This window comes from Phodopus roborovskii, unplaced genomic scaffold (genome assembly GCF_943737965.1).
Source record: "Phodopus roborovskii unplaced genomic scaffold, PHOROB, whole genome shotgun sequence".
NCBI classification, from domain to species: domain Eukaryota; kingdom Metazoa; phylum Chordata; class Mammalia; order Rodentia; family Cricetidae; genus Phodopus; species Phodopus roborovskii.
The window spans coordinates 4,035,987-4,108,075 of record NW_026125281.1 but is presented as its reverse complement, the minus strand read 5'-3'; the positions used below and the strand labels follow the sequence as shown (position 1 = coordinate 4,108,075).

Genomic DNA, 72,089 nt, shown 5'->3' with positions numbered 1-72,089 from the left:
GTGTGTGTGTGTCCCTGTCTTAGTGTTCTATTGCTGTGAAGAGGCCCCATGGCCAAGGCAACTCATATAAAGGAAAACATTTAAGTGGGGGCTTGCTTACAGTTTCAGAGGGCTGGTCCATTATCATCATGGCGGGGAGTATGGTTGGTGCTGGAGAAGTAGCTGGGAGATACATCCCGGCACTCTGGAAAGCATGCAGAGAGAGCGCGAGACTGAGACCGGTCTGGGCTTTTGAAACCTCAAAATAAATACATAAATAAATAAAAGAAAGAAAGACAGAAAAGCAACAACAACAAACATGTAAAACACAAACTACGCATATGGTATACAACGTACCATATGATGTTTGTACACGGTACACGGTGGGTAAGCAGCTAATTAACATATGTGTTATGTCACATACATTTCCATTCCTTGCATTTTCATCCTGTCTCTTAAAATGCCTGTCTTCCCGTGGAGGGACATAATTTGAGGGAAGATAACTTGCTTTGTGTGCCTAAGTGCTGGGTTTGCTCCTCAGTAACACCAAAATAAAATACGACTCAGAAAGTCTCCGTCACGTCCTAGAGAGAGCGGGTGGGTGTCTCTTGGTTTGGGCCATTGTTGGCGGTATATCAAGACCCACTTCTTCTTCGGGTAGAAACAACTTTCCAAATGTTGCAAGAGCAATTGAAGTCGCACGTACTCTTCTAGAACGGCCCACTGAACCACAGAGACGTTCCATTTGTATTTCCTGTCTGGGAAGGAAGCTGGGTGGGCATTGAGGCTGCCTCAAAATGAAACACGAAGGGAGGGAAACCGAGTTAGGCAGGGTGCATAGCACCTGGCACTTGAATTTGGGGACAAACCCTGGTCTGCTCCGTTAGAAGTGCAGCAGCCCGGAAGCCATCCTGCTGGATGGACCATGGATGAACCATTCACAGGAGCAGCCTGAGGGGCACAGGGGCCCGCGCAGCCCTCTCCAGCTGATTCCAGGGTTGGCAGGGCCCTGGCCAGATTGCAGGCTTGGAAGCTGCACAAGTTTGCTGTTAGTTATAGGCCACTGAGGTTTTTTTTTTTTTTTTTTTTTTTTTTTTTTTGTAGTTTGTAATGTTAATAAGTAAATAGTTATTTATTTATTTTTCTTCCTTTCCAAAACAATAGAGAGAGAGAGAGAGAGGAGGATGGAGGAGGGCAGGGCCCTTTAAAAGGGAACACAGTGAATGTGCACAGGTGATGCTCTCAGTGGCTGCAGCTGAGGGCGTATCCTGCCAGGACCCCAAGGGCAGGCCAGCACAGATGCCTGAGTACTAACAGGGATGCTGTCTGTTTCCATTGTTTATTTCAGTATTCAACTTAGAGTCAGATATAAACGGGGACGTTCCTTGTAGACGTCATTCATTCATTCATTCATTCATTCATTCATTCATTCATTCATTCATTCATTGGCTCTAGGGAGAGAGCCAGAACCTGACACATGTTAGGCCAGTGCTCTGCTACCAAGCCACGCCCCTGCCTCTGTTGTAGGTTTCATTTTGAGACGGACTCCCAGTAAGTTTCCCAGACTAGTCTTGAACTCGTGCACAGGCAGGTCTTGAACTTGAGAACCTCCTGGGTGGCTGGCATTATAGCCCTGTTTCCTGGGCCCCCCGTTGTTCAGGACCACTTAGTAAACTCGCGCTTTCTCTTCTGGGAAAACAACTGGAAGCCACGTTCCCTACATCTTCATGCACACCTAATACAATTACCACCTTTTAAACAACCCCCCCTCCACACACACACACAAAGAGAAACCTATCCAATATACTGTATTTTGTTGGTGCTGCTTAAATTAAGCAGTAGCCAATGCCAGGGGAAGATTTCACCCAATGGGAAGCCAGTGTGGAGAAGGGCCTCGTTGTTTCTAAGGAAAATAACTCAAGTATACACTATCATCTAGGAGAAACGACAAAGCAGGAATGTCTGAATAGTCATGGTGATAAAGAGAAGCTAATGAGAGCCATGTGTGCCGAGGGGTCCCCCAGTGGGAAAGGACATGGCTATTGTCGGCGGAATGCCTCGTGCAGAAGGGAAGGGCTGGCCCCCGCTAAGAATCTTGTAGATGCCACCGTACCTAAGGAGGCCGGGTCCCCTAGAGAGAGTGTGGCAGGGAGCAAACATGATCAAAGCACGTTGAATCTGTGTATGAACATGTCATAATGAGACTCATTGTTGCTGACAGCTCACATGCTAATGAAACATTTGAAAAAGGGAATTCAGAACGAGCCAATGCCAAATTACTCTCTTTTTGTGAATCTTGTTCCACTTTTCTGAATTCCTTAGGTCACCAGGATCCCAGCTCTATCTGTCAAGGCTGCAAACTCCAGATGGCTGCCTTTTACTTCGTTTTGCGGAAGTGAGTGGAAAATGGAGTAAGAACATCCGTTTGTGTCCACCTCTCCTGCTGTGGTGAAAATCTAAAGCAAGCCCCCGAACCCACTCTCTCTGCCTTCCCTCATTCACCATCCTTTGGGGATTTTGTTCATTTGTATTTATTTTTTTAAGGCAGGCTCTTACTATAGCCCAGGCTGACCGGAACATCAAACCCTCCTAACTGGGCCTCCCAAGTTCTGGGATTGTTGACATGTATCATACTTATCTCTTCGTTAATTTTATTCCTTAAATACTAAATCCGTGTGTGCACAAATACACATATGATGTGGGTATGTAATTGTGAGTGTGGGCATGCACATGCCACAGTGTGTGTGTGTTGTGTATGTGTGCTTGTGAGTGTGAGTATACTTCTGTATATGTTTCTCTTATTGGTTGATGAATAAAACACTGTTGGGCCAATGGCCAATGAGGCAGGAAGATGGGCAGGGGTAGGAGACGAGAAGTCTGGGAAAGGTAAGCAGGAGAGCCTGCCAGAACAGTTTCCATGTAGAAGGTAAAGGAGTTGCAGGTCCGGCATTCTCCGGTAAGCCAAGACTATGAGGAAATTCATAGATTAGTAGTTATGGGTTAATAATTAAGACAGAGCTAGCCAATAGAAGCCCTAGTCACCAGTCAACAGTTTCATAACTAAAACAGTGTCTGAGTGTTCATTTGGGGGCAAGGCAGCTGTGGAACCAGGCGGGAAAATTCGGTAACACAAGCGTGCACATGCCACAGTGTATGCGTTTGTGAGTGTGAGCATGTGCATGCCACAGGGTGTGTGATAAGACTAGAAGTCTTGACTACTGTTTGAGACAGGGTCTCCTTGCTGCTTTGCACACTAGGCTGGTAGCAGCAGCTTCTGGGATTCTTCTGTCTGTACTTCCTGTCTCATCACAGAAGCACGAGGGGGGATGGGTAGGGGGGGCGGCACAGGTACAGCTCTAGGGATTTGAACTCAGAGCTTCCCCCTGTTGTAGCAAATCTGCTGGGCTGTCTCCCGGCCCCCTCTGCTCCATTTGTAAAGGAGAACACGATATAAGTTGCCTTCCCTTCTTCTCCTAATAGGGCCCTAGGGGTTGTAGGGATACTAGAAAGATGGCCATAACTTGAATTCATAAATAAACAGCTCCATTATGAACAGTAAAATGAAATGTAATGTTTGATCTGTCCATTCCCATTCCTTTTCTTTCCTGTCATAGCTACCATTAGGGGTGTGTGTGTGTGTGTGTGTGTGTGTGTGTGTGTGTGTGTGTGTTATAAGCATGGTATACATGTGGAGGTCAGAGGGAAACTTGTCAGCAGTGGACTCTGAGCTCAAATTCAGATTGTCGGATGGTGGAAGCACTTTTAGTCATGGAGCTGTCCGGCTGGCCTATAACTTCGCCTTTGATTTTAAAAGATGCTACCTTTCCCTCCCTCTGCTCTGTGATTCCTTCCCTGGAGGACTTAGAGTGCAATGCTCTGAGCAGGGGTAGGGGCGGGAATATATCACACAGGTACACTTCTGTCGTCATTTCTACTTTTATGGTTTTGTGGTTTATTTGCTGCTGAGATGGAATGCCACGGGAGAGTGGACGGCCCTCAATCTCAGTGGTCTTGATAGAGGGCAGAGTGGGCATCAGGAAGGCCTTTTCATCGACTGGCCCATTACTCGAGTCTTCATCACCAGCCTCCCTGTGACTGACCACCTTTCTGCCTACAAATTCCCCAGGAAACTCAGACTAGACTATGAGCAAATACACTTGGCCTGACTCTCCAGAGTACCCTTTCTGGATAGCCTGGAAAATGTCCTCGATGACTCAGATGAAGGCAAGACATAAAGGTTTCGTGCTCTTGAGTTTGAAGGTGATTAAATGTGGAATCCAGATCGCACTGAGGGCCCAGTTGTTTTTCCCACAGACGCTCTGGGCTACTTTGCAATCATGCCCGTGAATCCTTTGATGACATCTTATTTAGTGCTGCCCGTGGGTCTGTGGAATACACACTTAATACCATTTATTTTCCCCCTCTGTCTCTCAATACAGTCTCTTGGAGCCAAGTCTAGCTTTGGAGTTGCTATGGTAGGTAGCCTCAAGGTTTATGGCTCCAAGAAATAGAAAATTGCCTTTTGACTTTATTCATGTCTTTTGCACCACTCACATCTGATAGGCAAGAAACATAATTTCAAAAGATGACTAAATGGATACAGTGAGGGTGGTAGTATACCTGTAATCTCAGCACCCTTTGAGGCTGAGGCAGGAGGATTTTGAGTTCAAGGACAGCCTCAGCTACATTGTTAAGGCTTTGTCAAGAAATCCAAAAGACAAAACAAAGCAAAATGTTAAAAAAAAAAAATGAACTTACCCCTCGAGGTGACTGGGAGTTCTGCTCAGGAAAGCAAGTGGCTTGCTTACTAAATTCTGATGCCTCTAAATGCCTGGCCCTGTGTCCCACATACCTAAGGCACAAACGGCCACAGATAATGAAAGTTATTAATACAAAGTAACCATAATTTTGTTATGACCTAACAAAAGAAAAAATTATCTTTACAAGGTTACTGGAAACTTCTGGGGCGTCCCATCTGGAATCTCACAAGCTACTGGGGACATTTGCACCTCCTCTGGGGGTTCTTGAAAAATAACTTTTGAGATTACAATAAAATTAAATCATTTCCTTTTCCCTTAGTCCTCCTTGCTGTCTTTCAATTTCAGCCCGGTTTTTTAATTGTTGTTAGACTCTCTCTCTCATCGATGATTATATGAATACATCCTGCTTAGTCTGTGTAATGTTACTTGTATATATGTTTTCAAGGCATTTCTTCTGGCATTTCTAGGAGACACAATCCTACAGCAAAGTCCCTTCTCCTCCAGCTCTAACATTATTTCTGCCCTGCTTTTACTATGATCCCTGAGCCCTTGGTGAACGAGTCGTATTATAGATATATCAGTCGGGGTTAGGCACCACGACTCTGTGTTTTGGTCAGTTGTAGTTTTCTGCCTCTGCTGCAAAGAGAAATTTCCTTGATGAGGTGTGGGAACTACACTTGCCTGTGCGAACAAGGGCAAATATTTGGACTGATATTATGCTGGTTTAGTAGAGGGGTGGTAGAATGGGTATGTGGGTTCTCCTCCAGGATCTATGGTGTCACTTAGCTCTGTTGTGGTTTGCAAGCTTCCCAGTACCAGGCGCGATTTCCCTTTTGTTGAGTGAGTCTTAGGTCAAATTAGAGAGCTCTTGGTTGCCACCACCCTGTAGTGAGATAGTCCTTCTGTGGCACTGACCACGCCCATTGGGGGTGGAGCCATGGGCGGAAGTGACCTGTGGAAGGAGGTCGGAGGGGGCCAGGAAAGGCTCTCTCTTGCTGGCGTGACTCGGACAAGAGAGGATCGGGTTGAATTTCCTGGTGTTCATCTGTCTAGGTTGTAAGTTATTTCTCCCTGAATAAACATCTATTCGGCCTATTTGTTTATCCTGATCCTTATTTACCGCGATTACACCCCTAGGGTGATCGTGCTGTCCTGGTCATGGCTGTGATTCATAGGCATCATAAGTGCATTGTGGTTCATAGGCATCATAGCTGTGCAGGACTGTTGATTGTTTCCTTCCCTCGGAAGCTTGCATGGCACCGTCTAGTATCACAGATGCTAGCACTTAGGCAGGAGGCTTTCAGGTCAGTTCTAGCTTGGGGGCCTCTGAGCCTTAAGCCTAAAATGTGTGGTGTCTTCAGCAATAGGGACTTACCTTCTACCTTTAGGAGGCAGCCAGGGGCAATAGCAATAGCCTGTAATGTTTTGGGAGTCGCTTGGACAACCCTGGCCAACAACTCAAAAGAGGGCTTCTCGTTCCTGGTGTTAGGAATTTTGTTAGATGGTCTGAGGCTCTTGGGGATCAGGGAGCATTGTTGGCTCACATGGGAAAATTTCATTAAAATATATTAAATTATATATTTTTGTGTGTATTTAATATACAAACTATAATGCATAAACACACACACACACACACATATATATATCTCAGAAAGGTGGGCAGACCTTAGTAGAATCTTATGGCCTTGGCTTCATAAGCAGCTAAACCAGAGCTGGGTTTTGTGGGAAGGGAAAGTACATTATCCCATTAAAGGAACAATTACTCCACCCATCTTCCTAAGGGGTTGTCTCCTAAGAAGAGGTCAGCCTTCCTGAGGGGTGGTCTCTCCCTGGTGACAGACAGGTCTACCTGGATTAAGATTTACATTTTGCATAGCTTGGAATGTTGCCTCTCTGCCCAAGACCAGAGGTAGATTCCATTCTTTGATCAGAAGGAAACAGCTTTATCTTAATGGACCCCAACAGACCCTGGATCAAGGTTCCTTTAAGGCCATGTTCACTGCTATTACCACGAGTATCATTACTCAAAGGAACCCAAACAAAAATATTGATCACACCCCATCCTACCTAAAGAAAAATCTTAACTCTCACACTAACAACTATGTAACAGAATAACTAAACTGTACACATGGTTTATGCTCTGTAAGTAACGAGAGGGTTGGGTTTTAGGTGAATAGGTCACTCTTGGATTAATTTTGAGAGTTTACCTAAGCAGGGGATCAGAGTTAGGCATTATATGCACCCTGCTAAACTTTAAAACTAGGAAACAAAAAGAATCCTCATAGTACACAGGCTCCAGCCGTCTAGCCACCAGTTCGGGCAATATTTTTAGTTGCATTATCAAGTTTTAGAGTCCTCTGCCCATCATTAGTTTTTCTCCTTAGAATGCTCTGGAAATCTTTCCTGTGGGGACTCCTAATGTCTAGCAGCAGCACTCAGGGGTGTGGACCTGTATCAGAAACACAGGGATGGACGGCAGGAAGAAGCTGGGACTTGAAGGAGACCAAGGTCTTCAGGAACTCACCTTCCCACTGGGGGAAGAAGCTGGCAGACACCTGTCTCTCAGCACCTCTGTTATCTATGGGTATCCCTGTTTAGCTCTTCAGTAGCCCCAGAGAAGCTATTTGTCACTCCCGAAGTTGGAGCTGGTATCGGCAGCTCCGTTCACACATTGGATTTTGCACACATGCTCACTGCCCCTGGGTCAGGCTGGGTCACCTTTGGCCTTGGCCTTCATGTGTTACATTCTTTCACACAAAGAGTGGCTACTACAGATACCAGGATTTTCCAATGGCTTCTGGGGGTCCAGCAGCTTTCAGCAGGTGCATTCTGTATTTATATTTAGTCTCTTAGACACAGTAGTGGGCTTTTCATGCCAAGAGGTGAACCAGGGTAGGATGGCTGCTAGAAATCATTTTCTTGGCCATATTCCCAGGGAGTCACTTCCCAAGCAGAGGGACAGGGCAGCTGGGGTACCATTCCCTACCAAGAAATGAATGTAGAAGAAAGCCAACTTAGCTCATTCTTGGGAAGACTGGTGTCCCAGCCAGGCAGAGAGAGGAAGCTAGTTTCCTGAGGGCTTGGGGCTCTGGTGGCAGATGGGAACAAAAGCCCCCGCTGGCCACCTCCCTGGAGACAGCCTTCCGCTTCAGTGTGGTACGGTAAGGCTAATTTTGACTCAGGTTGAGTCCCACTTTTCACAATGAGAGGAAGTGCTCCCTACTTTAGCCTGCTTCCTGGTAGTCCCCCGAGAACCTTTGCACCGTGAGCCTCCTCGGAGCACAGGGTAGGTGAGCTGTGTGCCAGGCCAGTGCGGTTGCGGAACGGTTGCCGCCTTCTCTGTGAGAGTTCAGCGCTGAGGACAGGACAGTGGTCGGATGGGAGATGTCACTCTGTAAATATGTTTCTCTTATTGGTTAATAATAAAGCACTGTTGGCCAATAGGAAAGCAAGATAGGCGGGACTAGGAGACAAGGAGGAGAGAGGAAGGAGTAGGGAGGAGATTCAAGATGGGGGTGGAGGGGAGAGAAGAACGCCGGCCCCTCTCTCCTGTAAGAGGAGACCACATGGAAATACTTCCATTAATAGAAATGGGCTAATATTTAAGACAGAGCTAGCCGATAAGAAACTAGTAACTGGCCAAAAGAATTATATCTAATACAGATCTCTGTGTGTTATAGGACAGTACTGGCAGAAGGTGTTTAACTGAGGAAATTAATAAATAGCAGCCCCCTCTCTTCCTTTTTGAGAGCAGACAGGGTCTTACCATGTGGCCTCGGGTGGTCTGGGGGTCAATATTCTGCCTCAGTTTCCTAGTCTGGGATTGCAGATGTATGCCACCAAGCTCAGCGCCTCAGTGCCTTTCACGTACGGTACTTGGTGAGCAGGGGATTACTCAGTGAACTCTGCCTCGGCAACAGTCCGTTTTACAATGCTATTCATAGTTTTAAAACGATCCAATCTCAGCTCCTCAGGAACAGGAGTCTATGCTCCCCATCGCTTTCCCTGCGTCTCATGCCTGCTGTTTAGTGGAGGGCCGACGGTTGAACAACCAGGAACCAAAACGTGGATCATTTCCTTCCAACTTTTATGCCATTTTGCTTCCTGGAACAGTGTCTGGTCCCTCCCCCCCCCCACAAGATTTTTGTGGTAAGGGTGCCACTGAGGCTGTGGGCTGACCAGGGCCTTCAGCACTGTCTCCATGTCCTAGTGGTCTGACAGCAACCAGACCCTTAGGCGTCTTGAACGACACTCTGGAAAGCACTGGGCCATTGAGTTTTGTCGGGCAGTGGCTCTGTGCCAGGGTCTGCTCCCTCTGGCTAGCAGTGAGCGAGGACTTCTACTCTGCCAGCCAGCAGTGAGCAACTCTGCTCTTCCTAACTGCCAAGAAGAAGAAGAAAAAAAAAGTAATTGCCTCTCGTTTGCTTGAATAACTTAAGATGAAGCTAAACAAGGCTATTCAGCAGGAAGGAAGCAGCGGTTGGAAGTGCTCAGTGCTCGAACGGCATAAATGCCGAAGAGAGAGGAACCGGAAAACTCCTTTGCACCCATTACGAGTACCTGCTGGGACCGGTAGGCCAGTGATGGAAATGACTAATGGCCAGGGAGAAGGGATTTGTTTGTCAGCTAAGTCTCATTGCAGAGCTCTGGGTATGGGCACATTCCGCTTTACTAGCTTTTAGTCCCCGCTATGAGACGTGTCATCTGCGAGGAGTGTGTGTTTATTAGCGACCTGGAAGGAGAGAATAACACTTTTATGAGCCCTCCATTTCCTAACAGCACAGCGACCTGCAAAGATTCCCCTGCAAAGCTGGCCTAGGTCAGAGATCTCCCGTCACCCGTGGTCAGACACCGCCCCCTGGTGGCTCAAAGGGATCTCTCTCTCTCTCTCGTTCTGAAAGGGAAGCGATGGAGAAAAGAGATGGGCCAAATCACTCCCCATCTCCACTGTAACTGCCCCCCCCACCGCCCTCCTCTCCCGAGTGCACTGTTCGACAGCATGCTGTGTGCCCCGTGTCTACCGGTCATCCTTCTGTGGCTCTGCTTGCTCTAGCGAAGGGCTAAGGGAACCCCGTGTGTTCCTACTACATTGTGCAGGGCGCTCTGCCACCACCTTAGAGAGAACGTTCACAACACTTGTCAGAATTGCTCTCTCCATTTTTCTAACAGGCTCTCTCTGACTCTCATCATTTGAGTGGCTATTTATTTATTTATTATTTATTTATTGTTATTGCCCTAAGCCCAGAAAGTGAAGCCTGTGAAGACAACGATGATTTGCATGAGGTGACGGTTGTCTGTTTGGCTCCTATCAACCCTCACTAGGGTTCAGGGAGTAAGTTAGCGACCTCAGTTTCAGTGTGGTAGCCACAGATAGTGCCGCACTGAGGGTCATGTGGCTGAGAAGTTCAGGGGATGGAGTTGTGTTCTACCCAGGTTCCCATAGGAGGTCATTGGAATCTGAAGAGCAGGAGGAAGTGTGAACATCTCAGACAGAGGCACAGCTCTGGTTCGCAGAGCTCTGACCACTGCCTGGCCTGCAGTGCCGGAGGGAGAAGATGTCTGTAGCGCCAAGTGCAGCTGGGAGGGAGAAGGCCGATCTTTGGAAGGTCTGGATGGCACAGCTTTACTGCCTGTGGGTCAGTGGCAGCCACTGTTAGAGAAGGAAGTAGTAACATTTGCTTCTTAGAGTTCTGTTTCCAGAGGGCCACCTGCTAGTCTTCAACGTAAAGGTCTGTTCCTCTACAGCACGCAGTCATCTCTACACACACAAAAGCATGAGTCACGAAGGACGAGAACGAAATGAAGAGAGCCAAGGGCGCAGCTGAGGGCATCAGAAGGGAAGGGAGAGACTAGCTATGGTTTTGTGTTGGGAAGGGCAGAGAGCAGAGGTAAATGTGGCAAATTTCTCAGGCTGTATGCGCACTGTGGCGAACCTCGCTTGTTGCATGCTTCAATGAACCATGGGGCTGGCTACCGAGCTCAAACTGCTACAGTAAAATCCCACCGATTCCAAGAAGTCATCCTCAGGGTTTACCCATTCCGGGCTCTGTGCAAGTTGCTTTAATTAAGTTCTGGCGGCACAGTTTATCCCATACTGCCTTTCTAATCAAAAGACCCCTGTTGATTCGCTTAGATTTAGCCTGCAATTGAGACTCTCTCAAGTATGAAGCTTGAGAAGAAAATCCTCTGAATTACCCACCATATCTTAATATCTTATTTATTATTATTTTTGAGCCGTTATTGAGATGAAGTCTCATGTAGCCTAGGCTGACTTGGAACTCCTGATCCTCCTGCCTGTCCTGATAGTGAGATTGTACCACCATAGCTGGCAGCGTTATAAATTTTTTTTTAAAAAGTTTGTCTTTTAAATAATTTCTGGCATCACATAAATAAGACATTAAAAGTGATGAATTTTCAACCGGCTCCTGGCGGTGTAGGACGTCAACTTGGGAAGCTGAGAGGGGCGAAACACAAGTTCAAAGCCTGCCTGCAATACAGCCAGCTGGGGCTGCATAATGAGACCCTACTTAAACAGACAGACAGACAGACAAAACACACACACACACACACACACACACACACACACACACACACACACGAATGCCCTTCCCTGGTAATGAGATTGATGGCTACCTCATATGCCACCCTGGAGCCTTCATCCAGTAGCTGATGGAAACAGAAGCAGACACCAACAGCTAAACACTGAGCCGAACTCCTGGAATCCAGTTGCAGAGAGGGAGGAGTGATGAGTGTGGCAATGGGCGAACCATTGGGCAAAAGTCTACCTTGCTCCTGGTACTATTTCCCTCCCTCTCCTGCATTTGGTGTTAGCTTCATTCGAGAAGAGAGGAAACCCAGGCAAGCAGACACAAGCTGGTTAAATTTAGAAAATTCCACTTGATGCTGTAACAGACCTTCCAAACGTGTAGATGCTGCTCACATTTCACAGACTTCCCACCTCCCCCTTCTGCGTTTCTTGCCATACCTTTTATGACTGCTTGCTTCTTGCTTTGCATTAGAAATGATGCTCCTTTCTTCAAACCAAATATGTGAACAGTTACAGTTTCCCGGGTAGGTACCCAAGACCTTAAATGCTGGGGAAATTGTTGAGGTGCTCTGTTTTTCCTCATCATTCCCTTTATAGTGTGCCGTTCATATTCCGGGGGGCAATGAAAAAGCCCATAGCAAAATACTGTTTCTGAGTGAATGCTTGTTAATGAGCAGATGGGCAAAGCGCACGTGGGAAACTGCCCACAGCTGTTTGAATTTACAGCTGATTGCTATGCTGCGCTTTGCTCCCTTACAAGAGTAAATGTAGTATATGTAGGCTTCGCAATGATCAGTGGAAATGTATTTACTTTTATTCTGTTCCAAAATGGATGATAGATGGGTCCTCATTGTAAGGTAGTAGTAGTTGTTGCTGTGTGTGTCTAAGTGTGTAAGTTTAGCTTCTCACTGAAGACACAGACAAACTTAAAAATGAAATTTCTAATAAAGCTTCCAAGAGAACCTTAGCAATGGAGTTACGACACACAACAACCTTTTGGAAAGCTACTGGAGGCGACTTCAGCATAAAGTTCATGAGAGAGGATCACTCACCTCTGCTCCTTCTGGGTAAAAGTGATTCGAGCAACTAATGCTTTATATTAAAGGAGAGTGGGTCACCAGAGGTCAGTCACTAGTTCCTCCCTCCCTCCGTCCCTCTTCCTTCCCTCCATCCCTCCCTCCCTTTCCTTTTTTACACAAGGTCTCCGTTTTCTCAAACAGTCTTTGAACTTGCTGTGTAGCTAAGGATAGTCTTGAATTTCTCACCCTCCTTCCTCCTGAGTGCTAGGACCACAGGACTACAGGTACACGCCGCCTGCCTGGCTAATACAGCTCTGGGGATTGAACCTAGGACTTTGTGAGTGCTGAGTAAGCACGCTACCAACTAAGCAACATTGCTAGCACCCCATTTGATTTTCGTTACAGCTAAATTAAATGAGTATGGTTCCTACCCTGTAGTGCATAATTGAAGACATAGGCAAGTGAGGGTTAAATAACCTGCTTATGGCTACACGGCTGATAAGTGGCAGCAATGGGGTTTGAACCAAGCCCTTTGGATGAAACATCTATGCTCTTGCCCAGCGCACCCTGCTGCTTTTGTGTAGGTCAGCAGCTCGCTCCAGATCTTTGATAGTGGAGGATTAGGAACAGGTGTCAGGGAATATGCACACATCTGTGCCTAGATAGGGTTTGCTGGGTATTTGTCCAAAGAGTTTAAGACAAACCTAAGAATTCTGACGGAGCAGTTTAAAAGATTGAAATGAGAGAGGATGGGAATCCAGGCATGCTGGGAGTTTTGTATATGATGTCTTTCTTTGAGATTATCATTACCTACAGACATGCCGGGCCACCAGTGGGCACAGGAGGCTACAGTTCCGGGGACATAGCGGGAGACCGATTTAGAACTGCTAGCCTATGGGCACTGTTTGAGCTGTAGGCTCGGCACAGTGCTCCGAGGGAGTGACCGTGGACAGAGCTCCGGGACTGAATCCTGCGGGGCTCTAACTTGTACTCATTGGCTTGAAGAAGAGGAGCCAACAAAGGAGCCGGTGGACCAGCAACACAGGGAGAGAGAAAGCTGGGGAGTGGGTGGGGATTAAAGGGAAGAAAGGCAGGGAGGGAGGACTGAGGCCCTGGCCGAGACAGACCACAGGGTCAGTAGAACGAGCGTTGGGAGCCTCCACCAGCGGGGTCACTGGTGACTTGACCAGAACCACACAGTTGTGGTAAGATGGGGGCCAAAGCCTTATTGTGGGGACCTATGAGAAAGGAAGAGATGTCCGAGGGTGAGTGGGTACCGTGCTGCAAACTGGAGCTGCTGGGGATTTTTTTTAAGAGGAAAGAAGAAAGAATAACATGGCCAACTTTTGGAAAGGAAAGAGTTGCTGGAGCGGTCCATCTGAGATGCTAACGGGAGCTGGCTCCTGCAGAACAGCCCACCTGTAGCAGTAGGCCTAAGGTAGAGCGCATGAGTGGTAGGTAGATGCTCGATGGGTGTTGTTATGGTTTAGACATGTAAAATTTCGAAGATATCCCCTGAAAGTCCAAAATGTGGAAACATGGTTCCTTACGAAGTCATATAAGAAGGGGAGAGGTGGAGGCCTAAGGGAAGGTGGTTAGGTCAGGGGAATACCACCCTCAGAAGGGGTTAACAGCAAGCTCTTGGGAGCAGGATAGGACTCTGCAATTGGATTCGATCCCAGGGAGTGTGTTATTACAAGCTGGGGCCAACCCATGAGCATGACCCCTTCTGCACAAGGCCGGTTCCCTTTGTGATTCTCTGTCATGCTGTGATGCAGCCAGCAGGTCAAGGCCAAGAGGTGTAGAGATCCCCAAGCCTCACGGTTTGTGGGCCAAATAAACGTCTCTGTAAGTTACCCCAGCCATACGCATTTTGTTACAGCAACACAAAACGGACTAAGGTAGGAGTCCTTGGAAACCACTGCTTCGTTTTTTCAGTGAATCAAAAAGAAGAGTCATCAGATACTTCAACGACGCTGCTGGCTGGTGTGAGTGCCAGCAGGTTCCGGCAGCCCTAGGCAGCCCTACCCGGACAGCTCCCGTACAGCCTAACTGGACGCAGCCCTCATGGTCACTCTGGTCTCTCCGTGGGACGGATCATCCTCACTGCCTGCAGCTTCTCTTGTCTGTCAATCACTCTGTGCTGTGTTCCTGGCTTCTCTTAGTTTCTTAGGTCTCCAATGCGCCCTTCAGGGCTTCGTGCGTCGCTGCCTTAAGGAGATGCCCAAGCTATCCGACCCTGCTCCACGCTGTTTGCCCTCCACGCTGTTTCCCTAAGAAGCCGAGTGGGAGCCTCCATCATCCCGCAGCTCCAGCATTCCGTAGGTGGATGATGTCATGGGCTACAGATGGGTTGGCCGGCAGGTGGTCCCTCTAAGACATCATCTGCCACAGCCTCTGAGTGCCTGGGTGACTGAACCTGGGAAAACACTTTGCTAGGTGACTGCTTGAGCAGAGCTTCCTCCCTCCCGGAGGTGCTGATTCCCAAAAAAGAGCCTTTCTGATGGGTTTACACTACTTCCTTCAGTACTTCCCAATATAGTATGGCCAGATGGACCAAGGCCTCGACATGTGAGCCTGCAGGAGACTTTTCAGATGCATAAAAGCAAGGAATATGCAGGGCACATCTCTCCGAGATTGGTGCAGACTCTGTGTAGAGGAAGCAGAGTCTACATGGGAGAGAGGGGATTGTATGCTTAAAGGAAGACAGGGTTAATGCAGAATACCAGGGTTATGTTCCATATGGAGTAGCTGAACGAATGAAGAAAATGAATCAATGCATTCAAACGAGAAAAATACTCGGTGTAATGCTTGACCACACATCGTTAGTCATGAGTTCCAATCCCTCATTTCTCCATATTCTCATAGTGTATCTTGCTTTTACACTGCTTGCCCTTGAAGGTAAGCTTTGTATCACAGGCAGGACTGTTATTTCAGACTTACTTATTTTATTTTATATGTACATGAGTGTTCTGCCTGCACGTGTGTCTATGCACCAAGTCCAGGTTTGGTGCCTGTGGAGGTCACAGGACGTCATCGGGTACCTTGGAGTTATGGATAGTTGTAAGCCACCATGTGTGTGTTTGGAATAAAACCTGGGTCCTCTGCAAGAATGAGTTCTCTTAACCACTGAGCCATCTCTCCATCCCACAAAGGGATATTCTAAAAGATAAGAAAAGCAAGACTCTGTGAAAAATAGAAATCTCTAACACCCAGCTGTATGCAGCTCCTTAGCTAAAACTTTAAGGCCAAACTTGCAGCTACACCACCAAGCCAATAGTGGTCCCCAGTGAGTCCATCTCCAGGGCTTCAATTGTGTTGCACAAGGCAGCAAGCAGCTAGACAGCTCTTTGAAATATCAAGTTCACAATTGTTCCTGACAAACTGGCATCTAGCTGAGCTAAGTAAGCTGTCTTCAGATGGGTAAGCATACATCCAAGCTGGCCTTGGTGGATGGGGGTGGGGTGGGGGTGGTGGGCAGTTGTCCTGTTGCAGAATACCGGTGCTCAGTTCGCTTTTATTTTATTCCCCATTTCTGTTCAGTCTGGATGTAGGAGATTCCAGATGCAGCCAAACTGAAAATGAACACTGCATGTCCCTCGAACTCACGTATAGGTAAGGTAGGGGGCCGTGAGGTTTTCTATGTGGAGGACAGACAGTGTTGACAGGGGTTAAAAAAATGATTTGAACATTTATTTGGTAACCAGCAGGGGGTGGCTGCCATGGGTGTGACTCTCTAAACATTCTAGGTTTTCTTCCTGAGATTATGATGGGGGTGAACCTTCTTGCTAACTTGCTGTAGAATGGGCCCATACCACTTGCTTGCGTGTGGTGGATGCTGCTTTGGGTGAAAGCTTGGAACGCCTGGCGCCTGCCCAATAAGTCATGCTTGCGATTTCCCTTCTCTACAGTCACCGGCAACGTTCCTTCCACTGGTCTTTGGCCCCAGAGTGAGAAATGACACAGACATAAGTCTGCAGTGACCCATGTCAGCTATGTAGCAGGAAATAAAATATTGCCATTTTAATTCATTGGGATTATAATTCGTATCTTAATATCAACAGCCTGACCAGGACTTTCACCATCACTTGGGCTGTAGCGAACTAATTCAATGCAAAGCATGGCACGGGGCTGTGGAGGACTAAAATCCCACACCCTGTGCGTCAGAGTGCGTGGTACTGTGCAAGGGGAGTGGCCTTCTGGAGGAAAGAGGGGCTCACGGATGTGGGGGCGGGCGGTTAGTAAGGTGGCAAGAAGTCCAGACCAGTGTGCAGAGGAGGCTGCAGCCTGGAGTGAAGGTGTGCAGGAGGCGGCAGACGGTGTCGAGCAGGGGCCCGGTGGAGGCAGCAGTTACGGAATGAAGAGCCCAGGGCGGGGATGTTGTGAAGGTCACTACCTGCAGGTCACTTGGAGGTGATAACGGGCACAGGGAGGAAGCTGGGAGGGCTCTGAGGTTTGCCTCAGCAGTTTCCAGCAAATGCCCTGACAAGAGGCAAGGGCAGTTGTGCTGGTTGTCAAAGCAAGGGCTCCATGTGTCTCTCTTCGGGTTCTCTCCCTCAGGGGAGATGGATGGGACAGTCATGCCTGTTGGCATGTTTTCAACTTTGTCTTCTATGCTGACACGCGGAGAAGCCTGGTGTAGATACGTAAGTTTGAGCCTGGAGTGTTCCCCTAAGTTTTTTTTGTGTTAAAATCTTGGCCCAGACACACAGGTGGATCTCTCTCTCTCCCTCTCTCTCTCTCCTTCCCTCTCTTTCCTTTCCTCTCTCTCTCCTAGGTGAGCAATTCTTCTCTGTCTCACACAGCCATCATTTGCTGTTTTTCCGCAAGCCCTAGCATAAGGGAATCAACCAGTCATGGGCTGAAACCTCCAATGAGCTAAAACAGAACTTCTTTCTTGATTAATTGTCCCTGGCATTTGTGCAGGTCTGGTAGACATTATAACACAGCAGCCCTTGAGGAGAGAACAATGATTTTTGATATGTGATATGGGAGACGAAGGAGAGATGAGTGACTCATCAGATCCATGGGACCTTGTGAATTTTCACACACCACTTCAGAGGCATTTATACAATCTAAACACGACACTCGGCAGACAGACCACGAGTGTGTTAGAAATGTCTGTAAGTGATTCAGGCCATGTACTTCCCTAAATGGTTTCTCTCCCCCAAGCAGCTCTCAGCTCCAATGTAAGCTTTCCTGAAACAGTGTGTGTGTGTGTGTGTGTGTGTGTGTGTGTGTGTGTGTGTGTGTGTGTGTGTGTGATGCCAAGCCATTGCCCTTTGATCTCTCCTGTTCCTTCCGTAGCCCTTCCTGAACTTCAGTTCTTCCCTCTTGGACGACTTTCCACCCCACCTCTACCTTTGGAACGGGATTACATGCGTTTCCTTCATCCCCTGGTCTCCCAGGGACACCCCACAACTGGACCAGATAGATTCCACGTAGCACCATCAGACTTGGAGGAGACAAGATGTAATCCCAGCATCCTCTGGGGGAGGTGGCAACAGTGAACTCTTTTTGGCTTCCAGGTTCAGAGGTCAGGGATTAGAAGTCCCCCAGGTGGGGATCAGCAATCCGGTTTTTGTTTCCCTTTATTGTTCAGTGCTGCAGTTCATACCCAGGGCCTCAGGCAAGGGAACGACTGGCTATTATCAAACCCCCAAGACAGCCAACTTTGAGGACGGCTGGTCTAGAGTCATCTGAAGACATAAATAATCTGCCTTCACCAGAGAAACGAGATTTGGGAAGTGCTTGACTCAAAAGAGACTGGGGAGGCAGGCATTGCACTCACTTTCCTTTGGCCTGTGTTTGCTTATTTTGTTTTCAACATGAGCTAACTCTCTTTTAGGGAGGGACACACTGTCGTGTGAATGTGAGGGGGCCCCACTACTCAGATATTCAGAAAGCCTCATGGGGATGCCCTCTCTCCCTTCAACATGCTGTGTGGACTAACAATATCACTTACTGTTTGGGGGCCATATTAAAATTTGGGCTTGTGGCCATTGTGGTCACATTCTTAGGGGTCAGTGACTAAGCTCTGAAGTATTGTATTTAAGTAGTGTGGAAACAGAGCTTGCCCTCTGCCAAGCAGGAGTTCAATGTTTAAAAGCATGCACATCCGGCTGAGATGTGCTCAAGTACTTAACAGCCCTGGCTGTGTCTGACTCCAAGCCTACACACTGGCTCACAAACGCCTGTACCTCCAGTCCCAGTCTGGCACCCTCTTCTGGCTTCCTGGGGAACTGCATAATGTGTTACATATACATACAGGCAGGCAAAACATCCATACACAAAAAACAAAAATAAATACAATCTAAAAAAGTTCTAAAAAGTGTGTGTGTATTTTTTCTTTTTAGAGATAAGTTCTCAGTGTGTAGGCTTGCAACTCTAGTTCTTGGGAGGCAGAGGCAGAAAGTGGTTCGAGGCCAGGCTGATCTACATAGAGAGTTCCAGTCCAGCCAAACAAAAAAGGAGCATGTACCATTGATTACAGTTTTATACAGTGTTATTATCCCCCCACACACTAAAGGGTATTCAAGATAGACATCAGGTGGCCTCAACCTTAAACTCAGTGTTCTTATGGGTGATGATTTACTTATTCATTAACCTGCATTCTTTCAATTATTTATGGCTTTCTGCTCAAACTTTATGCTGCTAGTTTGGCCCTGCAATATCCATCTGGGTCCCTGGCAGGACCCTACTGTGTCCATGTGTGCACTGTGCTCATTGGCAGGACACAGTTTGGCGGTGGGGCAGGGAAGTCACATTTTAACAGACGGCCCAGGCCGGGGGTGTCCTGTGGGCAGCATGAGAGAACCTGAGGTGATGCCAGGAGCGCCACAAGGCCTGGAATGAGGCTCGATTCCTCAGCACGGCAGCCTGGACCTGCGGGTTCTCCTTCACTCTGCCTGTTGCTAAGGAAAACAAGCTGAAGACCCCTCACTGTGTCGGCCTGCCCAAAGAAGAGGCCTGCTGTTCCACAAAGGAAGTCAACCGGCAGGCCATGGGTTTCCTCCAAGCTAATTACTGCCTGTTTGCTTGCGAGATGGCCCAGGTCCAACAGCCACCCTATTGCAATCTGAACACCCAGGGTTGGAACATACAGGGCCAAGAGACCAGACCAGAGCGTCATTAGTTCACAGAACTCCAATTCTTTATTCATCACAGCTTGCTCACAATGACATACAGGAAAATAGCACTAATGAAGAGTAAATATGCAGGCAGCAACCTTCGGGAGTTGGGGGGGAAAAACAACTTCAAAACTGCAATAGGTATTTTATGCTGGGTATCTGCTGATTCTTTTCGTTGGCACAGACGCCCTGCCTAGCCCCCACGACTGAGTCAGCTTCACTGGTGGAGTGATTTGGTTTTGTTTATAGGCAGGGTTGCCCTACACTGGGGAGGAAAGACCAGCTGGAGTGAAAGTCCACAGTGTTTGAGATTTTCGTGTTTCTAACGCAACAGCCAGCTTCACAGTCTCCAAGTGGAAAAAATATCCAGCAGCATCATGTGCTTGTACTACAGGCAAAAGCTTAAAATGCACGGTCATCACCCATGGCATCCACAAACAAGCCACCCAAACACGTTAATTAACTCATTCCACCAAAAGAACCGAACAAGAGAAGTAAGCCCGCTTCACGGAGAACGACCTCAGGGCTCCTTGCATTTGTGTTCAGCACTGTAAAAGGTTCAGCCTTTTGCTTCTACCCTGATTGAGCACACATCTGCCTTCCCCACCCACCCATCCCTTTCTAAACCTAAACACATGTGCGGCACGTAGCCCACGGGAAGCAGAAGTAGGTGCTATGATTGGTGACTTTTCCTAGCCTGGCTTCGTGGTTTCTAGGCAGGAAGCAGTTTACGAGCCCACAGGTATGGAGGTTCCCATGGAGACACGGTACCTGCCATCTAGGTGTGGTCTTGGTCAAGCTCAGAGATTGTGAAGTGATGTAGGTCATTAGGCAATGGTGGGTTTCTAGCACCATAGACTGTCTACTGACCTCATTACTGTTTCTGTTGGAATGAAAGGGGCAGGGTCTAGAGCCCTACACGGGGAACTTCAAAAAGAACCAACCTCGCGAATCCAGTGGAAAGACACAACATCGAAAGCCTGTTACAGGACATGTAAGATTATGAAATAACTTGCATAATGCAATACTTGTATTTTTTAACAAAAATGTAAATATTTACAAAATAAGATCCAAGGTACTTTTTTTTTTTTTTTAAACACCAAGCAAAACATTCTGCAAAGGGACCGCATTGATTTTATTTTATTTTTGATTCTGTTTTTTTTTTTGTTTTGTTTTTAATAATGAGTTCTTTTTAAACCATGTCATACACTTCCCATACTGATATCTCATGATCCATTATAATATAGGCAGGGGGATTTACTATGGGAGGGGCGTGCCATGCCGCCGCCGTTGCTTCAGCCAGATAGCTCAACCTGGAGCTCCTTGTTCCTGCGCACCTCCGCAGCGTGCCTCTCCTAGGAAACACCAAAGGCAGAACAGCTCAGTCCACGTGGGCCAGAGAACTAGGAGAGGCCACCCCCCCCCCCAGCCTTTGCTGGACGTGTTTGGTCAGAAGTATCTACCAACGTGTGGTATCTACCAAAGAGGAATTCCTAAAGGAATCTTCTTTACTTCCCAAGGAAAATGTGGGCCCAAGAGACATCACAGGAGAGAAGATTCCAAGTGTCTTTATTACCCTATTATTACCCTATGCAATCCCTCCCCATGTGCCACTCCACGATGGTGATCAGACCCTGGAGCTGGGTGCCTGGTAAATGATAGGCAAGCCTTTTACTGAGGGACTGCACCCTAATCCTGAACTAATATTAACAACAACAACAAAACACTGTTCTTTGTTTATGATCAAAAGGTCAAACGATTAATAAGAAAAATTTGAATATATTGACTTCTGTACGAATTCTGAGACTGTTGGTTTTCACACCATCCTAATTCTCTAGTCCCCTTTGCAGACTATCTTAAGGAATCTGCTCTTGCCTACAGGCACTCTGGGAAACGGAGATCCAGAGAGAAGACATCCTAAAACCTTGTTTGTGAAGCCCCTTCAGAACCTGAGCCGAGGAGTGAGTGTTTCCCTACATTTCCAGCTTGATTGCTCTGCTTGGGCCTTTCTCCCTTCCCTTCATGGTTTCCAACGTATACGAAAGGCCAGTTCAAACCAATTAAACCCTCTCTGCCTCGTGCTCATGGATCCAGGTGTAAGCTCTCAAGATACTGCTTCAGGGCCACACCTGACTGCGTACTGCCAGGCTCCCCCAAAAATGATGCTTATGGACTCTAAGCCTTTGAAATATGAATCCAAAATTAAACACTTTTATACGTTGTCTTGGTCAGGGGCTTTCCTTATGATGATAGAAAAATAGCTAAGATGGTTAGGTATCTCCTGGGATGCTGAAGCTTAATCCCATTAATTAAAAACCCTTCATAGGCTGGATATTTTCAGGGGAATTTCAGGCATGCATGTACGTATGTAAGGTTAGGTCCAACTAGGAGAAAAAGGGGGAGAGGATGGGTAAAGAAAAAGATACAGCCAGGTGGAGGTGGCTCACTCCTTTTATCCCAGCACTCTGGAGGCAGAGGCAGGTGAATCTCTGTGAGTTTGAGGCCAGCCTGGTCTACAGATCAAATTCCAGGACAGCCAGGGTACTTACACTAAGAACCCTGTCTCAAAAAAACAAAAACCCAAACCCACCCCCTCAAACAAACAAAATATTCCCCCCCCAAACCCAAAACCAAAAACCAACAAAAACAATGCATAAAATATTAATTGCTTGTTAAAAGCAACACTTCAAGAAATGCTAATTAAAGTATGCAGATTTCACGAAACAGTTTACAGAGGGATATGCTGTAGGCATGCACGCACGTCATTTTAAAATCGGTGGTGCGCCTAGATCGCTAGTGATGCAGACTTTGCTTTGAATATTCTCATAGTGATACAGACTTCACCATGGATACTGAAGGTGAGGCTGAGTTAGAGAGTGGGATCAGCATATTGCATCTCTGGCAAGTGCACTGAATTTATTTATTTAGGCCTTTGCTGTGAAGTGAAGGCTTTTCCATCGTTCTAGACTCCAACTACGGCTCTCTGCTGTCCATGGTACTGCCGCTGCTGGTGGTAAGCAAGGAGCTCCTCTGAAGAGATGGGCTAACTGAGGAAAATGTACCTAGTTTCGAGATCAGGAAAGCAGATAACATCAAGGGGGCTTTGCTGTCCTGGATCCCGGGTAAGCACATGTTTGGGTGCTATCACATGTGACCTGCATCGAGGTTGAGCCCTAAGTCTGGCTTGAGACATTGGGAGAGACAGGGTGCTGCTCTGAAGGACATGGGCAGCTGCTTATAAATTTTAAATTTGAAAGTTGGCTCTCCTGGCTTCTGCCAAAATCCCTAGAACTTGTTCACGAATCTTCCACAGCCCCAGAGTCTTACTTCTGTTCTGGAGCCTTCGCCCTTCCCCGGCCAGTGTTCTAAAAAACTCATGAAGAACACATTTAACTAACAAGAGTTTTGGGGAAATAATATTTTTAAAAACACTTTAGCTGGGTACAGTGGTACAGGTCTGGGACTGAGGCAGGAGGATTATGAAGAGTCTGAATGTAAATTGTCAGTGCTCAGAGGATGACAGTATCTCTCTGCCTCTGCAGGACCTCACACAATGTAGTTGTGAGGGTGAGAAGTATAGAAGTATCTTTCTCAGGGTTCCTATTTTTCAAGCTTAATCCAGTTTCTGGAAATGGACAAAGCAAAACTCTTCATAGCTTACATTGTGTATTGTTTCAAAGGGAAGCTTTTGGGAGATGTGTGTGTGTGTGTGTGTGTGTGTGTGCGTGTGTGTGTGTTTGCAAGTGTACAGGGGGATATGGAAAAGAACTAAGGACACCAAACGTGATGGAATCCCCCTGCCATGCTCTCATGCTCCAGATTTCTTTACAAAATATTTACTTTAAATTTAAAAGTTTTGTATTAAATATATGTATTGTTTTGATGAAATGTTATTCAGTTTTCTATTAATGTTAAGTATTACAGCATTAATACAATCAGTTAAACATCTACACCTTGGTGTTTTTTTTTTTTTTTTACAACATATTGGTTTGTACAGAAGTCATACACATCTGTGACCAGCCTTCCTGAGTCCCCTGTCCGGTGGAACATTCCAGTGCTTGTAGAACACAGGGTCAGGTCACAGAGCCAAACCACACGATGAGAACATTCCGAGGCTGACTGTCCTCACCTCATTTCCCAGCACGTGGCACGCCCAGCTGTGCTGTGCAGGGACACCCCACCCCAGCTGTGCTGTGCAGGGACACCCCACCCCAGCTGTGCTGTGCAGGGACACCCCACCCCAGCTGTGCAGGGACACCCCACCCCAGCTGTGCTGCGCAGGGACACCCCACCCCAGCTGTGCTGCGCAGGGTTTGCCCCCACTGCCCATCAGTCTGGCGCCCTCACCTTTTCCTGCAGACGCTCGATGATAGCAGCTAGATTAGCCTCACGGTTCTCCTTGATTTGTTCCATTTTCAGGATGAGCTTCTCCTCCGCCATCTTGCTGAAGTTGTTATTCTCCTCCAAAGCCTTCTGGAGGACTTCCCGCTCGTGCTCCCTCTTCTCTGCCAATTGTTTCAGCACCTGAGCCTCCTGGGACTGGGAGGAAGCACACCCGTCTCCAGTTATCTGGATGCCCACTTAGCGGAGTGGCAGCTGGCGCTGAGCCACAGGCATTGTTGCGCTTTCTTTAGAACGTGTTGGTGGGGAATGTGGCTCCCTGAGTTTTCAGCCCTCAGGGGTTTGAGGGTGTCTTAGAAATGGCATTAACTCTCATTGAGGAGTTCCCTCCCTCCCTCCCTCTCCCTCCCTCTCCCTCCCTCCCTTCCTTTTTTTTAAAAATACGATACTGCTAAGCATTTGTGTGGCAGGAAGGACTGCAGTGAGCCACTGGACCACAACCGTCTGTGGGACCTGAAGAAAATGGGAGGACCTGGGGCCTGGGCTTCCTTTTCCTCTGCCCTTGGCTCTAGCCCACTGTTCTCTGAACAACCCTAGGGTGAGCCCTCTAGGAGCTCTTCAACTCCTGTCAATCAGATTCACTTTCTCTTTGTATTCATGCCTGTCCCTCCCCTTTCCCACTCGCTATTAATAAATTCTCTCTGGTGTTGGAGACATGACTCAGTGGTAAAGGCCCTTGCTGTTCTCCAAGAAGACCAGGGTTCAATACCCACAGTATCAGCCAACTGTCCTCAACTCCTGTTCTAGGGAATCCAATGCTTCCCCCTGGCTCCTTGGACACCAGGCATGCACACAGCGCACAGGCATACATGCCGACAAACCATGCATACACATATAACACTCCATAGAGACTTGAAAACATTTACACAAATTTAGTGTTTAGGATCCTTTTAGCCAAGCCAGCAGGAAACCCTGATTCTGGCTGTCACTCTTCACTTGGACACCCATGGGAATTGCTGGAACCTTGTGGTCCGCCAGGAGTGGGGCAGAGCCATTGATGTTAGTGTGTGTATTCTCTCTCTTCGGCAGGTTGTGAGGCTCTCTGCAAACCTGGTCACTGGGGGCTGGATAATGGCAGAGAACCCAGCATCTGCCTGCTGTGACCTATTCCAAGGCTCTCTAGTGGGGCCCCAGGAACCTCTGCTTTTGATTGAAAATTCCAGTGATTCTGTTGCTGGTAGGGTCACAGTTGTCTTCCTACTTGGCACTTCAGCCTCTGAGTGCCAAGACTGAAGGACTGAGCCACCATACCTTACAGTATCAAACTCCCCGTTTGTAGGCCTATGTGGAGGTCAGAGGTAGGATTGGGATGTAACCTTCAACTATTTCTGTTTTATTTATTCACTTTTTTCTTTTCTTTTCTTTCTTTCTTTCTTTTTTTTTTTTTTTTTTTTTTTTTTTTTTGAGACGTGGTCTCTTGCTGAACCAGGAGCCTGCCATTTTGTAGACTAGTTGGCCAGGGAGCCCCAGGATCCACCCACCTGTCTCTGACCCCATTGTACTAGGGCTATAGACAGGTGCCTGTAATTTTACATGGATGCTGGGAATCTGAACTCAAGTCCTCAGCTTGTGCAGCAAGCGTTTTACCCATGGAGGAATCTTCCCAGCCTGGGCACTTGATGTCCTAACCATCCCTTGAGTAGATGGTAGCTTAGGGGCTCTTGAGCTCTCCATACGTCTACTGAAAGTCAGACTTAGGACTCCATTATCGCAGTGAGCTGACAGCTCCGTCTGCCTAACACATCCCTGCCTTTATTCCTTGGAGAAACCAACTTTCCCGTGAATATGACTCAGTCTTGCAGTTGGACCATCTAGGGAGAAGACTGGCTTTGGTTCCAGTATTTGTATCAGTGAGCAAATAAGCAGTAACTTCAGAACATTATACAAAATGGGACATAGAATGAGCGGGAACCGTGATCTGGAAAAATGGAAGCATATTCCTACCTATGTGGGGGGGGGGGGTAAAGTTCTCCCTGTGAGGCGTTCCTACTCTGTGTTGTGATTGGGCAGATTAGCAGGGAGGTCAGTGGGCTGTGTGGGTTTGAATAGAGGTGGAGATTTGCACCCTGGCAAACATGGTTGCGTGTGAAGTATTCAAAGATAAGTCATGGCCTTGGAGGGCCACGGCAGAGGGGATGTTCCTGACGAAGAAGCTCTCTGAGAACTGAAATGGAGAATTGGGCGCAATAGCGGGCAGCTGGTACAAGGCAGACGTAAACCAAGGCAAACACAGAGCTGAGTCATTCAAATGTACTATCGGGGGATGGGAGATCCCTGTCTACCTCACAGTTTGAGAAACGGAGGCAGATTGCCCGTGAGCACCTTTTGTGCTCAACCTCACATAGAACTCGGGATCCCTGGAATGACGATGCTGGAGGTAGACGAAGGCAACGGAAACGAGACAGGGAGAAGAGTTACTGTCCATTTAGGAACACTTGAACATTTTGCAAAGAGGTTAATTAGCATCTCTTATATCACGGAGTCTAAGAGTTTAATTACTGCACAAATGAATTGGATGATAAATCTGAGTTAACTGGTCTATAAAACTCTACTTTACATACACATGAGAGATTTAAGACTACTCTGTAGAGGCCCCCATTTACATCTGAAGTATGCACACTCCCGACACTCTGTCTTCCTGTCACCTTTCATCGTTTGTGGGATATATTGCTTGACACCCAGAGCCCTTCGTCAAACACTAAGTCCCTTAGTTCCAAAGTATCCTTCCCATTAGTAGCAGGGTGGATGCTGCCCTGTACATACCAGACTTTCTGCTAATACTGAAAGAACATTGTTGGCATGGCTAAGGGCAAAAAGAGTCTGACGGTTGAGTGTAGTTGCGTGAAACAAAGACCCCAGCGTTCAGCTCATGCTCAAAAGCTGCAAGTACAGAAGGAGACTTAAAAGACCTGGAGGTTCATGATGAGCTCTGAAGCCTGGGATGGAGTTGCTAGGGCTCCCTCACAGGAAAAAGGGTCTGTGTGCCCTTCCTGCTTGCCAGGGAAACCCCAATACGAAGATTTTATGACCATGAAAGCGTGCTGTCTTCCTGAGTACAGAACTGTGCGTATAGAAGAACTCCCCTTTCCCCCCTATATTCCCTCTCGTGCCATTTACCGACTTAAGACGCCAGCTGCGGCTGACAATCCCCGGAAGAGTATGCACTTGCCTGATGGTTCCGGATAGACTGATTAGGAGGAACTTCAGCGTGAAGTGTCAGAGTATTGCAGAGCTAGGGCCTAACTACAAGTTGTACCGTGTTGTGGCTTCATATTTGGGGACACCAGAAACTGTGCTTCATAACTGACTTGAAGATAATCTTATTATCCCCCATTTAAACTGAGAGTTGTGTTTGTGTGTCGCTACAACTCGTCACTGGAGGGAAAGGTCACGTGTCCCGGAGTTATTGCAAGAATTAGAGGCTCCTCCCCATAAGGAAGAAGCCAGCACTGTGACAGGGTTGGCAACCGTGCAAACTGCGTCTGGCCCTGACCTCACAGAAGTTGTGGTCTGGTAAATGCATGATTTTGTAAGGGAACAAGAGGGACCCATCCTAAAACTTTAGAGCTACAAGGGAAGCTGTTCAGGACAGGATTTGCCTACTAATGGCTGCCTTCCGCATCCTTTCACTTAGAACAAGGACTCACTTCTCTTTCTGAGGTTCACAGGTCCTTAGAGTTCACTGAGCAGTGGGGCTAATACATGGATTAACCCTTACTGGATGGGTTTGAGTGGGAGCCTTTTAATCTGTTTCAGTGTACAGTCTTAACAGGGTCCTAAGTATCACTAAATTTTCATCTTTCACAATATTAATGTTTTCTTCAAGCCAGTTTTAGCTGGCTCCACCTATTTACATATCTATTATTTATCACCCTGGTTATTCTATGTGTTACGACAAAGACCATTTTATATTTAAAATATTTATGAAATGTACTATAGGGCAGCAGTGTTAACCAAGGATCACTTTCCTTTGTAAAATCATTTTTTTTTTTGCTGGACCGTACATTTTGCAAAACAGACTGGGTGAATTTTATGCAGGGATAGGCAATGCCTTTTCCTTCTATGTGTGCAGAGAGTTAACTTCCTCCTCCTCCTCACAATAAGTCTTTTCACAGAGGACAGTGCCTGTTGGGTTTTGTCAGCCTGACACAAGCAAGTCACTTGGGAAGAGGGAATCTCAGTTGAGGAATCGCCTGCCTCCATCAGGTTGGCTGTGGGCATTTTCTTGATGAACGGCTGGCGTGGGAGGGCCAGCTCACGGTGGGTGGGTGATAATTCTCTGGAGCAGGTGGGCCTGGGTTGTATAAGAAAGCAACCTAAGCAAGCTGTTGGGCAGCATTCGTCTGTGGTCTCTGCTCCAGGTTCCTGCTTGAGTTCCTGGCCTGACTTCTCTCAGGGATGATGGTCTGACTTGGGAGTGTAAGTGGAAAGGGCCAGGCCCCTGCCTCCCCAGGATGCTTTTGGTGATGGTGTTTATCACAGCCACAGAAAGCAAGCTAGGATAATGGGCAGGAGAAGGCAGAGTTTAGATGACTGCCAAGGGCAGGAGCTATTGCACAGAGGGACACTCTGATAATCAGTGTTCTTGGGATGGTCTTCTGAAGACGGCCAGACCACAGGTCACCCACACTGGGACATGTGGGAGGGAGGACAGCAGAGTGTGTTGCATCATCCCCTCGGGGATGTGTGGAAGCCTACTTCTGCATCCTCTTGCTATGTGAATGTTGAATGAATGGGCACGGTGGCTGGATGGCCAGCGTGTTGGCACACATTCCCAAATGCGGTCAGTTGCAATATGAAGACTTAAAAAAAAAAATAGACACTGATTGCCAGAGATGAGTCAATAAGGGAGAAAAAGCAAGAGAAAGTTACATTTCTTTTAGAATAAGCTTTGTTAGAATAAGCTTAACCACGGAGCATCAGTTCTGGCTAGAAGTTGCAGTTCCATCCAAGCTATTCACCACATGGCCAGTGCTGTGATGGTGTGCAAGTGGCCTAGGGACCTGGGGAAGCTGCCAGGAAGCTTAGGGAAGCTGCACAGTACATCCAATCCCCTGTGGAGATACTTGGGTAGCAGCCTTCCAGCCCTGACTTCGGAGGGCCCTGTCTGCACAACTCGGGGCCCAGGCCCACAGAGGGATCCTGGATTCCCAGGGACAGGCAACCTAATTTTTTTTTTTTATTCATTTAAAAGAGTAAAAATTTGTAGTGGTACAGCCAGACACTGTTAGCACACACCTTGACCTGCGCGAAGTTTAATGGAGGCTAACGTCAAATAAGTAGTTAATGCAAATAAAAATATGATACATCAATCAATCTACGTGCTGGGAAGGGAGGTGTGGTACACACACCTGGTACGTCATAAGGGTGAGGCAGCCTGTGAACAGAGACTATGGGAAGCCAGGAAGAAGGCGTGGGGCCACAGGCTCTACGTGTTCCTGTGCTGGCCTTCATAACGCAACCAGGAAATCACAGCATGGGGCAGTCTCCATTGCTTATAAAAGTTACCATATCTGCCAGTGTGCGGGGCTGTTCACTTGAGCGGCTGCTGATGGATAGTATAGTTGTAACTCACCGTGGAGTGAGCCACCCTCTGGACTAAAACAGTATGACAAGGGGAAATGTCTTGTTTTCCAGTATCTCTCTATTGATCACCCATTGGTATAGCATTTTAAACACGAGTAGAGTACTAATAAAATTAATTTAACATGTTTCTGTTTTAATCTGACCACTAAAAATTTTTTAGCATTTTTTAACTGTGTTTCTAACTAGTAATGCAGTTTTACGTAGCGGCATGTACTCACAGCTCTTTACATAAAAACAACCACATAGGATGCCAGCAGGCAAAAGAGCTACCCGTATTCAATAGCGTAGGAGCTAAATGATCATCCTAGCTGGCACAGTAACGCTACAGGTTTGCAGAGAACTATGGTACCTGCGGTTTGGTGTCTCTAAGCTCCACCCCATCTTTTTCTGATGAGGCCTTGATTTTCTTTTGCCTCCCCTCCCCAGACATTGCCTAACCACCTCTATGGGGCAGAGGTGGGTGACTGGCCCAAGTTTGAGCATCACACTCCTGTATCTCCTCAGCCGGGTTGCAAGGAAGAGAAGCTCTGTTTCTACCTGGGGATGCCGTGTGGATGGAAAGTGGTTGGGTATTGAGGGTAACTAAACGTGCCCAGCTGTTAGATCAATTACAAGACAATTAGAAGGAAATGTTGGCCTTGGAAGATGACACAGCACTATCTCAATTGAGTTATCCTTATTCTTCAGCCACTCCTGGACTTTTCCATCCTATACCCACTGTCTCCGTTAGTTAGCACAACTGGATTGGGTTATTTGTGCCCCCCACCTGGACATTTACTGAGATGTATATTTCTGCTTCAGGCTCTTTAAAGAGAATGAACAGGGTTTTCACAGGAGTGCTAATTGAGTCAGTGCAATCTAACAGAAAAACAAAATCGATGGATGAATGTTTAAGTTGGTACTTGCTCTTAATTAGCTGTACTTTCTCCTAATTAAAAGTCTGTTACTAGAACATAATCCACACAGCGAGTTCTTCATTGAAAAATTTCCAAAGTGCACAAGGAACGTAATGGTATATTTCATTAAAAAAAAAAGTTCTCTCATTTTTTCCTGAATATCAAAATTCTGGCTGATTCTATTTGTCAGTGTCCTTTGGCTACAGGGTCACTTTCTAGTTTGATTTCATTGATTAAATGACTGTTAATAGTTTACTGCTGCCAGGGTGTAGGAGTTTTACCAGAACCATTGATTAGTTGCCTCAGGGAGTTTTATAAATTAACACCTAGTGAATTTTTATTATCACTGTGTGTTTTTTCTTTCTTTCAGCCACTTTCTGTGAATTAAGTTCAGTAGTTGGAAATGCCATACGTGTGCTTTCTGAACATCAATTTTAGATCAGCCACCGATTTTGTATTCTGAAGCCTGTGTCGACTTTGGACATGTATGTGTGCACATGTGTCCCATGTATATGCCTTCCCGTGTTGTGCTGTGCTGTGCCCATTATATAGAGGATACCTCTGCTGAAGGAGAACATAAATTTCCCCAAGTGCAACAGGCACTTCAAGACAGTTGGTGACACTTACAAATGACAGAAAAAAAGGTAAGGAAAGCTTAGGTTGTGTGCATTTGCTTGGATTAGTATCTCGGTTTCCCCATTTACAACAATATTAATGGTTTATATTGTTTAATACGTTGGCAGACTTTTTTTTTTTTGTAGACAACATAAAAGGAATTACAATGCAGAGTTTCATCCATATTATAAAACTGTGTGTGCAGGGCACTCTCAGTGTCTAAAATACATCATGATAGAGCGAGTGGGAAGGAAGCTCAGTGCAAGCATGAGCCTTGTGAGAGAAGACAATGGGGAGAAATAGAGAAATGCCTCCTGTTGGGACAGATACACCCAGAGCTTCTTCAATACACGGATTCGCTAGGAAATCTTATTGCCCTCAGATTGTTCAGAATATTTATCTTTAATTATGTGTGTGTGTGTGTGGTGGGGTGGGGGTGGCATGTGCGTGCGTATGTAGATGCCTGTGAAAGGCAGAGGCGATAGGTCCCCTTGGGTCTGAAGTTGCAGGTACCATGAGTCCCATGAAGTGGGTGTTAGGAATGAAGCATGGCCCCCCCTATCAGAGCAGTAAGTGCTCTAACTACTGAGCCATCCCTCCAGCGCCTGCCCTCAAATCTCACGGTTTTCTTAGTATCTTACTGTGGGAGATTAAAGGTGTTGGGATAGTGGTCCATTCAGGCATCATTGTCTCTTGGAATCTCTGCCTGCTGTGTGTGTGTGTGTGTGTGTGTGTGTGTGTGTGTGTATGTGTGTGGACTGGAGTGGAGAGGAAGAAGGAAGAAAGGAGAGAATTTGAAAACCTGTGAGTTCGTGGCCAACCTGGTCTACAGAGCAAGTTCCAGGACAGCCAGGGCTCCCCAGAGAAACTCAGTGTCTAAAAACCAAACCAAACAAACAAGACAGAATGTATGAAGAAAGTTACCTTTCTTCTTTCCTCCGCGGCCTCCAGCTTTTTCTGGATCTCCTCCAGAGACAGGTCTTTCTTCTTTGGAGAAGGTAAAGTTCGCGGAGCTTCCGAGATGGGGGATGGCGGCTTTAAGATCAGCTCGAAAGCCTGGCCAGAGGCTCGTTTGTTGATTTGCTTCACCTCCATATCTACGGGAGGGACATTGGAGAGTGTTAAGTGGGCAGGTGAATCAAGCCACCATTTTAATGACCCGGGGTCCAGCAATTGCAAGAGGCATCTCATTCTAGGAGATGGAAACCCAGCACCACACAAAGATAATAAGCTCTGCCTCATTTCCAACATACATGAACTCCCACAGCTCAACAGTGCACACACTTTAACAGTATGCTTTTGCTGATAAATTTAGCAATTTCTGTCATTTGCAACAACATGGATGAACCCAGAGCGCATTGTGTAAGAGCAAGCATAAGGCAAAGATCGCCTGTCTGCATACATACCGAGTGTGATGTGCCTGCGATGTTGTTCAAATAGTATGAAACTTCAGATGGACAGTTAAAATATGTTCACGAGTGGAGTGTGTGTACGAGCAGCTCGCTTTCTGTCACCGTGACAAAACACCATGACCAAAAGCGACTTTGGAGGGAAGGATGTGTTTGGTTTACAATTGCTCACCACAGGCCATCATTGAGGGAAAGCCAGGATAGGAGCTTAAGCAGAAACGTGGAGGGAGGTTGAAACGGAAGCAGAGACCATGGAGGGACACCTCCTTTCCATGGATTGTCTCACACAATTCAAGGCTGCCTGGGCCCTCCTAAGAAACTGCTGAGTAGGCCTGTCCACATGGCACCTGCTTCCCTCCCCTAGGTGGCTCTAGACTGGGTTAAGCTGACAAAAACTCAACCAGCACAATTGTGATCTGCAGTGGTAATAGTAACAACATGGTGTGTCACTGTTTTTACGTTTAAAATCGTTAGCATTCGTTCGTGGTACAGAAGGACGAGTGTGATTATGAACTTTCCAACTTTCCTATCATGCACTTTGTTCATATTTGTACACCAACCGCCCCTCTTTCTTTGTCTCTCTCTGGTTGGTCTGCTTCTTCCTAAAAATCCCTTCTAATATATATATAAAATGATCTCCAGTTACACCCATTCCTGCAAATGGCAAATTTGTTTCGTTTATTTTTTTTTTATGACGGAATAACACCCATTTTATCAGTGGTCTAAGCATTTTTAATCTACTCTTTCTGACTTGGTTCTTGGCAGGAGCACATGGTAGCACATGAGATAAACATATGTTAACCAACCTGGTTTAGTCATTATGCAATGCGTATTGTATTTCAAAAATGCGCACTGTGGGTTTGCAGAGGTGTCTCAGTGGTTGAGAGCACTGGTTGCTCTTCCAGAGTTTCTGAGTTCAATTCCCAGCAAACTCACGTTGGCTCAGAACCACTTATACTGGGATCTGACACACTCTTCTGCTGTGCAGACGCTCAGGAAGACAGAGCACTCACAACCACAAACACATGTTTTAAAAATGTACACTGTAAACACATATAATTTTTAATTGTTATCTAAACAAAAGAGTACAGAAAATTGTTAGCCATGCTTATTATTGGCATATATACTAACAAGGAGATTACTAGACTTTCAAGTTTTAATCATGTGTAATATGACTGATAGGCTGAGTATCATATTTTAATCCTGTGCTGTCATTTATAATCTAAAATAATCTATAACGTCAAACAGTAATAAGGCAATGTCTTGGGGGTACATTTATGACTCCGTAGCTCTCAATGTAGGAAAACCTACTGATTTCTTTAAAACTTCATTGGTCACTTTTAGCCTAGCGCTTTGGTTTGAACCCCACACCTCAACCCTCTGGTCTCAGTCCACTGATCTTTGTTTGGGATTAAGCTACTGTTATGTGTCCCTAATATTTCAAGCATAGGTGTCTCTTGTTACCCTCCAGAGTGGTTCAGAGACCCCCATGGGATTCTCGAACACTCAACTGCCAAATCTCTTACTGTGATGCAGGGCAGTGCCCTTTCTTGAACACTCTGGAAAGAGAACTTTATGGGATGCCTGTATTGATCAGATAATTACCGTCAAGGCAGAAGTATGAGGCCACGTGAACATTCTGGAAACACAAAGGTCTTACTGAGTAGTTTTGAAGTGGTACTTGGGTGGCATGGCATTCTCTCTTGGGCTTCAAACAGCCACATGGCTTCGCTTTCCTGCCTCCCAGTCCCAAATCGGTGGGAACCACCCCAGCCCTTGGGCATCAACAATTTGGTGCTCTCCTTGTGTGTTTCAAGACTCTTCCTGTAGAGCCCCAAGTCCCAGGAAGGCAAGGACCATGCTGAGTTCATCACTGGATCTCAGTGCCAGCACAGCACAGATCTTACAGCCTCTTAAACACGGCCGGATCCCTACTCACAGCAACGTCTGACAGATACCCAGATCTATGTAGCTGATTTATTAACTCAGTGAACTTACAGGAACTGGACATGCCGTGTGTGTTCTAGTGGGAGCTTTGGTTTGGAGATGGATTGGTTACGTTCGTGCACGCAGAGACGGCTGCTTCTGGAAAGTTAATTAGTCATTCTAATGCTTGTGTCATCAGAACAGCACCGGAAGAAGAATGGCTCTGCATTCTTAAATAGACTATGAGGCACCTAAGACTGGGAGCCTGCCCTTTAACAACTTCTTAACGATCTTTGCAAATGAGCATCTCATACATCAAATTGCCACAGGTAGATCTGGCACAGGTAACTACCCTGTTCTGATTCCATTAATGGCTGAATTAGGTGAGGTTTTTACTAACAGTCGATAAGGACGGAACAGTTCCTGGGCAGCTCTTAGGCATGAAATACCCTCCCCACAAATCCTAGGAGGAGAGAGTAAATGATGTTCAAAGAGCTAAGTGTCCTCTTGCCTGGGGCCATGCACACACTGGAAGATGCAGAAATGAGACCAAGCTAGCCTCATCACCATGAATTGGCATAAAGCAAACTTAAAAGGTTGCACTTAGATAATGTCAATCGGTAGCTTGAGACAACAGTGCAAACCTTTAATCCTGGCACTCGAGAGGCAAAGGCAGAAGGGTCTTTTGAGTGTGAGGCCAGCCTGTTCTGTACAGCAAGTTCCAGGACAGCCAGGACTATGCAGAGAGACCCTTTCTCAGATAACAAAACAACAACAACAACAAAAAAACCCACAAACAAACAAACAAAAAACACACAACAGAAAATAAAGTCAATGGTCATGCTAACTGCAGTGTTATTTAGCTTTCTGCCACAAGGTCTTATGTTCTCTAGGTTAACCTTGAACTTGCAACCCTCTTCCTTCAGTGCTGGGATTTTAAGCCTGAACCGTCTCAGGTGGCATTACGTTATTTTCTACTTAGTCCCTCTTTGCTTGTGACATCAGTCATAAGTCCGTTTTACGTATGAATTTGGTTATCATTATTAGCTTGTTTTCATTTAGTCACAAAACATGGGTATTGCACAAAGGGAAATAGTGGTGATGGAAGGGTTTCTGCTCCTTGAATGATCCATGCAGAAAAATAGTCTCTTGTAAATCAAGATCTACAGTAATCGTGGTTTAGTGTTTTCCATTATTGGAAAAGACATCCTGTCGCTGCTGATTAGGATGTGGATGAGGACTGTGGGGACCAGCCTGCCATGCCTCTCAACAGACATTAATGCAGTGTCATTAGCACTGACTTCAGACTGTTGTGAGCAATAGGCAAATCAATAGGACCGAATGGCCGGAGATCTATAAAATGCTCATCTAATTTGTGAGGGGCTCTGAGAGAGAGGCACATATATTCAGACTCCTGTCAACTGTGCAGTAGGGGTGTCTGCTGCAGGCTACTCACCGTCGTAAGTGTAGATGCTGATGTTGCGGGGCTCTGGGTAGAAGCAAGAGCAGATCAGTGACAACATGGACAGCTCCTTCATTTTTTCCTTGTAGGCTGAAAGCAAAGATTCGAGATTAGAACGATTCGTCCACTGGATGTCCTCTTAACGCCTCTCTAAATCCCAACAATAATCATAGCCTCCTGCAGAAGGCAGGCTGCTTGGTTGGCCTTCCCGATGAATGAGAGAGGAAGGAAGCCGGTAAAAACAGTGAAAAAGGAAGCAGGAAGTTAGCAGAGACAGGCTAACTCATGTATGTGTGAGTCTTCTTCACACACGTTTAGGATTCTCGGGGGTTCATCCTGCATCTCCACTATTCATTTGGGGATAGTCACAGACTCATCCAGAGAGTTGTTAAGCAGCTACAGCGCCCTCCAGGGAACTTTGTTGCTGTTTTCTCTAAATCCCACACAGAGCTGAGATCTGATCGGAACCTCCCTCCCTCTGCAACACAGTATGGGCACCAGCCTCACGGAGGAGAAGCTGTAGATTAGCCTGAGCTGATCCCCCTGCTTCCACGTCCTGTCCTCCCCATGCCCATTTCTCCTCCAGTACTCCGGCTCTGGTAGACTGGTGAGCATCTCATGGCTGGCACCAGGACAAGAGTCTCCAGACAACAGAATTGGAACGAGAGGGTGGGACACCATCACTTTTGGTGGTTATTTAATTAGTAGCTTGTGATAAGGAAATGGATGTCTGTGGTCTCACAATGTAACCTCACATCTGCGAATTGGTGGGCTCTTTCAATCATCACCGGGGACACGGACGGTGTCTAGAACTTAGGGGAAGAAGGGATTCAGGCATTATTGACAGATACATCATTTATTGATGAGCAGGAAGCACATCCAACAGATGTTTCACCATGTCTAACACGTGGACTGTGGCCACATGTGGACGAGGGTAACTACGAATGTAGCCTAGCCGAAAACCACATCATCTTTTGTGTAACTCAACTGTGTGTTCCCCAACTGGACTTTTGCAGGCGGCATGCCGTAGTCAAGAGACGGACAAGGAATGCTAAACTAAGAAGTTTCTAGGAGATTTTAAACCTACGGTCTACTGATCTCGTAAGTGAGGAAACTGAGTCTCGAAGAGGCCAAAGTCATATATGACTGAAGACAAAGATGGGAACCCTGGATAAAAGGCAGTAGAGCGATCTCTACCAAAGCTGTCAAGGAGACATCCAGGCCTACTTTTAGAATAAAGTCCAGGGGCCACAGGGCTGTGTGTCTGAGAGTAAGATACAACCACACACAAAAGATCAAAGCTACAATTTCATATAGTTCAACTTAGCACATCCAGATCATCTGCTGAAGAAATCTCTGCTAGCTTATTTGCTAAAAATGAAAAACACAATCTGTTTTGTGCAACAGACATTTCTGACTGCAAATAATACAGTGAGGTATTGTATGTTAGGATTGCTACATTTTTTTTTGTAAGTGAATATAGTATGGTACTCAAACATTTATAAAATAAGCATACAGTTAGCCCTCCCCAGCTTTGGGTTCTATATCCATGAATTCAACCAGTCTCATATTGAACATAATTGAGATTAAAAACGGCTTCTGAAATGGCACATCCTAATTATGAAATCAATATTAGACTAGTTTCATCCAAAGCTGTGTTGTGTCAAGTAGATACATACATGTTTCTCTTATTCCTTGAAAATACAGTATAATGACCATTTTTACACAGTATTTACATTGTATTGGGTAATCAATAGATGCCTTAAAGTATAGGACAGGACATGCACAAGTTCTAGACAAATGCTATACCTTTTTAAATAAGGGACTTGAACATCTGCAAATTTTATATTCCCAGAGGGCCCTGGAAGTGATTTTCCCCGCACACTGAAGGATGACTGCATACCATATGCACATTGTAAGATCCAAGTTTTACTAAGAAGTAGAAATACAAAACCAAAAGATTTTCTAACCCATAAAGAAATATTAAGTTAAAGCTCTAGTAGATATGTTTATACTAATCATTCTTCATGTCTGTCATTAGTGACTTGGTAATTTTCAGTGAGCTCTCCCAGCTAGTAAGAATATACAGACAGCCGGCTGCTAACACATGGGGGGGGGGCTGTGTATAATGAACAGCAATTTATGCTAATAACTGAATGGTTTTTAATACTCTGTCCCCAAAGTCAGAGGAGAACTTTAACTCCTAATTTGGTGATATTTAGATATAGCACCTTTGAGGGCCAGATAGTAAAGTCTAAATCTTCATGAATGGGTCTAGAGCCCGTATAAGGGGACAGAGAGTTGGATTCATCTCTTTCTGCTGTGAAAACACACAGAAAAGCAACATTGTCTCCATCTTGAAATAGAACCATACCAGAGTCCCACCACGCTGCTACAAGCTCACAGACCCCCTAGTCTCTAGAGATTTATATAATCATATCTGTTGGTTGGCCAGGGCTAAAACACAGACTGAAATATTGGTTTAGTACTGTCCTAGGTGGTCTGGGGAAAAGGTAATTAATTGACCTCTGTGGCTGATTTCTTTAACAGTGACCTTACTTTTCAGTACAAGACAAAGTCTCACTACAAAGCTTTAGATGGCCTGGAACTTACTGTATAGAGTAGGCTGGACTTGAACTCATACATCCACCTGCCTCTGCCTCTGGAATGAAAGGCATATGTCAACATCACCTTTCAGTACTAATTTCACCAACGGCTCTGGCAGGCGAGCAGCGGTCATTGTGTAGATAGATTTTCACTTATGTGGGTTCTCTGAATCCCAGGGAACTCCACAGAACAAAGTGCAATCCCCGGGTGAGCTCTGGCTGCCCCTTGAGGTAAATCCTCACCTGGTGTTGAAGGGCCCCTTCCAGAGCACCTATGCCTGAACTTTCGGCCAGTAGCATGACTCCCTGGATTCTTATGCTCACTTAAATCTCCCTCAGAGTTGGTCTGAATACCCCTCTCTTATGTTGATTCTCACTAATGGTCATCTGTTGTTTGTTTTTCTGAAATTCCACTTTAAGCGTGTGTCCTGGGTTTCGTACGGCGATGAGAGACAGCGGACCCGGGAATGAAGACTGGGCAATGGTAATCAGGCGTGGTGTCTCGAGCCTGCGCCTTAGCACTCAGGAAGGAGCCTGATGCAGGAGGATCGCCACGTTTTCGAGGCCAGCCTGGGAGACCTTGTCTCGGCCTTCTCCCCTTTCTGCTAACATAAGGGCTGAGTTGTGTTTAAGGAAACAAAGCAGAAAAGATGGATTTATTTTGTTGATGTGGAAACAGGTTCTGAAACTTTTTACGTGTAGGACGGCGTAAGATTTGGCCTGCCAGCTCGTCTTGTGCTTTGGATGGTATTCTTTGCATTCCAGCGGCAGCCTTTTTTATAGGTACCCTCAACTGGGATTCAAGACGTCTGCCCCGAGAGCGGTTCTTCCTGGGTGTTCATTCCGTCCAAGGATTCTGGGTAAGACTCGTGAGTTTGGTCCCCTTCGTGCAGTATGCCTACTTACGTTAGGAACACGGCTATGCATGGTGTTCTGTGCCAGAATAGCAAAGTAACAGGAATACGCCGGTAAATTAAAAGAAATTTAAGCCAGGGAATTCAGTCTTCCGATTATCTGTAGGAATCTTCTGCGAGGGATCTTTAAAATAAAATGTTTTTTTTTTTTTTCTGTTTTTACTTATGTGTAGGTAATGTGTATTCCGCACGTGCGTGTGAGTGCGGATGGCCATGGAGGTACCAGGTTCCCCGGAGCCTGTGGACTTCCGGACGGTTGTGCGCTGTCTGTTGTGGGTGCTGGAAACTGAACTTAGGTCTCTGGAGGAGCGGAGGCTGCGAGTGTCCCAGCCCCACTGTGAGAGATTGTGAGAAGTTAATGAGGTGACAACACCTCTGTTGGCCACAAGTCCTGGTTTGCCTCCACAGTTCTAATTTATGTAAGCTGGTAATGGTCCCTTTCGGGGTTAAAAGCCACCCAGGTAGCCTTCATTATAGACTCCCTGGGGAGTGGGTGGGGATGGGATGGAGGGGTCTGTGGTGGAACGGGAGGGAGAGGGAACTGGGATCCATAGATAAAATAAGAAAAGATAAAACTAATAATTAAATTGCAAAAAAATATAAAAATACATGCATATTAAAAAGTGAATAAAAAAGTAGGGAAACACATTGAAAAGAAGTTATTTTATAAGAACCTTCCTTCCTTCCTTCTTCCTTCCTTCCCTCCTTCCCTCCCTTTCTGTCCTTGTTTTGTGGATGCCGGTGTGTGCCCTGTGGTGTGTATGTGGAGGGCAGAAGACAGCCTCTGGTGTTGGTCCTCATCTGTCACCTTGTTTGAGACAGGATTTCCAGGCTAGCTGGCCTCTGCATTTCTGGGGAAGCTCCTGTGTCCATCTCCTATCTCCCCACGGGAGACCTGGGATTATAGACACATGCAAGAGCTACTGTGTTACGGGGACTCGAACCTAGGTCCTTGCACTTGCACAATAAACACTTTTACCTGCTGTCATCTCTCCAGACCTCCCCCCCACCTTTTCAAGGATGTCTTCTTTATTGCTCCTTTCTGCAGGAGACACGTGAGAAAACCGTAGACGTTCAGGAGGTCAGGTGGTGTGATGTAGCTTAGGAAATGTGCAGTATGGAGGGAACAAAGAAGGAGCACAAAACTTCGTGAAAAATTTGCTAGGAAATAACTGAGTTTGGGACAGAGGTCTACAATACCACAGACTGAAGGGTAAGAGGTCTCTGTAATAGGGGTCCAAGGAGAATTTCCATGCAAAATGTAACTAAGCAGAACCTCATATGATGGGTTTGCTTGGAGAAGAATTGTATGTGGGTTAATGTACTGAAATTAAATAATTTGAATGCTTTTTAAAAGTAACAACAAAGAACTCCCCAGCAAACGCCAAGTGCTATGAGAAACATGCTTATGATTTCGCTATTGGTATCACATCCATTGAATTAACACTCATTTTCCTTTCCTGAATTTTGGAGTCAATGTATGTAAATACTTTTACCATGCCTCAAGACCAGGCAGAATTGAATTCATCTTTGTAAGGATGTAGGGGTTAATAGGTAATTCCATGTATTCCTTTCTGTGGTGGGTTGGCTGGCTTAGCTATTAACTATTAATGTTTACAAATAAGTGCATTTGTCTCACGAATTCATTTAAAATTCAGCCCACACAAAGTATAACAATTATATAGTAATAGTCTCTCAGCCTAATGATGCATGAACACTAATTGTACTTTTTCCCATTCTTCCAAACGGCTGCAACGAACAATGAGTAATGGTAACGGATGCTCTTTGTTGAGCACAAACAAAGAACTAAGGCGTCAGTAGACATTTTCCTGTTTGACCTTGTGGACAATGCTGAGGAAGGTCCAGCAAACGTCCAAGTTAGAGGTGAAGGAAAGGCTCCGAGATGTGGGATCAGTTCTGTGAGTTCTGATGGATTAGGAAGAGCGATGCTTGCTGTTCAAATTCGTCTGCCTGACTCTTTCCCTCCTTAAATGTTGCTCCTTGCTGTTCATCTCCCAATCAATTGTCTTCTAGGTTCATCTCTCCCTCCCTCCCTCCCTTCTTTTCTCCCTCTCTCCCTCCCCCTTCCTCTCTCCTTCTCTCCCTCCCTGTTTCCCTCCCTCCCTCCCCTCCTTCCCTCTTCCTCCCTATCCCTTCCTCCCTTCTTTTCTCCCTCTCTCCCTCCCTCTCTCTCCCTCCATCCCTCCCTCCCTCTCTCCTTCCCTCCTGTCTCTCTGGTGCTGGTGTTGAACTCATGACTGTGCATTTCAGGCAAGTGCATCACCCCTGAGTTTCATACCTATTCTTACCTTTCCAGCAACTTGTTTAGGCAATTTGTTCTCATTTTCACTGTTTACATGTTTCCAACAAGAAACTAGTAAAATAAAACTCACACGCCTTTTCTCTTTGGTATTTCCTCACTTAACTTCCCACACATCAACCATTGATTACACAGCTAGAAATACAGTTGCCCAGGCCTCTGTATGCATGGGGGAATGGTTTTGGGATCCCCTGCAGACATTAGACTCTGTGGTCCTCAAGCCTCTTAAAGAAAGGCATAGTGTTTGCCAGTTACCTCCAGGATGATTTCTAAAATTTCTTTCACTTTTGAGCTCATAATATAATCACAAAGTTTCTCTCCTCCATTTCTACCCTCACCCCATCATACCCATCCTTGCTCTTTCAACTTCATGGACTCTTTTTCAATAATTGTTATTGCATGCATTTTTGCATATGCAAACCTGTATACTGTTACTTATATGTATGTGCACTTTTGTATACCTTAAACCATCTCTCAGTTATTTGCATATTTAATCATCTAACAATTACAATATGGTAAATATTTGTTAGGTCTATGGCCCAGGGAATACTGATATGAAGTATTATTGTACACGTATTTAATACAGAGACCTTTTTGCTTAAATATTTTCAATTTGTGATTGACTCCATGGATGCTAAGCCAGAGGGATGACTGGATATTTCTACTGGAAGACAATGTAACACTTATTGATGAATGGATTGCCTATGGGTAATAAATACTGTTATAGAAATGGCTGGGAACTTCAGGAACACTTTCTCAAAAGAATACATGGAGTTAGTAATCAGTGATGATTTTGTTTTGGATTAAAGCATGGAGGAGATTAGTTTACTTTAGAAAATGCAACATGAACATATAAAGATTTCTCCCATCCATCTACACTGCATACCGCAATCCCTAAGCTTTACTTTTGCTTTGAAATACATCTTAACTGTGTGTGTGTCTTCCTTTAAGTAGAAACTAATATACATAATTCATGATGCTATACTCCATTGTTTTTTAAAGACCCAAACAATTAGAAGTAAACGGCTTAAAAATTTTCAATTTTCCACTTCATTTTGCTTATGTGGGAGTAACCATTAATATGACATTTCATACATATGATTTTGTTGTTATATAATTTGGAATTGGTGGCATTATAGGAATTCTTCCTGGATATTCATCCTGTGCAAAATTTTGTCTGAGCCCTTATTTTTTAGCTAATATTTAATGAGAAAAAGGAGTGATATGTCTTAGAAAAAGGAGTGATATGTCTTAGAAAAAGGAGTGATATGTCTTAGACTTCCTTTAACATACGAGAAAGACAGTGGAGAAAGTTCTGGAAAGTCTTCTTAAAGCACGGTGAACTTACAGTTAAGTTATATTTGGAAGCATGAATTTAGAGCCCAGAGTTTGTGATCATTGTCTAGAAGGAGAGAAATATTTATTTGCAAATGCCCGCTGGGATGTTTGTCCTGGTACACTGGCGTTCATTTCCCTCCCAACTAACATTTTATTGGTCTTATGTGGTAAATTATTTTTGCAATGATTATACGACATATATATGATGGCTTGCTTTATGAGAATGCAGTTCACAAGACTACAACACCCATAGGGTCATTTAATAAGCGCTCTAAGCATAACTTACAAAGAACCTTTTCCTTTCCCTCATAGACAGAGTTAAGCATGAACGCCACTATTTTCTTTGTTATTTACTTATTTATAAATTTACTTTTTACATTCTAATCCCAGTTCCCCTTCCCTCCTCTCCTCCCACTCCCCCATCCTTCCCCCCTCCTCGTCCCACCTCCCATCTGCTCCTCAGAGAGGGAGAGGCCTCCCCTAGGATGTCAGCTAAGTCTGCCCCATCACCCCTTTGAGGCAGGACCTAGATGCCCCCCACCATGTCTAGGCTGGAGCTCCCCTGTTTTCAATGGTGTTGAAGGGAAATCCATAAAAGAAAATGAGCTTTGAGTTAGGAAGAGCCAGAGATCAGAACGCAGAAGTCCCCTGTCTCTCTCTACCCTTAGTTCTGGATGGCATTACGGGCACAGTCCGTAGGACTGGCTGGCTGGTCCTGGCTCCAAGGTGGCCGAGGAGCACCCAGGAGCTGCCTGCATACTTCCTGGATCTTGCTTGCACTTATTTTGGGCGCGATCACGACAGTCGAGTAGGGAGGGCTTCTTGGAATGTCCTAAATAGCCCCTTTGGATCCAACCTGAATTTGGATCCCAATTTCTTTAGGAAGGTCCCTGGGGGCAAAGGACAAAATGAGGAGCCACAGGATGTAAAATTCAAGGACTCTTGCACCTTGTTTAATGGCAATTAGATGGCCTGGTTTCCTTCTAATAGGAGGAACGAAAATTCTCTGCCTGAGACTTATTAATTTATATGAACAGCGACAAAACCCTGCCTTAAAAAAGAAAAAACACTGATGCTGTCATTGCCATGCAAAAAACCCTTTAGTACTTAACCAACCCCCCCTTTCCCTTGCAGCCTCTGGAGCTTCTTCCCAACACCTAGTTCATTGACTTTTCCTCTGAGGCGAGGTCTCACTATATGGTCCTGGCTGGCCTGAAATTCACTATGTACATCAGGCTGGCCGCAGAGATCCTCCTGCCTCTGCCTCCAGAGTGCTAGGATTAAAGGTGTGTGCCACCAGGTCTGATTCATGACAGTGGATAATGAGGAAAACACTGCTCTCCGCTAGCTGGTTCTGAAAAGACCTGAGACTCACAGCCCTGACTAAGTCACTAACAGCCCATTTCCCTCCACTTGGGTCTCCTCACAGGCAGCAATCAGTTACCTGGTAGTAGGCTGTTTTTTTTTTTTTCTTGTGACTATTTTAAAACCCCCACATTTTGCGCATTTCAGCTCCCGCAGCTTGCTGTTACCTGGCTGGACCCATGGCGTGTATGTGTTCAGCAGCTTGTTGAGTGATCCACTAAGTGAAGGTCAAATCATTTACCTCTCACTCAGATGGACCACGTCACCTAAGAATGGCTTTATTGGCTGATTTATTTTTACTCTTAAGACAGTCGCATGCATCCTTGAACTTACTCTGCAGCCACAAATCATCTTGAGGCCTTGATCGTTTCTCCTGGCCATTTTTCAAATCCCACGACTACCGGCACGTGGTGCTCTGCCCAGTTTATGTGGTATTGGGGATCTGAACCAAAGTCTAGTTCACTGAGCTACACACTCAGGCCCCTATGTAAGAGTTAGAAGTTCCCTTCAGTGTTTAAAGACACAATAGATAGGGCTTGAGGAGACAGTTTAGCTGGTGAAGCATCTATCGTGCAAGCTTCAGGATGCTAGTTGAGCTCTACAGTGCTTACACCTGTAACTCCTATGTGTGCACAGGTGTGTATGCGTGTGTGCCTGCATGTGTATGTGCGTGCATGCATTCATTCATGTGTGTATGTGTGTGTGTGCTTACATGTGTATGAGCTTGCATGTGTGTGTGTATGCGTGCATGTATTCGTGTGTGTGTGTGTGTGTGTGTGTGTGTGTGTGTGAAAGAGAGAGAGAGAGAGAGACAGGTGCACCGCTGAAGCCCACTCAGCCAGGCAGCCGAGCCCAACTAATGAGCTCTGTCTCAAAATAAAATGTGGAAAGTAATCACGGAAAATACATGACATTGACCTCCCCCCTCCCGCCTCCACATGTGTGTATGCACATGTGCACAATACCTACATGCACAGGTACACTCACCATTCTAACAAGTACACATACCACCCTACACCACACACACACACACACAAAGACATAGACTAGTATAAGTTTGCCTAGGATTCTTCTTACATTCAACGTTATTTTGAGATGGGAGCGTTAAAATAGTTCTATTGATGAATATGTAACTGAAGATGTAACACTGAAAAGGAAAACCAAATAATCCCCAAATTCAAAGGCTAATTTTAACATCTTATGAAAACATTGATATGAGGCAATGTCTCTAGATATTTCTGCTGGGGTGACGTAATCTTAATCAGTTCAGTGTTAAATTAGATCCAGTTTCTACCCTCCAGGAATTATGGTCTCCAAAGCCAGAGAGGTTTTGGAAGACCTCATGTTTTGACCAATCAAGGCATTCCAGTTCTCGTGTAGGTTAAGGCTCTCTGGTCAAACACAAGGACTTTTAAGATTATAACTCATCACTGGCATTTACAAAAGCACCTGAAGCTCTTGGATTTTAATTCAGTGGATTCTTGGCTCCAGCAATAGTGACAGCTGATGTGAGTCAGTCCTTACCCGCAGTGCAGTGGAAGGCAGTGTCACAGTTTAATGTAAGTTTTGTACATGGGGCCGGGGGAGGGGGAGGGGGGTTGCTCCCTAGACCTCCCCCAATGAAAGATCTTAAGGTCCCTGGAGGCAAAGCCACACTGTGACTTAGAGAAATCTTAGAGGCACTTTATTCTGCCTATGCGTTGAGATTTTACCACCACGCCCAATTGTGAGCGACAGGGAAGGATCCCTGCCACCTTAATCCCTACACACTGAGTAGTGACGATCTTCGGATAAAGAGGTATATATGTTAATCTTTGTAGAACACTGGGGAGAAACTCAGTCAAATAAGGGGATGGGGTTCTACAGCAGCTTGTGCTACACGCTCTAGCAGTTGTATTCTGATTTATTTCTGCTACGCATTCCTAAAAGTCCCGTGCATATTTCCACAAGTGCTTGCATGTAAACCTCTGCTTGCACTGGTAGAAAGTATCAATACATTTGAACGGCTTCATGTCACTGTTTTAGTTCTGAGTATATCTAGAGGTGGGTGGCGCATGCCTTTAATACCAGCACTCTCGAGGCAGAGGCTTGTGAGTCTTTGTGAGTTCAAGGCCAACCTGGTCTACAAGAGCTAGTTCTGAGTTTATCTTTTTTTTAAAAAAATCTGTGCCTTGGGATATGCTTTGCCAAAGATACCAAGGGAAAGACAGAGGTGTCTATCTGAAGATAGATAGACTAGCACTTTCATTTTTTTCCCCTTGATAAAATTCACTGTGTGATTTATTTCCCTCAGGTTTGGGCAATTAATACACAGATTTTTTTTTTTAACTTGAAATCTTATTTGGAAAAAAAAAAGTCTGTGCTATAGCCAGGTGTGGTCGTGCAGGTCTTCAATTCCAGCGTTCCAGAGGCAGAGAGAGACAGGTGAGGTTGAGGCCAGTCTGATCTACACAGAGAGTTCCAGACCGGTCGTGTCAACATCAGAAAAGATCCATGCCATGTATACTTGTGTTAACACCAACTGTGAATAAGAACATTTTAATTTGGTATTGTTGCCAAATAGTATTTGTGATGTTCCCACCAAATAGAATATTCTTGTCCTGGTAGTGGTATTTGAATTGTAGGTACAGAAGTTTTGCTTACTTGTGATTTAATAGATGGAAACTATTTCACATATAGCCAGCTTCTCCAAACCCAAGAGAAGCGCTAAGGTCTCCATGGACACCGCGTAACATGCCCTGTGCTCAGAACCTACTCAGTCATGTCTTAGCAGTTGGATCTCCAAGTCAGATTCACCACAGTTTACGATAGCCAGTCACTGAAGAAGCATGTGCTAAGTGTTTATGCATGTATATTAGGCCTACGCAAACAAAGCACAGCGTCTGGAAAGATCTCCCTGAACGAGAGCAACTCCTATAAGTCTGGCAGCCACGGCGACGCCTACACTTTATGGCTATTTTGCACATATGAACAAACACAGGCAGGAAATATGGATTCTGTCTAAGGTTGTAACTACCTTGTTTTTACAAACGATTCCAGGAATTTTATTATAAAGCACTACACACTTGGCAAAAGTAAATGCTCTCAACACACACTCAGAGGTAAGCGTGGGCTGAAAGGTATGTTAATTAGACTTAAAAAAAACCAATCTCCCAGTGTACAAATATGTTAAAGCATCATATTGAGTCACATATATATTTTGTTAATTCTGTCTTAATGAAATTGAGAAAAAAATGTAATTTACATTTAAAAGAAAGGGCCAATTTTGTCAGCAGTTAGGTTGCTGTTCTTCCAATACCATTGGTTATAATCACCAGCATGCCTTTGGTTATAAATGATGCACATGGCTGAGAGAAGATAGTTCTGGAAAACTGAAAAGACGTAGGAATAACGAGAGACAACGGTAAGGATTCCAGGAAGATCGGGTCCTCTTTGTGTCTCTGGGAAACATGTTGTGAGGAGTTTTATTTATTTCGGTTACTGGATCTTCCTTTTTTTCCCCCCTTCTTAAGAACTGGTTGGCTCAGGTCGCTAAGCAGTCGCGCCAAAGACTTACTTTAGATGCACTGATGGAGAGAGGCATAGGCTATTGACAGGTGGGCGCTTGGTTTTATGCAGTTAAAATCAGCAGTCATAACATTCTCGACTTCAAACAACAGAGGAAGTCGAGCAATGATAGTCTGACAGATAAGGAAGTCGGGCCCTGCAACATTCATTTGTGTCTCCCCTGGGCTCCTCCCTCGATTTGGGGTGGGGTTAGGGTGTTGTGAGGAGAGTATAGGCGGAAAACAAATGGGAGAGAGATGCGATGACTAGGGAAAGGTAAGCTTTTAAAAGAAGTCCGTGGTTTGATTTGAATTTGGCCCTCCTGTTTTTAAAGCTGCTTCTATGTTTTTTGGTGTCCAATAATAAAAGTAATTTATTTTCTTAGTGGCAGACCTCTGTAGTCAATAAAAGCCTCCAGAGAACTTGGGGAAGACTTCTTTAAAAGTCACGTGATGTCTTCTGTCCTGGGACCTGAAGGGAACCTCTGAGGATGAAGACTAGAGCGGAAAGTATAGAGGATGAATCCAGGTGCCGCTTGCCCCGACTTCTGGCCATTGCAATGCACATGCGCATTTCCTAGTACCACGGGCCCCACTTACAAAAAGGGCATTTCTTTTACACGTGTATGGAATATGTTCTCACTCGTTCGACTGAGATTATGCTGTTCTTAAAGGTCTCGATTGAGTGTGTGTGTGTGTGTGTGTGTGTGTGTGTGTGTGTGTGTGTGTGAGAGAGAGAGAGAGAGAGAGAGAGAGAGAGAGAGAGAGAGAGAGAGATAAGAAAATAAACTGGGAGGTGCTAAGTGCAATAAGTGAGCTTTAAGAAAATTTCAAACTTCAAGTTCCTTATCCCTGGTCCCTGTTTTGGCTCTTGGGATCAAGCTCTCTCTCAATGGGCCGCATCTGTAGCCCCAAAAGTCTGCATACCTTGAACATATCATGTACTTCTCTGTGTCCTACTGGCTGTTATACATAGTTGGTTTTTAAATGCCCAACAGATTTTAAGATGGAGTGACTATCCCATTACATATACTTCATGGTTTCTGAAATAAATACATTCTTTATCTACCTTATGCTAGATGAATTATTTATGTCGCCCCATGTTAAAGAAAAAACATGTTAAAGAAAAAACCTTTCATAGTTATGTCTTATAATATTTTTTTTTTTCCTGGAGCTTTGTGTTTTTTAATGGCTATGTGTGACAGTGTGAGTATTATCTAATGCAACAAATGCTTCAGGAAGTAACCCATGTCCTTGATTTCAGATTGTTAAATTCTCAGGGCAAATCCACTCTTCTCAGTGTTCCATTTTGGCTTCAAATATTCTCCCTCACAGCCAGAAAGGGATACATAAAACATAAGCCTTTCGCTTGCCATCTGGAACTCCTTTGAGAGTCATCCTTACACCATGAAGCTTGCCTGCTGCTGTAACTGGATGGAAAGATTAGAATGGCCTATGGATTTTTATTTTATTGGTGGCAGCAAATACTATGTTCATTGATTGCAAACCCAATAGAATTACACATTTGATCTGCAAAGGTAAATATGAATTCGAATTTGACTTGGTAACTTGCTATTGTAAAAACACAACCAGTTGGTAATACATAAAGCCAAAGACACAATGTTTGTTCTTTATGTTCTATTCTCTCTGGATTTATTTATGCTATTTTTCACAAAGTAGGGTTTGCATTGGAATACAGCTATAATTTTGAAATTTAGTGAAATTATAATAGGTTGGGTGGGCACAAGGTCTGTCTATCTAGTGGGATGTGGTGACCGTTTGCAAATGTCATGTAGTTCCCAAAGCTAAGTATGTATTTCCCTAAAACGAGAACCCGACTTCATGATTGTTATTGCAAAGGGGGTGCCTTTGGCTCTTCAGGAAAACAGCCCCTTTCCTGGCTTGCTCCTCACCAAGCTGGCTGTGTTTTCCTCTATATTTGCTTCATTTACTACTGTTTTCTTCTCAACCATGCATTTTTTTGGGGGGGGGGAGTGAGGGAAGCCATCTCTCCTAATGTCTTCTGTATTCCCTTGCATGAATTCATGTTCGGTAGTTAACAGATGTCCCACAAATGCTTGTCCTTTAGTTGCTGCGCAGGGAGGGGCTGTCATTCATGTGTAAACAACAGCTGCTGAGTTTGTAAGTTGACTTTGTCTTAGAGACTGAATTTGGCTGGAGGTTAATAGCCAGAGGTAGGAGCATGATAGAGCTCACTCTTCCCCTTGGAATTGATATCTGGAATCTTAGCATCATGCTACAGGATGTGGTATCTGGAATCCTTGCATCATGCTGCAGGACGGTATTTCTGGAGTTTTTTATGTGGCCTCCTCTTAGAGAAGACAACCGATAGTGCCAGGAGAAAAAGGACACTTGTAAATATTTCTTTTGCATTTATTTCATGTTCTCTTTATTCCACCCTCAATAATAACTAGAGGTGAACAAATAGACCCCTAAAATGAAGGTTGGAATTCAAGACTTGTGTTCCAGTTCTGGATCTAAGCAATCTTGAATAACATTTTATACCTTCTGAACATTGAGTCTTTTCGTCTCAGATAATATGCCTTCTCAACATGAGTTTGTCTACGAGTTGGGATAGAATATTATTGTAGTGGTTGAGGTGACTTGTTGGGAAAGTGAAATGTTGACATATTGCTAATAAAGATTAATCGTCATCACTATTAAAGGGCTATAGCTAAATGTGCTGGCTGGTTTTATGTCAACTTGACATAAGATAGAGTCATGTGGGAAGAAGGAACTTCAGCTTAGAAAATGTCTCCACCAGATTGGTCTGTGAGCAAGCCTGTGGGGGCATCTTTTTGATCAATAATTGATGTGGTTGGGCCCATCTCACCGGGGGGTGGTGCCACCCAAGTGGGTAGTTCCAGAAGGTATGAGAAGGCAGGCTGAGCAAGCCAATGAGTGGCATTCTTTCATGGCCCTGCACCAGCTCCTGCTTCTAGGTTCTTCCCTAAGTTTCCCTTTTGATGGACTGTGATGTTCAGCTGTGAGCTGAACAAACCTCCCCCCCCTCCGAGTTGCTTTGATTGTGGTGTTTTATCACAGCAATAGGAAAAAAGACAGAAAGTGGGTGGGACTTTGATTCTTACAGTTCCTATTCTTTTAAAAAAATACTTGTTTACTACTTTATTATATACACGTGTGTATGTACCTTGATTGTTTCCTTCTCCATCGCTGTCATTCGGAACCACTCAATGAGCTACTTCCCAACAAGACAGCCCCCTTCTTTCATAACTCTTCTTGTTTGTTTGTGGCTAACTGGCGTTCCCGTTACCCACTCCACTTCACCCTCTTCTGTCCAAGGAGACTGTAGGTTGAGGCTAACTAAACGGGCTCTGGATCACCATTTTTATTTCTCCTCTTTCCCCACCTGTAAGAGTGTAGATGATAATCCCTGTAATCAGTCACAGTAATAGGCATAGTAAGTATGTTAGCCCAAAGCCGCCCTGCTCGGGACAAGGCTGCCATAGTGAAGACACAGTAGGAGAATGTGCTCCAGACAAGACCCATGTGCAGTAGGGAAGAAGAGAAATGAGTGTCTTATGTGAGACAAAAGAAAAGCATGTCACTGCACAGAGCCAGGAAGGCAGAGGGAAGGATTGTGGCTGGTGAAAAATAAAAGGGAATATGAAAAGAAAAAAAGCCATGAGACTACATGGCTAACTGCCAGGTTTGTCACAAGGCAATCTTGAGAAATTCACGGGAAGGAACGTTTAAAGAATGCTGGTTAGAGATCGGCATGGAAATCAGCCACAGTTTGTTCAGGGACTGAGTACAGCAGAAATCTTGACTTCTTAGCTAATTAGCCTACATCATGTCTTCGAGGTTATAAAATTTATCAACAGTGATAAAATGTGTAACAATTGGGACAGAACAGCCTCATAGCTATGGACTTCCTCAGGAGCAACAGCTTCCAAGTTTGATCTATTTAAATGGGTAGCTTTGAAATTCTTGCAGCCGTGAGAGCCAGATGAAAATCCCAGTGCTCCTTCTCAGGAGCAAGAATGTATGTATGTATGTATGCGTGTGTGTATGAGTGTGTGTGTGTGTGTGCATGTACTGCGTGAGTGTGTGAGTGTATGAGTGAGAGTGTGTGGGCATAAGTATGTGTGTTAGTTCATGTACCTGCATGTGTGTATGTGTGTGTTGTGTGCACTTATCTTGGGTAAGCTGTAATACAGCTTATGAACATCACAGACTGCAACTGTTTGTGCTTTTTATGTTTTATATCTCATTTCCAGAAAACGTTCAACAAATGCAATCCTGTTCTTTTCAAAGTTGCTTAATTCTTCAATGTCAGTCCTCAATTTGGAAAAATAGATTCATATGGAATACTGACTTTCGTCGTACTTGTTTTGCTATTAAACTTCAGAACTCAAGGCTGATGGAAAAGAAACACTCTTCTCTCTGCCTGTTTGCCGTGTGAAGAACTTCAGACTCTCCTGGAGGATTTTAAAGTGAAGAAATGCTTATTTTTTTTTCCAGAGCAAAGCACATCTCTTACAATGTGGTATGACCTTGTGAGGATTTAAATAATATTGCTGCTTCCACGCAAAGCACGCCCTTTTCATTATTCCATGATTATGAGAAAGTAAAAGAACACCATCTGAATTCTATAGCCTATAAGGTTGACAAAATATCGAGTTTTTTTTATGTAGATTATTATAGGTCATAACTAACCTGAAACATACTTGTAAATAGGAGCACAGATTTTTCTCAAGTTACTTATACTTCATAAATATAGCCCCTTGTTTACATAGCACGTGTTTTCATAATTGCTCTCTCAGAGAAATAGCGAGGATGCTGGAAATTGAAGAAGGGAGAGTACGGAAAACAATAAGAAGTTGGAGGGTGGGGCCACCGGGCAGAAGGCAAGAGGGTCTGGGGAGACTGATGAGTCAAGAGCATTTTAGGAAAGGTAGGTGTGTGTGTGTGTGTGTGTGTGTGAGAGAGAGAGAGAGAGAGAGAGAGAGAGAGAGAGAGAGAGAGAGAGAGACAGAGAGACACAGGCAGACAGAGATAGAGACAGAGAGACAGAAATACAGACAGAGTGCTTGTGCATTACAATTGTCCCTTTTCCTACTCTTCAAGAGACCTAAGTGTAGACTCGTATGTCTTGAGTTAGTTTTAGCTTCTGCTGATTTAATTGACATCTTATGTTGAATCTTTCTGGTAGACAAGAAGACTCAATTTTGCTGATGTTACCTACATTGTTAAAGTATGATGATTTTATTAATTTCAGGGAAATGTGACAGAAAGAAATATAAGAAAATTCACTCTTACTTTAATTATCTTTTTTGCTTGTGGTATTTTGACACAGATGAAATGCATTAACTATTAAAATCTGGTCTTGCTAGAAATGAATTTTTGTTGGACATTTACTATAGGGGCAACTGTGTATATATCAACCTTCCTTCTGCTACAAAGAATTCTTCAATGTGACCTTTTCTATAGTTGCAAGTACTCTCCAATGGTTTCCATTATGTGCAGAAATTAACGTAAGAGTTGAGATGTTTAGTATGAGTTGAGATGTTTAATCTTAAAATTACTTTTACTTAGTGTTTTTATGATTGGTTCAGGCAACCAGAGGAGGCGGCTAATTTCTTTTGGAACTGTCAAATTTTAGCATTCTGCTGCTTACCTAGTTCTCTCAGTACATAACTAAGCATGATTTCCTTATTTTGTAAAGGTGAGAAATTGGGTCTGTAGAATCGACGAGCAATTTGCTCAGGGCTTCTCAGGCGGTGAGCAGAGCAGGGCGGAAGCCACATCTGTCTAATCCATGCCACATCTGTCTAATCTATGCATCTTGGAACCGCAGCAGCTCTCGGTCCTGGAACAGGCAGGCCCAGCAGCAGCAGCAGAGTCTGGGAGCCGAAGCTGCTGCCTTTTCGCTCCCACGGGGCTTGGCATCTGTGGTGTAGCTCTCAAAAGCAGCACACATGGTCATCGGCCCGGGTATTTTCTCTGACTAGGATTCGATCTGTCTCAATGAGGCTGACGCAGGCGGAGGGGGCACAGCAAGGGAAGGCTGAGCGGTTAGAGTTCTACCTGTCTCTTCTTCCCTTTCATGTTCTGTGTGCCTGTCCCTTAGGGGACCGTGCTGCGTCCAGAGACTCCCTCAGATGGGTGATGATTGCTGTCATCTTATGATTGCTGTCATCTTCCCCTGAAGAAGCGGGGGCTGGGAAAGTCGAGCAGGGATACCAGTGCAACTCTGGGTGACCTACCTCATTGCTATTTCTCAGGAAGAGGGGTTCCGGTATCCGGCCCCTCACAGTAGAACAGGCTGTTGCCTGGGGGATTCATTCCCGTTCGCTTTTCATTACTTCTAAGAGCAAATGATTGCAGATGCAGACTGTGTTTCTTGTTTTCTCTTTATGAATTCTAAATACATGCTCATTGGTATTTATGTGAGAACTCCCCTCCCCCAAAAACATCGGTGTGGTGGTGCATATATGTAATCCCAGCAGTTGGAAAGTGGATATATAGTCTGAGCTACAGAGTGAGAACATTGTCACACACACACACGAACGAAACGGGCGTGACAAGGCGTGCCAGGCTGAAGAAGCACACTCGGGGCTCCTGACTACAGTACCCGCCTTTCTTCACCTGTGAAAACAAGCACGGCTGTTCTTCTGAGCTGTGATGTAGAGACCCTGGGGTCCTCACCGGTTGCTACTGTGCTGTGGGTTTTACTCTGGCGTGGGTCTAGACCAGCCACATTAGTGGGACTTAAGGGCCATCTTCAGACCCTCAGGACAGAATCTCTGCCCAAGGAGCTGCAGGTGCTCAGGAAACACGTTTTAACCAAAGGATTCCAGGTGGCTGGAAGCATCTTGGTCCTTCCTAAGTGACTTCCTAAGTAACTCCTGCTGTTACCTTTCTATTTTGTTAGTATGGATAAGATCTTGCTATTTAAAAAAATATTAAACTACCCAAGGGTGAGGATCAGACTAGTTTATGTTCTGCTTTTGAACAGAGTCGGCATTCACACATTAAAAGTAAGTTTTAATTTAAGGGCCATTGAATGTCATTCTTAGTGACATTAGCTGCAGACTAATGATTTGGGGCTGCAGACAAATACACCTAGCATGTTGCTCTCATCTTCCTGCAGAGCAAGGACTAACTATAATAAGTTTTCTATTCACATCTAACCTATACTGAAATGGATCTATGTGTACCTTGGTTGCCTGTGTTTTCTGTACACTTGACTGAGTGCATCCTTCTCAGTTTAAATGTACTCATCCTCAACTGAGTGACTTCTATGCTGTGTGCAGAGCACAGGGATCACATGAAGGATTTAAAAAGGGTAGATGGTGTTTTCTTGACTCCCATGGGAGGCCTACCCCTTTCCTAACTGAGTGGAAGTTGGATGGGGGTCGGCAGATGGGAGACAGAGGGAGGGAATGGGTAGAAAGTATATATGTAACAAGTAAATGTTTTCCCCTATAGACAGATCATGCTGTCTAACTTAAAAAATATTTATTTTATGTGTATGGGTGTCTGTCTGTCTGTCTCTGTCTCTCCTGTGTGCTTGGTGCAGAAGGCCTTGGCTCCCCTGAGAATGGAGTTGTTGATGGTTTTTAGCTACCATGTAGGTTCTGGGACTTGAACCTTGGTCTTCTGGAGGTGCAACCATTGATTGCCTCAACTGCTGAGTCATCTATTAAAACAAACAAAACCCAAACAATCTCCAGTCTTCTTAAAACTATAAAAGGAAGAGTCTGCTCTGGCTGGAGCAGGATGGAAAGGCCCTTTTTCAGGAGACAGGAATGTGGGTCTTATGATCTGCCACAGACTTGAGTTGACTATGGTAATTGTGAATGGTTATTAGGAGGCCATCAGCTGGCGCCTTGCTGTGGGAGCTACAGAATGCAATAGATACCTGTGTGGGAGTGAAAGAGAAGGCTGTGGCAGTAAATATCTTGTATTAAGCCGTGCCCTGAGGCCGGAGTCTTTGGAAGCTGCCACCAGCCTAACCCCACAGTGCCCTCAGCTGCCGGAAGTGTCTGTTCCTGCCCTCAATTTTCCGAGTCAATTTACATTGTCAATTAGTTTTTTTGCCCAAGGAAGTTAGGTTTCTTCTAAACTGGAGGACTATTAGGTTCACTGTGAGCCATTTTGTTAACTGGAAATTAAACTTTATGGCTGATGTTCACAGAAAAATAAAATCTCCTAAAAAGACTGAAGAGATTACTCATCACAATTTAATGCATGCTTTGAAATATTCCTTGTCAAACACACTTTGGGGATAGGCTGACAGGCTCACAGTGTTGGTGACCTGTCATTTCCCTAAGTCTGTGAACAGCAGGGCATAGACCCCAAGTATAATTACTACTTGGGTACTCCTGAAGGCATTGCAGTATGACCCAGCGAAAATGACCTTCAGTCCTACACAGTGCACTGCACCATTGAAGCAAACCATTCTCAGAGCGGTGAGAACCTTAATTATCTATTTGTTGTCAAAAGCCAAATTTTGGAACTTATAATTTCCCTACGGTCTACAACACTGTAAATGAAAACAAAAACAAACAAACAAGCAAACAAAAAAGCCTCGCAAGGATTTTGTTCTGTTCTGCATGCCAATCTTTATCTGTGTTGCATGACATAGGGCTTCTCTCTGGCTGTTTCCAGGTGACTAGTGTGATGAGAGCCAGAATGCATTAATTAACCTTTACATTGACATAAACGTCAAGAACAAATGTACACAAAATGTTATCTTTAGCCTTGACTAATAAAAGTGGGTTATTATAAACACAGGGTTTACTACCGCAAACGTCTCCTTGACAAATGACAAGGCCCGATTCTTTTATTAACAATAATTAAAAAAAAAATTGCACAGGGGAGTCAGAGCTCTCCTGCTTGTGTGCTCTTGAGCTAGTAAGATAATCTTGAAATAATACATAGTTTTAATAATGTAGATGTCTAGGCCGGATTTATTTTAGAGCTAACATTCCTTTATGAAACTTAAGACTGAAATTAAGTACCTGGGGTCTATGAAGGGACATGCAGTTTGTCTGTATCAGGAAAATGATTCCTAAAGCAAACCTACAGCAAAATTGTTGGCTAGAGGACTAAAGTCTTGTTCAGGGTCTTTGGTTTAAATATTGTCATCTCCAAATGTCATTTCTACAACTGCTAGGATCGACCATTTGATGCATACAAACTCTGCATTGCTGTCTTAATAATCCCTTTCTTAAAAATAAAACAACAAAAAAAAATTACCACACAAAAAACCCTAAAAAAAAAAAAAAAAAAAAAAAAAAACGTATGAGCAACTGCACTAATCTGAAGTGACTGTTTTCAACCTGTTGGTCTCTACCCCTTTGGGGTCGTATAATCAGATATCCTGCATCTCAGATACTTACATTTGCATGACGATTCATAAGAGTAGCAAAGCTACAGTTCTGAAGTAATATGCAATTTTTGTTTTTTTATGGCTGGATGTCACCACAAGACCAGGAAATGCATTAAAGGGTTGCAGCATCAGAAGGTTGAGAACCAGTAACCTAAAGTTTCCAGTTCCAGAGATCTAGAAAGATCTGGGATGAGCTGTTTAAAATAGTGACAAACCGAAGACTCACCTTACTGACACAGCTTTCCTACCGTATCTGTGACAATGTTTCTAATGCTCTATTTAAGACTTCTTTTGTGTCTAGTATCATTTTTGCAGGACAGAATTTCCAGAGATGCAGCAATGTCTTCATGATCTGCCACCCACTTCATGGGTAAACCGACATATGGTATTTTTGATGATATTCCTTGAAGACTTATTTTTTTTTTCTTTTTCCCTTCCAGGCAAACTTTCTTAGGAGGGTAATACTGAATAATGGAGGCCCTTATTGACTTAAGAAGGCAAAACAAAAATTATTTATTTGTTTTAAATTAGGATCTTACAGTGTAGCCCAGGCTGGCCTTGAACCTAAAACCCCTCCTATCTCAACATCTTGAGTGATGGAAATTATAGGCATATGACACCATACTAAGCCTACTGTGTTTTCCAATGTAAGGGCATTATAACCCAGCAAATGCCTTATATCTCAATGAATTCTTAATACTTCTTTTCATGCCGTATCCAGGATGAAATACTCTGTTAAATAACTTGGAAAGTCACAACTACGCATAGATACTAACTTCAGTTTTTGTGCATTATCCTACATCTAAAAGGTTCTGGGTTGAATTTCTGTTTTGCATATCATTTGTAAATAAGAGTAATCTCATATGATTTACTATCCCTTAGCTGTGCCACAAGCTATATTCCATTCACAGGCACGTGTACGCACAGAGCTGCTCTTGAGTGATGTCACAGAACACATGGTCCTCAGAGGAATCAAATCCCCATGTATATGGGGTTTAAAGATATTAAGACCTAATGTTGGAGATCCGTATGAGGGTATATGCATATCAGAGCTGTGTGTCCTCACAGCGGTGGCAGCGTTTAGCAGGTTGTCAGGACTAAAGACTCACCTCATGAGACTCACCCTCAGTCCTACCCCATGAGAATCTAAGCTGCTATGAAAACCATACTAAAGTTTGAGAAACACCTTAATATGAAACTATTAAATACTTCAGAGGTAGACTATAGTTATATAAAAATTCATAGAAAAGGATCTTCCTTCTCTTGAACATTGAAACAGTTTATTTTGGTAATCATTAGAATTAATTTATACTTGTCTGTTTCTTCTTCCTGAAAATGGATATCAATTACTTACTACATTAATAAAATGATTCCAAGGGTTTAAGACTAATTTTTCCATCATCTTTCAAGAATCATCAACCAACCAAACACACACACACACACACACACACACACACACACACACACACACACAGTCAAAAATGCACAAAAATTAGATGGCAATCCTGTTGGACTGGTTTAAAACCTTTAAGAACATGGCAAAGTAGTTGTGGTCAGTTAGGCTATGTCTCCTCCGGATCACATTCTTCTGCTTGCTTTACTTACTCCTTTTGCAGCTTCCTCTGAGGTGACGCCTCTGACATTAGAGCTGTCCCCAGCATGGGGCATATTTAAGTAAATGAATGAGTAAACATGATTTTAATGTATGCCTTTACTTACAAATTAAAACATCTGTTCCTAAATAATTTTGCTATTACTACTGACATTTTCTACCATTTGTTCACTATACAACCCCAGAAGTAACATAAATGATATAATAATTACGTTGTAATGAAACTGGAAAGAAAGATCATAAGGGATTAATTATCCAGGGCTCTGCCAACTTGTAGATTACAATCACTCATCTCACTGTAGAGATGTGTGTGCCCTTCTCACTCACTAGGGTAAAGCATGGCATTACTTTATTAAATCAACAATTGAATGATTCTAATGAAAGAAAAGATTTTATCCAACCCTTAGTGCTTGGAGCCAGGTTTAAATCATACTTAGGGAAACTGATTGCCCTCTAGTGGAGTGAAAAGTAAGTGCAGACCCCATGGTCTCGGATTGAGAGGAGCCGGGAGCAAATGCTCTGGAAACATTTATATTACTAACTATTGAGTGTTTTCTTGTGGACCAGCATGTTCCACATACTTTTACGGATTGCATGCCAGCAATAATAATGTGTGTTTTCCCACAAACAAAAGAGGGTGAGAGCTGAGGGTTAACTGTCAGTGTGGGGCTGGCCACACCCAGGTCTGGGTTTGTGCTGTTAGCTTCCACATGCTCTGAGACCAGTTTTATCTAGCCTTATGCAAGCAGCCAGCTACCGGAGTGACATGAACATACAATTCATCTTAGTTAAGGGAATAAAAACATCAATGGATAGAATAACAGCAGTTTCTCTAGAGATACACTATATTTATCAATGAAAAGACATTCAATGTGGATTCACCGTCCATTTTATACTTTGTTACTTGGGTTTTATATAAAAACCTTGTTTTATAGATACCATTAAATAATCACAGAACTAAGCAACTATTTTAATTCTAAATTACAAAATGAAAACCATTGTAGTGTAAGAATCAGCTCTGTGGCATTCTGGGAAGACATGCCCTGAGTCTACACAAAATGGAACTTCTTGCAGCATTTTATTCCCCCATAACTGACAATCAGAAATCTGATGAAAATCACACCGTGCCAAATGACCTGATGCCTATTCTTCTAAATCACTATTTAATCCACAATCAATTAAAATTTAAAACCAAAAGTAACTATGATGATTTTAAGCACAAGAACTGAAATCCTGCTAAAAAAAATTTAAATGACTAAGGAAGTAGCAACAGCTCTAACAACAACAACAACAACAACCATGCCTCCCTCTTCTTCTCATAGAAAATATATCTGTAAGTCAGTGCAGAACAGTTAAGAATTTTGAAGATGCAGAGGTCTGGATTTTAATTATTTTTAAACTATAAAGCATTCAGTCTTAACCATCATTTTAAAACAGGCTTTCCTTCATAGATTTTTTTTTTTTTTTTGACATGCACAGGCAAACACCACCAGATCCCTGGATGCACACCATGGTGCCAGCCAGCTACTGACGATGAGCTTCCCTGGGCATAGCCATGCTTGCTGCCACCCACTTAACTAGTATGACTTAGATACATGGAATCAATTGGCAATGCTCCGTTTATTTCTTTCAGTTTTTATTTTTTCTTTCTTGAAATCCTGGTAAAATCTTCAGCTTTTCATTTCTAGCTACTTACACATCAATTTATACTGCTGTTCCATTTGAGACAAACATGCAGAATACGCTAATTGCTCAATGGGTCAGGAGAAAAGCACTAGCCTTACAGGTTAATTGATTACTCTTTGCAGTTGGGATATTAAAACAAAACAAAACAAAATGGCAGTTTTTTTTCTCACTGCAGAGGTAGTGTTTCTTTTCACGTTCACAAGTGCAGCCTAATTATGGCAGAAAAACCTTTGCACCTGTAATACGCGGGGAGGAAGTGGCATTGGGTGGCAGTTACCATTTCACCATCCTTGTTTCTGGGGAGAATTGAGACTGTATCAAAAAGCGCTTTGAAGAGCAGATTTGGGGGGCAACAATAAAATTTATATTTAAATGTTTATAGACCTCCCCTCTTGTGGAGGGTTTTGACCCACAGAAACCACAAACAATTCTCCTCGGAGAATTTTTCAGCGATCTTTGGCGCACAGGCTGTTCTTAGCAAGTACCAGCACATAGGTCCCAGCCTCATGAACATGCGTAACAGCGATGGGAAGCCCAAACATATTTGCTTTATAGAAACGTAAATGAATAACAGGAGACAAAATCATCTGTGGGTTGTGGGTGGTGAGGGGGCGGAGGCAGGCGAAGATGACCAAGAAGGATTAGCAGCAAGGGGATTAATCCCTATCAAAAGGGACCAGCATCCTTTTTTAACAAGTGAAACTGAGGGGAATAATAATCAGGATGACTTGAAATCACAGTTCTGTTGATGACGAGTAGCTAGCAAGTCTTCTGCAGCTGAAACCTCTTGGTGGGAGCACAGTGCAGGGAGATCACCTGCACCCCCCATTAGAACCCCTCTGGACATGCGAATTGACAGCGAATTGTGCCAAGCAGGGGTAGCTCAGGACACTGCGCAGCACCCTCTCCTGGGATGCTCCTGCGGGGGCGAGCGCCCAGTTTCCAAAGGCGAGCGCTGCAGGGCTGGCCACGGTCCACGCGCGCGATCGCCACGTGCACGCCAGCCAGGCTAGCTGCTCCGGGTCTAGCAGTGAGGGGTGGGGCCGAGCCACGCCCCACTGGAGGACCCTCAATGGGGGTCTCCTTCCTGGAACACAGGGCTGGGAAAAAGGTCCCTGGGCTCTGCGGTCTGTGCGTGGGAGAGGACACCTTTTTAAGCCACAGAGAAGGGGGTCACCTCTGTGGTCCAGGGCCTGGCAGGGCGCGGCCGCGTCTTTGTGTGGCCGGGCGGGGCTCGCCTTTCTGCACAGCCATCCATCAGCTGGGAGGGGCTTGGCGCTGCGATGACCAAGAGCTAGGCCAGGTGTCTACACACCCTGAGGGGTTCAGGGCTGTTCTGGAAAGCGGGGCTAGAAAGAGGGGTTCCCGGACTGCAGACTGCTTAGCAGCCCCACCCAAGTTCATCCTGGAACCTGAGTCTCCTGGGCTCAACGGACAGGGTGGGGCGGGGCAGGGTGGAGCCAGACCCCATCCTTTCCCCTGCTCCGCATCCACAGCCGGGCCTGGTGAAGGGGGCGCTTCCAGCCGCCTCTGGGGTGCAGGCCCCTCCCAGTCGATACACCCTTGGGCCACGCCAAGCACAGGACCTATTCAGAACGAAGGCCCTGCATCTGGAACCTCCTGCGGTTTTACATAGCCCAAAAGATTTACTAATGATTGGCCCTGTCCGACCCACAAAATGGAAATTGCACGTGGCGCATCTTAAAGACCTTGACCTCCTTTGCTTTATATCACGCTCACACATCTTTATCTGTATTATTTTCTGTACACCCTTTTAGGTTCCCTAAGCTTCCCCCCTCCCTTAACGATCCAAGGAGTTTGGAGTAACCCTTTTTTCTTCTTCACCTTTCTTTCTGCTATTATGTCTAAATACCCTATTTAATGTGGTTCTGAAAAGATATGTTAACCCCTCTCCTCTAGCCCTAAGGGAGAACAATGAGACCAGGGCGGGGCGGCCCAGGTTAGCGGCCAGGTCTGTGGCATAAGCAGACTGCTAGTCTGCTAGTGAGGGCGTGGGGCGTGGGGCGTGGGGCGTGGGGCGTGGGGCGTGGGGCGTGGGGCGTGGGGCGTGGGGCGTGGCGGGGCCCCTCTGTCCCCGCAGGGACTCGCTGCGCTCCCCACCCGGCCCCCTTCCCACTGAGGCGCGGAGCTCGGTCGGGGTGGGGACCCTTTGACTCCGCACAGGGCGGGGCAGTCCGCACAGTGTGCCCAGCGCTGCAGGTGCCCCCACCCCACCCCTCCCCGGGGACCGTAGCTCCACACACAAAGAAACCCCACCCCAGCGCCTGGGGAGCCCAGTCCCTCTGCCCCTCCCCGCCGTGCGCGCTTCTCCGCCCCTGCAGCTGCCCACCCGCGCCCTCCACGCCCTTCTCCTCCGTCCCCTCCCTCCTCCTAAAACAAAGGACTTAGGGTCCCACCCCACCCCTCCAGCCGCCTTACCTCCCCGCACCGCGCCCCAAGACTAGCGGTTTTTCCAACAGAGACAATACCATTAAAATGTGTCCACTCCCCTCCCCCTCCCCGTTCCCACCCATCTCTCAAACCGCCGGGACCGGACGGCTTTGACTTCGCATTTCCTCTTTTCTTCCAACCTCACCCCTTTACGTTCTATTCAAACTACAGAACGAATATAAGACCTTGCACGCCACTTTCTGAAATGTCCCTTCATCTCACTGAAGGCAGAGTTAAGGTAGCCCCCTCCCCTCCCATGGCGTTTTAATTTTAAATATGGAAGTAGAATGGAATATCTTACCCATCGGAGGGCACCTTCTCTGCTTCTGTCTTTTAAAAATAAATCATTTGCTCTTCCTTGCCCCCTCACCTCCTCCCAGAGCTGCCTCCGACCTTCCCAGCTCCCGTGGATCACAAATGTCTTTTTCCTTTATAAAATACCTATTAATGTCTTCAGTGCCCCGCGAGAGAAGGGCTCCGGATTGAACCTGGGTAGAAAGAAGCGCGATTCTTACCCATTGCTGTTTTAGCCATTGTAGGGATGTGCACGCGCGGAGCGGTGGCGAAGGCGAAGGCGAAGGGTCCGGCTGTAGCGGCGGAGAGAGCGAGAGAGGAGTCTGGTCTGAGTAAGGCACTGAGTCTGCGGAGTGGGACCGTGCTAGAGAAAGAGCGAGAGGCAGGAGCCCATGAATAATTATCACGCAGAAGCTCAAGCAGATTGGCTCCCAGGGTCCCCTGACACGACTCCCGCAGAGTCAGAATCTCCAAGCATTAAATATTGATCGGCCAATGGTGCAGGGGTACAAAGTACCAGAATGCAGTTTGAAATGGAAATTAGCCCTTGCCTGCGAGCTCCCCCCGTTTTCGAACCCAATAGTACAGTCCAAGTGGAGCGGCCGCCTTAGCCTAGAAACCTCCCAGGAGCTGAGCACTGGGCTGTGCCTACCTGCACCCGGGACGCTATACTTTGCTCAAACATGTGTCACTGCCCAGACTGACAAAGAGGAGGCAATGATTCAGGGGCCCCAGAAGTCATCACAGTGTGCCGAGTGCGGGAAACATCTGTCTCAAGCCGGGGTTGTTATCTTGTTTTCTCCTTCACCTTTGGCCCTGTCCTTGGTGGATGCTGGCCTCTCAAATAGATGATGGGTTTCCCAAACCAGCCCGCGTCTGACTTTGGTGGCAGCTGAGAAATGACCAGGGCTACTGTTCTTTTCTCCTAGTGTAGTTAGACCCCGGAGTCCATGAACTCAGGAGAGTCTTATAGGATAAGGAGGCCTGGCCGTTTCTCTTTTTAGCACAGAGAAAACCCTCGAGTAACTGGGCACAGAGAAGTGTTCCATCCAAGGACACCATGCAAGACAGTATGAGAACCTGGACTAGGCATGGTTTCCCTGCATTCACAGCTTAGACTAAGCAGCATGGCATGCAAGGGCCTTTGAAACAAGTTATAAACAAGGCATTCATTCATTACTTAAAAATGCTTTTAGCGAATGTCCATTCTTCCCTCAGTTCATATATTTATTGAGCATGTTCACAACTCCGAAGAAACAGCAGCAAGGATAGTTTTGGGGCTTGTGCTCATGGAATTTTTAATTCACGTGACTGAATTCTATTGTATTACCGTCGAATCAACCCAAAACCATGGAGAAATTGTGGCTGAGGTATTTAAAAATAGCAAGGAAAAGCTAATTCCATTTCACAGAGGAAAAAAAAAAAAAAAAAAAAAAAAAAAAAAAAAAAAGAGAGAGAACATTGTTGCAGTCATGACCATGTATGAACCACCGTCTAATTTTAAAGGCATAGAAAATTAAGACTTCTCCCATTAGTAATTTTTGGTAGACATTAAATTTCATTTTAAAATTTCTTTTTAGCACCAATCACGGGATGGCGTTCAAAGGCGCCTGTGTGTGTGGGGTGGGGTGGGGTGGGGAGCAGAGTACTCTCCGTGGTGCTGAAATTACTGTTAACTTGTAAAGGCATTTTAACACTCTGGATGACTTGCTAAATGATGGGAAGCTCCTGGAACGGGAGCATTTCTGACCTGCTGAATCACTGGAAAAAAATAAAAAATAAAGTGGAGATCAATAAAATTATTCCTTGAGCAGGAAGATCGGGAATTATTGTTCCTGTCATTGAACTGGCCTATGACTATGACGCAGACAGAGTACAGTATGGAAATTGGCAGGGTCTGGAAATAAATTTCCATTTTCTCCCTCTCCGAATCCATTTCCCAGTATAAATGTGAGAGCATCTGCCTTTTCAGTGGGGTAGTTAGCAGCCATAGGATGAGGGATCTTCAGTATGCCTGTGTGACTAATGTTGTTCCCGGCCACACACACCCTTCTTCTCAGGCTGTGTGTCAACCCTATACATTCTTCAACCTCCTTGGAAGACAGGGCCTTCAGTCATGACATAATGTCTTTAACAGCTACAATTGGCAGTTCAACAAGATCTATTGCACTTGTGAGCACAAAACAAAACACCTTTCTACTGTTCTGATTTTTCAGCCTCTGGTGAGCATGCCTACCCCGATGGAAATAAATGTAGAAGGAAGCCAGTGCAAATAGCAAATAAGTGGCTATATATATAGATATATATACATAGGCTTTTTTGGGTGCTAGACACCTCACTGAAGCTCTGTATGATTTTTTTTTTCAATAATGCCAATCAGAAAAGGGACAAGTTAATATAAGTTACTTCAAAACAGAAAGCCAGCGAACCAGGATCAACTGGTTGAAGAGATTGAAATGAATTAAAACATCTGGGTCTATATTTAAAAAACGCCTTTTATTTTCTTTTGATGTAGCAATGTGCTACCATGTTTCTTGCTCTGGGAAATTATGGCAAAATCGGGACAGGGAAATTATTTGGTGTTCAGTACTTGTCCATTCACTCCCTTCTTCAGCTGGTTCATCGACTCCACAGCTGCCCAATTAATAAAGTTTTAGGCTTTTTATACTATGAACTCAGTTAAGCTTCTCCTTATTCTTTAAAAAGCTTGAACTGAATGAAAACGTAGAGCCCCCTCCTGCAATAAAATGATACTAACTTTGGAAGGTGATGGACATCTTTTGAATCAGTTGGGGCACAACTGCTTGCAAATGATAGAAAGAAAAATCACAACCAACCAACCGCACATTACAAAGAACAGAGTGTGGTCTAGCTGTCTTTTCCCGAAGCAAATGCTTTTGACGGTTAATGGGTTAAAGAGCAGGCGCTTTGGTTAACTGACAGGTTACCATATATAAGTGTCCTGCATCACTATAGATACACTATAGATAAACTGTAGGTTCTGTGGCTTCTAACATACTCAGACATTTTAATAGCAAGGGCTGAGTGACACGTACCTTTATTCATTTCATAATAACACTTGGATTTATGGTTCACACGATAGATCAACAAATGCTTAACAACAACGATGATAATAAACACCCATTGTTGAGATGATTAAAAAACTGTATCAGTGCTTACAGCCACTTTTGCTGAGTCCATGTTGAAAGCATGCACCAGACCATTTGATATTGCTTTTTTTTATTTAATATCTTGTCCATCCCTCAAAGGACAGAAGTGGATAGGGCTTGTGCACTAGTCGGACAGCAACGGCAACAAGCAGAAGTTGTGGAAGTCAAAGTTGTGTTCAGGGCCTTTTTATTTCTCTAGCTCATCCTACTGCACTTGTCTCTGAGAGGAGACTGGAGGGTTCCCTTTCCTTCCAGATTGGAGAGTAAAAGCTTTGGGTGCTGATGCCACCTAACACAGTCACATGATTTTGGTATTAATAAATCCAATGTCTGGGAAAGAATCCTACAGTAATTATTAGGAGTTACTAAGATATGAAAACAGCATTGCTACACTTGAATTGTTTGGATCTGACTTACAAAGGGGAATTGAAAGGAAAGGGTCACCGATTTTTTTTTTTAATATAAGTGTATAGAAATTTAGGGTATTTTGTATTTACAAAATTGCACATGAAAAAATAGCTTATTGGTTAGTAGTTTTGTTTGTTTTTGGCCTGTTTATATCTACATAGATTAATAGGCAATAAAAGGGTATCTTTTGGTAGAAATGTACAGTGTGCCTTATTTGAGAAGAACGCCAGTCCGCGGAGAGTAATTTGGTGTTCTTCGCTATTAATACACTCTGTGTTGTTTAGCAATATGTTAGCATTATTTTTCTTCATTATTAGCTTCATGAGAATTTAACACCATGTATTTTTTTTATATTCACCCCTACACAACTACTCTAAGACATACCCTTTTCCTACGCACCCAACTTTGTGCCCCTTTTTTGTTTTAACTCATTGAGTTAAACTGTGCTGCCCATATACTCCTGGGTGTGGGAACATCCTCTGGGTCTTGGTTGACCTACCAGGAGCCACATACCTAAAGGAAAATGATGCTCCCTTTCCAAGAAGCTGCCAATTGTCAAAAGCTCCTCCTCTAGGGATGGGGCATTATGCTTACCTCCTCTCTCCATGCCGATACTCTGTCTTGCTTGAGCTTTTGTATGTCTTAGGAGTCCTGTCACTTGCTCCGTGAGTCCAGGAAACATGTGTAGTCATCATCTGTGTCTCTGGCTTGAACTCTTTGTATTATCACTATATGTGAAATGAGGAATAAACAGTATTTTATTGTTTCCCTCAGAAACGTAACATTTTTGTGGTCTATTTGAACTGATCGGGAAGAAGGGGCAGGTAAGGAGCACATGTCAGAGAAGTTAAGAGGTTGCAAGGTTTCCCTGTTTTTTTTTTTTTTTTTTTCTCTTGTCTTCGCGACATTCTTTAAGAGAAAACCTAAGACTATTTAAACTAATTCTTAATTCGTATCCTTAATAAAATACTTACATTTCTGATACAAATTACAATTTATCGGTTACCATCTAACACCGAGTCCACAGTCACCCTTTCCACGATTACCGATTACCTCAACAATGCGATTTCTGTAGGAGCTTTGCTTGTTTGACATAGGATCCAAGCGGCACCCACTGCAAGTCTCAAGTCAGCTCCCACCTGTAACACAGCTGTTTATTACAAAAAGTAGGTTGATCATTTTGCCGAAACTTCTAACGTTTTGGATGTGACGATGGTCATTTAATTTGTTCTACTGCCAGCCACTGACATTTTAGATTCAAGATCATCTTAGAAAAGAATGACTCAGGTGTACTTAGCATAATTAAAAGCAGGGCTGCCATTTGGTGACACACGCCAAGGCTCAGTTCCGGAATAAAGGAAAGGGACTGGAGTGCAGAACTCACTGCACACAGAAACACTGAAGCGTGTTTTTGTTCAAGGACATGCTGATTAGTTAAATACATAGGGGATGGATTTTTTTGGGGGGTTACTGCACAATATTGTTCAATTCTCTGTTAGACTTCTCCTGAACACTAATACCTTGTCTGTACTATGATAATGTTGGTCCTCCTTGGGTCAAACTCTGCCAGTTGAGTCATGATGTCTTAACATTCTTTTTTTCTGTAGCACTCTAATGAACTTTACACACGGTCCCAATTCACACGCTGAAGCCCTACGGTGACAGAATTATGAGATGGCATTAGAGAGTGATTATGATTAGGCCATGATAGTGGATCCTTGTAAATGGTATCGGTGCATCATAAAAGAGACCCAAGAGAGTGCCCTAGCTTTTCTGTGTGTGACAATTCAGCTAGAAGTCTGTACCTCAGGCATTAGGGTTAGGGTTAGTTTAACCTTCCCGTTTTTAGAACTGTTGGAAAACAAATTTTTAAATGTTTATAAGCTTCCAGTTTATGGTATATTTGTTATGGCATAGTGAGACCACAGTGTGGTCAGCATGGCATAATGACAGTGCAGTAATTTTCAGCGTCTTCATTATTCAGTAGAGAAGGAAGTATAATGACAGTCATAAATGTTAAGACATATCTGGGGGCTGCAGTGGTGGCTCAGTGGTTAAGAGCACTGGATGCTCTTCCAGAGGACCCGGGTTCAATTCTCAGCACCCACATAGCAGCTCAAAACTGTCTGTAATTACACTTCCAGGGGATCTGACACCTTCACACAGCCCGGTCATAGAGACAGTTCCAGGACAGCCAGAGCTCCAGAGAAACCTTGCCTCAAAAAAGAAACAAACAAAACAAGCACTAGGGATATTGTTCAATGGTAGAGCCCTTACCTAGTATAAGGCCCTAAATTCAATCCCCAGTTACACACACACACACACACACACACACACACACACACACACACACACGCATGCATGCGTGCGCACATATGCACAGCACATGCACACACTTTGAAATACCAGTTTGTATCTAGTTTTCAAGTGACCTAGAACTAGGAGAGTGAAGAGCAGTCTGGCCAACCTTGAATAAGTATGTGACTTTTTCCTTCCTAATTAGTTATTCCACTTGAAGGATTTTATTTGTATTATCTATCTATCTATCTATCTATCTATCTATCTATCTATCTATCTATCTATGTATCTATCTATGTATCTATCTATGTATCTATCTATTTTTGTAGGGTTTCTCTGCATAGCTTTTGCTGGTCCTAGATCTGGCTCTGTAGACCAGACTGGACTCGAACTCACAGAGATCCAGCCACCTGCCTCTGCCTCCTGAGTGCTGGGATTAAAGTCATGTGCCACCGAGGCCTGGCTTTCCTTGAAGTTTTTATATATACAGCTGTTAGTTACTGTCTAGAGTTAATAGATTGTTGGTCAGCAAATAGTCTGAGGCAATTTCATTAAGTAGGACTATCCTAACCAATACATTAATGTCGATTGGGCTTTTAACCCTTTGCCTGTTTTGGTTTCATTCACAGTCTGCTCTAAGTTATGGACCATGCATTTCAGTCTGAAGAAGAAACTCTGGTAGTGGTATGGTGTTTTTGAAGCCTTTCTAAGTCACCATGCAGTGTCACCCCAGACACAAGAGACAAAAGGGTTTGTTCTCAAGCCTGGCAGTGACAGAGTGGTCTTGACAAAGTATAGGCCGCATTTTGATGGCAGTAGCCTGGAAAGATCATCCCATTAGGCAGGAGAAGTGATCCCTTGGGTGTGTGATGAGAGAACATAACGATAATCACCAGTTGATGTCAGTCGCCGACCGAATGCTTTTCTGTCTAATTCCAGAGAACAGGCAGATAGGTCAGCTTCAGCAAACCAGATGATAGTTCTGAGCTGATTGATGGGAAAATAGTGGCCATCACTTATAGTATTTGTCTCCCTTCTCTTTCTGTACCCTGACATTCCTTGGTGAATTTGAGGCTTCTAATCAATAAATAATATTAGTAATTCTGGCATGAGGCTAGAATTCAACTGAAGTGTATGAGTTAGATGTGCTGAGGCTAATGCTTTTTGGAAGGGCATGGGCTATACAAGAAGTCCACAATTGACAGGTTGGCTCTAGCATCTCTCTACTGTGTTTATAGGTGCTAGTGGCAGCAGCTGAGCTGCATAGAGCCTCCCCAGTGTTCTCAGCTCACTTTCTTCACTGGCTCCTTAATCTAGAAGAAGCACCCAGATTCCTAAGCAACACCCAACATTGCTTAAGCAAATGTATCCCTACCTCTAAATTTTTCTGCTGCTTCCCCAATTTGAATGCAGCCCCCCTTGGTTTTTTCCTCATCAAGATAAATTTTATTATTATTTAGTAGCTGACTTATCCTAATTGCCTAATGTTTTCCTAGAAAGCTCAATGTATCCCTGGTTAATAATGCATGCCTTTAAGCAACTTAAATTTTTGCCACCTGCATATTCTCTATAAGCTATCTTATGAAAGGCTCGAGTTGGCATGACTTGAGGGTTCATCACAACCACTTTGCTGTTGGGTCCCCCGTGCAGCAGCACCTAAGAGAGCATGCTTTGTGAAGGACACTCACTGGGGTGTACAGTGGGGTTCAATATCTCCAAAAGTGGAGGGAAATGGAGCAAGGTTGGCAGAGCACCTACTGAACTGTGCTGCACTGGAAAACAGGGACCCAAGATCATGATTGGTGAACCCTGAAGCTAGGCTGACCTTTGCGAATTGAGACCCATTATAGGAACAGACTACAGATATAGGACTGGGGAGGGACACCCACTTTGAACAAAACAACGAAATAATTTTTAGAAGTACTGATAACCAGGCACTAGATCCTTCCATCAGGGAGGGAAATTCAGCATCCTTTCAGAGTTCTACAGGAGTGGCACAGAATTAGAAAGGTTGTCTAGATTTCTGAAACACTGCAATCAACTATGAAGAAGAAATGAATTGCCAGACTGAGTTAAATGTACAAAAGAAATCTTTATTAGAAACTAAAGCACATGTTCCTGAGGCAAAAAAAAAAAAAAAAAAAAAAAAAAGAGATTACTCTGTTCATAGTCTATATTATGCAAAACACCTTTCTGATGCTTAAAATGTATATATCAGCTTGACATAGTCACAAGGTGTCTGATGTTTGGCAAGTGTCTTGTTACTTTTCTATTGCTGTGAAGAAACACCGTGACCAAGGCAACTTATTAAAGAAAGTATTGAATTGGAACCTTGCTCACAGCATAGAGGGCAAAACCATGACGATCGCGGAAAGAAGCATGGCGGCAGGCAGGTAGCCATGCACTGAGAAGAAGTTGAGAGTTTACATCTGATTCACAAGCACAAGACAGAGAGAGAGATAACTGGGAGTGGCATGGGGAATTGAGATCTCAAAGCCCATCCCCAGTGACACACATCCTCCGAGGAGGACACACACCTCCTAACCCTTCCCAAACTGTTCCAACAATAGGGGAACCAAGCATTCAAATGTATGAGTCTATGGGGGCCACTCTCATTCAAACCAACACAGCGAGCATTATTCTGAGTGTGTCTAGGTATTTCTGGATGAGATCAGCATCTGAATCTATGACTAAGGAGAACAGAGTATCTTCTCCAGTATCTCTGGGCATCACCTAATCGCTTAAAGGCCTGAACAGAATGAAAGGCTGGTCTGTCTATGCCGTAAAGTCTTCCGGCCTTAGCCTCAATCTTGTACTGTTGCCCTTGGACTAGACCTTAAACTAGGAGCTGTCTTGTACGTACTGTGTTTTCATTATTTCTAGCACCCTTTGTAAGGTTAAAGAGTAAATTGGGGGGTCCATTTAAGAAGCACCAAGGATTGTGGTAGTAAGAAAGGACATCATGTGAAG

At 44.7% G+C, this 72,089-nt stretch overlaps 1 protein-coding gene across 1 annotated transcript; it reads right to left on the bottom strand.

The window, feature by feature from the left end:
- Positions 1-20,546: 20,546 nt before the first annotated feature.
- Stmn2 (stathmin 2) lies at positions 20,547-63,717 on the bottom strand. The gene is made up of 5 exons (XM_051196664.1): positions 63,465-63,717; positions 35,725-35,820; positions 31,858-32,030; positions 23,783-23,974; positions 20,547-20,790 (listed from the first exon to the last, which is right to left on the bottom strand). Exons 1-5 carry the CDS (start codon positions 63,481-63,483, stop codon positions 20,731-20,733), a joined length of 540 nt encoding a protein of 179 aa, XP_051052621.1. The 5' UTR covers positions 63,484-63,717; the 3' UTR covers positions 20,547-20,730.
- Between the last annotated feature and the right edge of the window lie 8,372 nt (positions 63,718-72,089).

What these genes read in the sequence shown, in the direction of transcription:
- Stmn2 (XM_051196664.1), bottom strand. An exon ending in CAGCATCTACACTTACGACG is followed by an intron (nt 32,031 to 35,724) that starts GTGAGTAGCCTG and finishes TCCCTCCCGTAG; the next exon opens with ATATGGAGGTGAAGCAAATC. An exon ending in TCGAGCGTCTGCAGGAAAAG is followed by an intron (nt 20,791 to 23,782) that starts GTGAGGGCGCCA and finishes GGTGTTTCCTAG; the next exon opens with GAGAGGCACGCTGCGGAGGT.